The 72,089-nt window shown below is 35.0% G+C and overlaps 2 protein-coding genes across 4 annotated transcripts in view; both read left to right on the plus strand.

Annotated features, from left to right (window-relative positions):
* Positions 1-1,897, plus strand: part of LOC131046100 (uncharacterized) — a 7,339-nt gene extending 5,442 nt beyond the window's left edge. For both annotated transcript variants that reach the window (XM_059211223.1, XM_059211224.1), the window contains exon 4: positions 1-1,897. This exon is cut by the window's left edge and continues 2,202 nt beyond it. In XM_059211223.1, coding sequence (XP_059067206.1) covers positions 1-1,760 — 1,760 coding nt within the window. In that variant the 3' untranslated portion in view covers positions 1,761-1,897.
* An 11,601-nt stretch (positions 1,898-13,498) lies between these two features.
* Positions 13,499-19,112, plus strand: LOC131046099 (protein NO VEIN). Of its 2 annotated transcripts, none has more exons than XM_057979767.2 (4): positions 13,499-13,943; positions 14,113-14,271; positions 14,372-14,582; positions 14,899-19,112. In XM_057979767.2, exons 2-4 carry the CDS (start codon positions 14,218-14,220, stop codon positions 15,702-15,704), a joined length of 1,071 nt encoding a protein of 356 aa, XP_057835750.2. In that variant the 5' UTR covers positions 13,499-13,943; positions 14,113-14,217; the 3' UTR covers positions 15,705-19,112. The 2 variants fall into 2 exon arrangements, with proteins under 2 accessions (XP_057835750.2, XP_059067209.1); XM_059211226.1 differs by having other exon boundaries at positions 13,507-13,943; positions 14,437-14,582.
* The last annotated feature ends 52,977 nt before the right edge of the window (positions 19,113-72,089 follow it).

Here is a 72,089-nt window from a genome sequence, read left to right on the forward strand (position 1 = left end):
TGGGATGTGAAGAGGTTGCCAGGATAGTCCAAACGCACACAGATTTCAGGGTCATAACAAGGCTTTACAAATATCTTCACCGTTCCCACTGGTGGCCTAGTTACTCAAACTGTCTCAAAATCTGGATTCCACACAGTGGGCTTGCGGGTGAGTGGAAGGATTCAAATATGTGTGTAGTCCATGATGACAATGGCCTCTTCTATGGCAGGCTACAAATCCTGGAAAGTTATTATGAAGACACACTACTTACCTTTTTTTCTAGCAATCTTAGTGTTTCTTTACATCCCAGGATTGATGACTATTGCAATTTGTGGTTGGACTGGATAAGGAGTAATCATGTAGTAACTGAGCCTGGATGCTGTTCAGTTTGGAGGAATATTTTAAAGCACTGGAGTCAATGCCCTTCAGTTATAAAAGGAAATTTAGGAAAGCAAGGTCTAAAGTTCCCAGCTCACGGAAGCGGTGGACATATCCAATTATGTTCGCCTAATGAAACCTTTATTCCTGACGACCTTTCATTGAAAGAGATATTCAGAAAAGCAACTACAAAGATCAAATTTGCATGGCATCCTAACCCTTCAGATCCCAAAATACCATTGGACTCATTGTTCTCAATTTACGAGTCCCTCGGAGCTCGAAAAATATCTCAAGCAGTAGAGAAAAAGGAGGTGTCCGTTTCAAGTGACATTGCTTTGCGCAGGCTTCAAGCGGGAGAGGGTTTGTTCAGAAAAGGTCTGTATATAATTATCCTTGGATATCTTGCATATCCATCCTTCAAATTGTCAGCAGATAAAAGGCATCGAATTGTGAGAGCTCTTTTGGAGTCTTCAGCTTATGAAGCCGCTCAACCCTTTGGAGTTATGTACACTTTGACAGTAACAACTGAAGATGATAAGACAGAGCAAATTAAAGTGGCTGCACACTCTCCTGTGCGTTGGGAAAAGGATAACAAGAGGATCTTGATACAGAAATCTGATTCACAAAACCAAAAGGCAAAGGTGTCCTTGGCAACTAAATTTTCTGAGGTAGTTTCAAATGGTCTATTATCAGAACATCCGCATCTTGTTGCAGGTTTGTGTGAGATGTTGAAGTTTGGGTGCGTCCTAGGATTTAATGCTGATATATGCAATGATATGCTCCAATATAAAAACTTCCAAATCTTTAAAGAAGATGAGAGTTTTCTTTCAGAGTTTTTTCCAATTGTAGACCCTCTTGGCCTATATCAAGTTCAACCAGGAAGACATCAGGGTTCTTCTAGCTGCGGTTTTTCTAGTTCTAGCAGGGGAAGCAGGAAGAGTTTTGGGACACTAGCTAGGCCAGCTAAGTCGCCATTGCAGTTTTCACCTGATTTTGTAGAAGGATGGGAGAGCAGATTTCAAATGTTCAAGCAAGGAATTGACAATATGAAAGATTGCACACCCATTCCTTTGAAGACTAAGCTGGTGAGAATGTTATTCCCTTCAGAATCATCAGATAAAGAGCAGCCAGAGAGCAGCTCAGGCCTTAATCTTATGAAGGTGGCAGGGGATGCCTGCCTTATAATGCTCATTGTTTCAGAAGTTTTGGGCGCCAATGAAAGCTGTCAAATGCTGCCATTTAAGCTGGAAAATTTACTGGGCGATGAAGTTTTAGAATTAGGGAAACGCTTTGGCAGTCAGAAACCTCTCTCTCCCTTTTCTTCTGCTGATGAATGTGATATCGAGGTGGTGAGGGCCATTGCAGGAGCAGCCACTTTGAAGTTCTTCACAGCCAAGGACTAAATTCACTGCCAATTTGTGTCCATATAAAACTTAACATTAAAGTTGTCTAGAGATTTTCAGAGTTAAAAAATATGTTGTACAGAGGCATATAAGCCTTCTCTTGATAAATTTACAAAGAAATATTGAAGATTCGAAAAGTGTGTTTGCTCATCATAATGTTTTAACGATTTGAATCACATCTCTTTTTTTTCTTCTTCTTAAATTGACACAATAAAATATTAATATTATAATAATAAATATAATATTTTTAATATAGACAATAAATAAAATTTATGTTAATGATGTTAAGCTTCCACAATCTATATCAAAATTAATGCAGCTATTTTTGGATTCGATTATGTAAACAATTTTTTGCATCAATGTTTTGGATCACACTCAGTGATCCATCCGTGAGATAAAAAAAGAGAGCTCAAGGATGTGAAAATGTAATATGCAAACCCAAGATTAGCCTAAATAAGAAAGTGGAGGAGAGAGAAAAAGGAGGGGAGAGGGGGGAGAGGCCACAAATTTATGTTTTCATGTATATATCTAAAGTAAAATAAAATAATTTTGAAATAGTTTGTAGAAAAATGATCAATCTATTTAAAATGCAACAACTTAAAAACCAACCATTTATTTGCCAAATATAAATATATAGAGTAGAAATTACTTCATAACTATTATTATTTTTTATATTAAAAATTCAAAAAAAAATTTAATATAAAAAATAATTAATATTAATTAAATTTTAGATTTTAGTTTTATATTTTAGTGAGATGAAAAGATGATGGTATTTCTTTATTGGTAAGCTAAGCGTGTCTCATGTCGCAACAAAATTGACTTGTCACAAACCATTAATTCTAACACAACTTGGACTAGGGTGGGTATGTGTGTAAATGATTAACGTGATGATTACTAATGAATTTGGTTTATATTACTTTACATGACTGGAATTATCATTCCAATTATTATTTCATTAGCATGTATGAATATATTTATGACTAATCTAAACTAAATTTTAGTTGGTAAAATTTGTGAGGTGCAAATATGCTAGATGACACAAATTATATAGTTTTATTTTTTAATTTATTTTAACACTAGTAGATTGATCTCCCATGCCTAATTAATGTGTGCCTAGTCCAAAGTTTGATGTTCAATCAAAGGGTAAGCATCATATATACAAATACAAAACTTAGCAATAGTTTTGTTGTTTAAATAGGCTGAATTAGCTAGTCTATACATCTAGGAACTAGATGATCATTTGAACATATTATCTCTAATGCATCATAGTTGGCAATCATGAATGTATGTCTATATTTGTTGCTATGAATAAGGTATTTTACATAATTGGTTCATTAGTGGATCCTATTCACATCATTAAGTTTATTTACGTCCTAGGGAGTCTTTCTAGAAGGTAGTTGTCATTAAATTTTATCTTATCTTTTGACATTTAATATTTGGAGTCCTAGGTTATTTAATAATTATCAATTTAGTTGTCTCGTAACATAGGATTAAGGCACATACCATAATATTGTCTAGTCCTAATCTCAAGCTTGTCTTTATAAGCAAGGCATCTCATGAACATTTTGTATTCAATCAATCATTCAAACATCCATAAGGGTAAAAGCACAAAACCTGTGTCACTTTTATAAAGTAACCAACCAACACAACTAAAACTGTTTAACTTCAATTGCATAAAAGTGACATATCTAAATTGAATTTTGAAATGATGTAAATTGATCAAATGTAGAAATATTAATGAAATTTAGGTCTGTTTTTTTTTAAAATATATTTTAAAAATTATATATTATTAATAAAATATATCAAGTGGCATTGCCACCTTGCCAAAAAAAAATTAAAAAACTAGGTCTGTTATTTTTTAATTTTTTTTGAAAAAAATTGATATTTTTTTTTATAAATTCAAAGACAGATTTTTCATTGCTGAAAAATACTGAAAATCAAGGGTTCTAGTCGGCGTCACCAAAAAAAATGAAAACGAACTTTATTTTTCTGATTTTTTTATCCCAAATAGAGAACATATAAATGCAGTGTTTAAAATAAATAAATTTAATTTTGATGTATATTTTTCTCGTTATAATATTTTGAAGTCCAACATAACTAAATTTGACGATTTTCATTCGGCGTCACCTTTTGACTACTAAATTTATCATTAACCAAAAAAAAAAAAAAAATTGAGAAAATTCTCTCATCTAGTGAAAAATATATTTTTTAATTTTTTCTAATATCATTTAATATTTTTTTAAATTTCTAATTAGCATATTTTTTAACTTTAAAAGCTACTCGCAATGTTTAATTAATAAAAAATATTAAAATTAATCAAAATACTAAAAAAAATTATGTCTAGATTTGTGACTTCAAGCTCTATAAAGGGTATTTTTCGATTTTTGTAAAAAAATATTTTGCTTGAAGAAAAATTGAGCAGAAGTGAAAAGTTTCAGATTTACAAAGTTTTTCACCTTTTTTGTGCCACATCATATGATACATAGGCTAGTTCGGTTGGACTAACCTTAGTTTTAACAGTAAAAAGAAATTCATTTTTTTTAAATGGAAGCATTTGAACTAAGGGAGTCCGACCAAACTGAGTCCAGTTGAACTCAATCTGACCAGACATCCAACGCTATTTCAGCGCCACGTGGTGCCTCGCGGCTTGACTGAGTCCGGCCGGACAACCCTTAGTTGGCCCAAAGTGTGACACAACTCCATGCTTTTGCCCATAATCAAGCAAGATATTATTGCCATTTTTTTCTCTTATGGGAGGTTTTTTTGTCTTTTAGGTGATCCTAGGGTGTGGAGAGTTCACAATCCAACTCCTACGTGGTATCAGAGCTCCATTGTTGCAGACTCCTTTTGGAATCTAAGAGACGTCATTAGGATTGAATAGATTATTGGGTGCAATTTGGAGTATCAAAGACCTCACAATTCAATCTAGGGAATTAGAGAAAGTTAGCATTGTCATTTGTTTCATCAAAATTTGACATATTGGGCTAAATCTACAAGGGTTTGAAGTATAGTGAAGGTTGTCTGATCTAGGAGGTAGCTGAATTTTTGGAGCACTTTGAATCAAAACTGATCATGCCATGACATTTAGAAGGCTCAAAAACTTAAATTTCACCTATCAAATAATCAAAATAGGCCATTATTGTCTTAGGGTAGTAGATTTTTTTACCCTATTTAGTATTTTTTGTACAACCATACCATATAGACATGCATCAACATATTCTTGATTTATTGTGCCATGCATCATCCATTTTTGTCATCATACTATTTGTATGCATACATGGTAGTTGGTCATCGACTCACGTCACTTTAGATGGTATGAACAACATTTTTTTAATTAAATTTTTTGAGTTATTTTTCATTTGGTCATGCTTGAGGACATAACCTTATCGTCCATGGTCACATCATGGGACAAGTGTTATATGCTAGCCGGTGGTGTGGGTATACCATTGCTTGATTGCAACTTATCTCCTACCAACCAACCACCTATCATAATGGTGACCATTTAAAACCCAATATGTAAAAGATTGTTATATGGGTGATTGAAAACAAGCTCCCTTGAGGTGTCATTTTTGCCCCCATAGGCCCTAAAGTAGGTCTTATTTAATTTTGCAATAACTTAGCTAATAGAGGTCATTTATTGAAAATAAATATTGCCAAAACACCATACAATTCTAGTGGTTCAAGTTATTTATTTGAATTTTGCTATTTGAGGTCATAATTATTGTTTGAATTCAGATCTTTGTTTTTGGTTCTTGAGCTTGTAACTTTCACAATTTTTAATTTTAGTGATTCTTGTCCCATTGGAAAGGTATTTTGGAGGATACTTGGACATTTTGGTATTTGGGAAGGTGTTCTTTTTATCATATTACTTTATTTTCAACATACAACATATTTGGGATTTTCTTTTTGTGTTGAGGCTTTCTATCTTTGTAAATGTTTGGAGATCTTGAGGAGTGAATCATGTATAAAGGTTGTCAATGCAAATGTCATGGGAGCAATCAATATGGGCATGAATTGTGTCCTCATGTCTCACATTATGCAATCCAAATCTTGCTTGAAAGTGCATTTGGTCCATCATGTGATGCTTCATCAAAATATCAAGTTGCTTCTTCTTCATCTACAAAGATAATTGTTGACACCTTTATTTATTGAGACTCTCACCATTATTTTTAACTAAGGCAATTCATCTAATGTTGTTGATTCATTGAGAACTTCTGGTGAATCATTGTACCAAGAATCTCATTGTCTTCTTGATTGGGATTCCTATTTATCAAATATCGTATATTTGTTTGTGGATTCTCACCTTTCAAATTTGGAGGACTAATTTGAGGGTTTATCTCTTTTAGTTGATGATATTCATGGCATAACTATTATCACATCATACTTTTCTTTGAAATTATTTCAACATCCTTATTCATTTATTCTTGGTTTTTCACGATGTACTTGATTAGATTGTGGCATCATCATCTACTAGGGACTTGACAACGTATGACTAGATTTTGGAGATACCATCATTCATTTTGATTCTTCTTCCTACCAATTCCTATCTAGAATGGGAAGCATCCTTGCATTTTTACTTGTTCTATCTTCTTCCTAAGGGGATAAATGTTGTTTGTGGGCATTGTTAGATATCTTCTTCCCAAGGGGAGTTTTTTTTTTATAGCATTAGATTATGTTTTGTCTTCAGGAACTCACAATTTCTATAGGATATTACACATTGTGGTGGGATATATAGTCTCTCTTTTTTACCTCTTATGGAGGGATCATTGATTTTAATTTTTTGATGGATTCAATCAATGAGGGGCATCATTAAGTTCTCCATCTTTTATCACTTTATTGTATCCTTTTCTCTTTTTTGAGAGGAGTTTTGTCTCAATGGGTTTTCTCATTTTCTCTATTTATGAGAGATTGTATTTTAAATAGGTACCTAACATGGCCTATTAGTCGGGACCCATTATGATCTTCATCTTTACATCATTTTCATAATAATCTACTACTCCTTAAGTTGCACTTAAGGGGGGTTTTGGTATGAATAAGGTATTTTAACTAATTAGTTCATTTGTGGGTCCTATTCACATACTTAAGTTTACTAAGATCCTAGGGATTCTTTTTAGAAGGTATTCGTCGTCATTAAATCTTATCATTTGACATAATTGAATATTGGGAGTCCCAGGTCATTTAATAATTGTCAAGTTAGTTGTCTAATAACATGAGATTAAGACACATGTCATAATCTTGTATAATCCTCTTTCTCAATCTTGTCTTTATAAGCAAGACATCTCATGTACATTTTATATTCAATCAATCATTCAAGCATCCATAATCAAGCCAACTATTCTTGCCATTTTCTCTCTTTTCAAAGGTTATTTTGTCTTGCAAGTAATCTTGGGGTGTGGGGAGTTCACAATCCAACTCCTACAATATTACCATTTTAAAGGAATAATTTGAAATTTAAACATTCTTTATAACATATAATATTTAATAAATAGCTACATAGTTAATAAATGTGTAAACATATATTAAATATTACTATCAACTAGTTTATATATTTATTTTACCATTAACAGGCAAGCTCTTGGTAGAATATAACTACACATCAAACTTGTGAAAGGGGTAAGGAAAATGTTGAAGGAAACAAATGTGAGCAATATATGTGATCCATAGTTTAAATAGTGTGTCTAAGAATAAATAAATTAAATCTATAAAATTTGAATTTGCATTCTATATGTTCGGAAATTGATGCGATTAAGGAATATAATCTATTTATTATTAATACAAACAATAGCATGGAAGGGTGAAATAGGAAGACCAATGCAAAATGGAAAAGTTTTTGTGTTTTTTAAGCTTGGAAAAGGGATAAAGATAAATATTGTGTAGGGAGGAAGTCAATAAAAGGGTGTAAGGTGAAATGAAGATGACATGGAGAGCATCAAAAATAAAAAAATAAAAAAAAACATAAGAAGGATTGAAAGGGGAATTAGGATTGCATTACTCTAGGTGTGACTTGAGAGTGTGATAAGCTTTCTATTTACTACTTGTATATTCTAAATCACTTTCAATTTGGACGAGTCTTAAACTAATATTACAAACACAAACTAATATGTGTAAATATTAACATAGGATGTTTTAGTTTGCATGAGCTTTAAGCTACTATTAAAGATACAAATTGATAAGTCTAAATAATTTATCTATGTTCTCCTACAACTCTATGCCATTTTCCCTAATATTAAGAATTTGTATGAAGGATATCTATATTTACTTTGAAGGAAAACCTCCCTAAATATAATCAAATCTTTTCCTAGATACCCTAAAAGTGATTTGAATCTCTGGATAGATAAACATCCTATTTGTTATATACTAGCTTTATAGGGTAAGTAGGATCCCTATAACTTTTGGACTTACAAAAAAAATGTTTTGTCACAAATTATTTAGCTATTTGTAAGCATACAATATTTTAAATAAGACTTGATAAACTAGAATAGCTAAAGGGAAGCATATTAGAAAGATAGGTCTCAGAGGTAAATATTGAAAAACCATTATTGATATTGCTTATAATAAGATTTTGAATATAATTATTGTTAACCAAAGAGACCATAATAGAATTTTTTTTGATCTTGCCAAATAAATTTATAAAATTAAATTGGAAAAGGTCTTGATTGAGTAAAAATTATTCATTTAAGACAAAATTTTCTTTCTGTGATGCAATAGTTCTTTCCTTTAAAATACATAAATCAAGAGAATGTGATGCAATAGTTCTTTCCTTTAAAATACATAAATCAAGAGAATGGATAAATTGGACTATGATTTCTAGCATGATTTCCAAGTAGGGAATATATAGAACTCTCATAGAAGTAGTCCCTCCCCTTTTTTATTTGTATTATTGTTGCAATGATATTTTATTAATTTTCATAATATGTATGTGTAGCATAGTAAATTGTATCCCTTTACAATTTCAGACTTAGTTTGGACCCACTTTGGTGCTTGTGCCTAATGTGTACCTATTTTATATTTAGTTGTGCTCAATTTTAGAACTGTTTCCATTAACTTGGTACATTCCCCTATTCATGACCTTTTTCTCAACCCCAAATGCTAGGACTAGGGTGCCCAATGCCCCTATCTAGATAGTTTGGCCCCAAAATTTGGATTATGAATGCCAGTTTTGCAAGTAGCAAGAAACTACCCTATAATGTCGACCTTCCCCAAAAATTAAATTTCAAAACTTGTAAGTTGCATATGAATTCACTTCCCTCTCTCAATCAAACTTTGAGTCTTCTTGAGATCATATTATGAGGATTCAATCAAGTACTCAAGGCGTTTGAGCACAAATATGCAATTAAGGAGTTGAACATTGAAGCACACATCTTTGTTTCAACAATCATGATTAGTCATAATATTTTCCTCCATGATGAAGGTATGTATTAATATCTTTTAAGAAACATCAAGCCTTTTGTGAAACTTCAAGCCAAGGGTTTTATATCTAGGGTAATATTTTTTAATTCAAGCATTTTCATTGTTGTTTTAGCCTTTGTCCTTTTGAGGAAAAACTCTCTTTTTCATTAATTATTGTTGTGGACATGGGAGCACCAAACAAAATTTGACTTAGGCGAGCCCCTATATACCACAACCATTCTTTCCTGATTTTCGTGTGCGCAAGTTTAGATTTGACAAAGAGAGTGTTATAGGTCTTAGATTTTTAACACATAAAAACATTTGGACTGGGACACCCAACACACATGTCAAACATTTTTTGGTTGGATTTTTTAAATAATGTTCTATAGGACCTCTTGAGTGTGAATCTGCATCTTTTAGTTTGCAAAGAAACCCTCAAATTGGGGCACCTAGCACACCAGTTTGTTATTTTCAGACTCTACTTGTGCAGTTATAGGTTCCTTTATGTGCTCTCTTTCTAGACACAGTCTACTTTGTTAGTTTTTTGTTCTATATTTTGTTGTTATTAATGTAAGTTATCATTTTGTCCATCATTAAACCTAGGGGTGTGTGCAAAAAGTTGAGTCCATTTTTTGGCCAACAAGTGGAAGTGTTTTTCCTTATTTCTAGATATTGTCACAATTGATTTAAATATTTGAAGCACTTAAAGATTGAACCTTAAAAACTTTCAGTGTTATGAAATGTAGTACTTGGAGTCTAGTTTCCAAAACTTTCAAAATATTTTAATAAACAGATGATATAAATTGGTTTTGAATAGGTATGTCTAAAAAATATGGTTTAAAAGTCACATTTTCAAGACCATACCATGCACATGTACGACCACTATATTTTGACCTAAATAAAAGTATTTTTTGAATCCCCCTGGGAAAAGATATGTATGACACTGAGGATTGGTGAGAATATTTCTTGGTAATTTTTTTTGAATACATTTAAAAAAAAATTATTAGTCCTAATTGTTGCTTTGAAGCCTCTTGTGTATGACCATCATAAATAGACCTAAACTTATCATTTTTTAATCATTTTGAAAAAAATTGTCTGTAGGTTGATGCCATATATTTTTTTTCAAAAATGTAAAAAATAAAAAAATATTTAAAATAAAAAAATTATTGTTTCAAATTTATGAACTAGTTTAATAAAAAAAAATTTGAAAAACAAATTAAAAAATCCAATTGTAAAAAAAAATTACATATTTGAAATCGTATTTTTGTGATGGGATTAAACAAATGTGAAATTCCTTAATGGTTCATAGAGCGTGGTTTAATCATGAGATCAACTTCACTAGAATAGTCACTTGCATAAATAATGAAACCACAGTACTAAAAGTTGACATCATTTACCTACGATACAACCCTATGAAGAGACTTTTGAATTTTGTTACATGTCATGTAGGCTCCTCCTTACTCAAGTCTCCTCCAATAGAAAGTACTCTTAATGATATATTCTCATTTAGAAATCTTCATTGACCTTAGAAACTGGTTAGTATAGCTTCTTATTGTGTTGTAGTTGTTAAAAAAGATAACCTAAAGGTAGTTTTTAGGTCTCGACCAAGTGAGATACTAATTTGGTATATGCTCATTTTGGTGTGGAATTTGAAGACTTTCTTAACCCACTTGAATTTTCATTCACAATTTTAACAATATTTTGAACTATAAGGTCTCAAGGAAATATATGAATGTTCGGAACATATCCCTTTTATTACTCAGTATTTCTTTTCTGCAAGATTTATTTCTTTTGTGGCTAGAATTCTCAAAGGAAGATGGTTCAAGTCTGTTTGTGTGTAATTCAAATATGTTTTGTGTAGTTTTGGTTGAGATTATGTTAATTCTTTTTTCCTTATAAGAAGTAATGATATCAGTTGTAAATTCAAACTCTTAGAATTGAATGTATGGTAAGATCTTACTCGTATAAACTACAGAGTCAATTTGACAGATGGAGTCATCCAAAGATACCTTGGGAAATAAAATTTGTAGAACTAAGTATATATTAAGATCCAACTCACATGAACTACATGGTGAATTTGGTAGATGGAGTCATCCAAAGATGCCTTGGGAAAATAGAATTTGAAGGGTATCTAATTTAAATGGAGGGGAATAAACATGCTTTGTATTAAATTGCATGTATTGGGATCAATTAGACAAGCATTAGAAAGAATAAATTAGTACATGTTAAACTTTAGTTCAAGACAATCAAACAAAGCCTAGAGAATTTATCATAAAGCTTATCTATAAAAAAAATAGTTAAATTTGAGGGATAATACTAACAAAATTGACCTAAAGGACATAAGAAACTTAAAATTCATCATCACATTCATATGGCATTATGATCTCAACATATATGTAAATAAATCATTCCTTGGATATTGAAGTTTTGTGTACATGTGTTTATGCTCTTACATACAACAAGTTGTCTAACTCCTTGTTGTAAAGCTTGATAACATGTTTGTGTTCTTGTTTGGTAATGATAAAAATTAGGAAAATCTTGTCAAGGAAAGAATGCAATATCTCCTACTAAAGGCACAAATAACAGACACAAAATACTTTGCAAGAATTGTACTTTTTTATTATTTTTTGCTAATGACATACATTCAAAGAGAATTCTACGAATCCAATACAACTTATTGGGCACTTCCAACTTACAGACTCTATATTAATTGAAATGTACTACTCTTGAGGAAAAAAATTCAAAGAGAATTCTACGAATCCAATACAACTTATTGGGCACTTCCAACTTACAGACTCTATATTAATTGAAATGTACTACTCTTGAGGAAAAAATTAGGGAAAGATTGTCAAGGAAAGAATGCAGTATCCCCTACTAAAGGCACAAATAATGTACACAAAATACTTAAGCAACAATTCTACCTTTTTATAGTTTTTCGCTAATGACATACTTGGGGTGAGCCCTCTAAACTCTCTCACTTAGCATAAATATGGAAATCGTTGCATACATATGCTTGAACTGCCAAATATACAAAGTCCCAAAAGAAAAACTCGTCAAAACCATGACAAGCGACTCAATTCGAGGTTTTGCAAAAAATAACAAGGGTTTCCATGGGGCAAGAAACCATTCTTTTTTATCCACGACTTCACCTACTACAACCATTTGGCTTTCCAATTTGTAGATATGATACTAAAGCAATATAATTGATGTAGTAGTTGTAAAGGATATAAAGATGAGTAATACTTAAAAGTTGAAAAATGTTTCAAAACTTGAACTTGCTGCATCATGATTCATTGAGGGACTGAAATTTTTGAGATGTTTCAAAAAGTGTCATTGCTTTTTCAAATTTGTGTGTAGTCGAATTGGATGCTAAATTGTATGATGTGAGAAGATGTAATGATTCAAGTAGGTAGTCAACAACTTTTTGTAGTGGTTCATGCTGGACTTTTTGTGAAGTTTCAAAAAGTGCCATTTCTTTTTGAAATTTGTGTCTAGACAAACTGGACTCTAAATTGTATGTTGTGAGAAGACACTATGATTCAAGGAGAAGGTGGACTATTTTTTGCAGTACTTCATTGATACACCTCAACATGATTAAGTCTACATATTGTTGAGGTCAATAATACAAAATTTTGTATAGTTTTTTAGTTGTGATAGTTGTCAAGAAGATATCTCAGCTTTCCACAACAAATGTATTCAATTTCTAAAATTAATTGTTTTCATAAATTGTAACAAAAATTCTATATATAAATATTTTGTGCAACTTAAGGTTTTAAATTTATTTGCACACCATCATGTTTAGTTAATCACATTTTAAAATCAGTTCATTTTATATTATAAGTATTTATTATTAATAAAGACAATTTTTATTTTTGCGAGTATATTTTCTATGGATGTAACCATTGCACCTCTTTTTGATACAAGTGCTAGTATTAACACAATTGATGTACCTCAAGTATGTTTAATGTGAATTTATGTCATATTATGTTGAAAATAGGTAAATACTACAGCCAATAAGACTAAGACTCAGACTCAATGAAGCATGTCCTATGTCACCAAGTGTGCCACATATCACTGATAAATTTTCATGCCTACAAGGCGAATTTATATGAATGAATGAATGAATGATTTTGCTGACACTGAACAGCCTATGGGACCAAGAAAAAAAACATTTCTTAAATTCACTTTTTATTTACTTTGAATTATTAATCTAATTCTGATTAAAATTCCTTCTATTCCTCTATTTTGAAGTCGCTAGAAGGAGGGCTTGAACCTCCGACCTTGTGGTGAACAGCCATACGCTTTTAATATGATATTGAAATTACATTAAAAAAATTGAAAGTATTGGGAGAAGTCTGGGGGCTTCTGAGAGAAATTAACAGAGAATAACAAAAGTTCACAAAACAATCTCAATTAATCTTGATTTTCTGCTTCAATGGTTGAAACAGATGCAGCAGGTTCGCAGAGTTGCATAAAAAATGATTGCAATGGAGCAAGAAAAATAAAAATTAGTTCAATCCAAAAATCTCTTCTTTCTGATTTTTCCTCGTTGAACTGCTGATTTTTCCTCCTTGAACGGCTGTTGGATGTTTGATCAGCGATGGTGAAAAACTTTCCAATTAAACTGCTGTTTACTGAGTTAAACTGGAGTTGCTACAGAGCCGCGGCCAACTGGAGCTAAACTGCAGTTTGAAGAGTCGCGCAGTAAACGGACAGTTCAATTGTTATTTATCTTTGATAACTGCATCTATGATTTTAAGAGCCATGATGGTGCATCCTGAAACAAGATAAAAGGTATTATGTGTTATCTTTTCTTTACTCTCCCTGGATATGTGCGTGCAGACCTAATTTGTAGGGTTTAATAGGATTTTGAATTCTTAAATGATATATTGGGGTTTAATAGAACTTTGAATTCTTTAATAATATATTCGTCCAATTTGTTGGGTTTAATGGGACTTTTCAGTTCTGCACTTAGCAATGGCGACTCCCCGTGAGCATATTGAAGAGATAAGAAGAAATAAGTTTTCCATAGGCGGAGAAGAAAATCCAATTACAGAAGCTCTTCATCATGCTGTTAGAAATCTCTCAGCAGAACTCTACACCAAAGATGGAACTCATACAGGTAGCTTTCTGGGTGATATAATTCAAGTTGTTTCTGTTTTTAATTGACATTGCTTTTTTTTTTCTGCAAAATTGGAGTTTGGGTGTTTCTGGTTTGGCAGAATGCAGAAGACAATGAGTATGCAGCTGATGTTGAACCATCATTGGAATTTGTGGTAACGAGCAGAGATGTGACTGGTGCGGGTGCCCCTGCTACTCTGTTGGTGTTTAACAATGAGAAGGGCTTCACTCCCCGAAACATCGAATCCCTCTGCAGTGTCGGACGATCGACCAAGAAGGGTAAAAGACAGGGAGGCTACATTGGAGAGAAAGGTATCTGTTCTTGCCTTTACAATCCATTGTTTAGTGTATATAAATTTTGTCTTCCTGCAATTATAGGAAGGTCTGCCTTTAAAATCCTTTGTATAGTGTTTATAAAATTTGTGTAGCTGCAATTATAGGAACTGTCTAATTTTAGTTGTGGATGATGGAGATCCTTCAAATGACTAATTGAGAATAGATGTTCAAGTACTACGAAATGTTTCCATTAGATAATTTTAAATAGAGGTTGCATCTTGGTTTGCTTGAATGAATGGTGATGTTTTATATTTCCTTTTGAATTTCTCTGAAAGGATATATCATATTTCAGGAATTGGGTTCAAGAGTGTTTTCTTGGTCACGAACCAGCCGTATATTTTCAGCATCGGGTATAAAATTCGATTCAATGAAATCCCTTCATCTGGGGTCAAAATTGGGTATATAGTTCCAGAGTGGATCGACAAGCCAAATATTCAAGATCTCGAAATGGTATATGGTAGCCAATGTCAAGGTGAGATTCCCAATAGTGTTAAAGTTCTCCCTTTACGCCCGGAGAAGGTGAAGGGGGTGAAGAACCAGCTTGCTAACATTCATCCAGAAGTCATTTTGTTTATGTCCAAAATTAAAAGACTCTCTGTCCGTGAAGATGGCCAAAATCAAAATCCCCGGGTGAATGCAGTCTCTGTTTCTCAGGAAATAGCATTTCAGAATGTGAAGAGTGAGAGAAGTGAATCATTTATTCTCCATATATCGGCAGAGGAAAATGGAAAACCGAATGGAGAATGCAGTTATTACATGTGGAGGCAAAGATTTCCTGTGAAATCGAACAGCCGGGTGAAGGGGAGAAGAGATATTGACAATTGGGTGATAACACTTGCTTTTCCCCGCGAACATCGAGTTACCAGAGGCAACAAGGTAGGTGCTGGTATTTATGCATTTCTTCCCACAGAAATAGTCACAGGATTGCCCTTCATAATTCAAGCAGATTTTTTGTTGGCGTCCTCGAGGGAAAGAATTCTTTGGGACAACAAGTGGAATCAAGGGATTCTTGACTGCATTCCCTCAATATTTTGTGAAGCTTTTTTTATCTCTTTTGAAGAGTGTGACAGGGGCTCATCCCTCTGCGAGATCATATAGCTTCAGGGACCTCCCTTCTAATATTCCCTCTTATCTGCAACTAAGACGAATTTGGAGAGAAATCCAAGCCAAGCTCAAGACAGAAGAAGTTATCTTATGTGAACCTGGAAATGTTTATTGCACACCCATTCGAGCTTGCAAAATACTTGCAGGCTTTAGAAAAATACTAGACGCAGCAACCGAAAAAGGCTTGGAAAAGCCAAACGCACTGTGGTCTACTGAAGTATTCATAATACACTCATGCCTTGACAACCCGTCAAGTTCTCTGGATTTCTTGGGAGTGGGCAATGTGCATGAGGACTGGTACTCCACATGCATTCGAAGTACCCCTAGTTGGCTAGCAGATCTCTCTGAAGATTTATATGTACAACTCCTTTGCTTTATTGCTGAACATTGGAATGGAGGAATTCGAAGCTCTTTCCAGCAATTGCTTCTTTTTAAGTTTGACAATGACTCCAATGGTGTGGGGTGGGCAAGTTTGTTAGATATATCTTCTAAGGGAAGCAAAATATACATTTCCTCGGAAGAAAGAGATATTGCATGGTTGACGAGGTGTAATAAAGAGCTGCGAAATGCTGCACATTACAAATTCGAGCAAAATGAAACACAGATGGCCATGACGAGTTTGAGCTTTTATAAACAATCAATGTTGCAACTTGCGGGAATGGCTAGAATCGCTAGATAGATATGCTAAGATCTCTGAACTTTCTGTTTCAAGTTTTAGTAAGCAGCTTTTGGAAGAAGCTAAGGCATCTAGAAGTAAGGACTTCATAATCTGTGTGGCTCAGTTTTTTCATTTTTCGTCTGTCAATGGTTATATAGATTCAATACAAATGCTCACTTTGTGCAAAGAATTGCCTGTAGTCAGTGATTCAGGATCCATAGTAAGTAGTTGCAAAGCCAGACTTGTGTCTGCATTTATTGGCAAATGGCACAAGCTGATAGGAGACAATCCATGGGCTGCAGAAGGGATTGTTGCACTGTAACCTGCTTACATGAAAGCCAATGCAAGTGGACTAAAAGGGGAAACGGGGGATGAACTTGAGTTGTTTATGAGAAACGGTCTTGGTGCAATGGACATTTTCAACCTAAAACCCCCCGATGCTCCATTGCCTGCAGTTAATTCCCCCATCGGTGAAGATCAAGCTGTTCTGCTTTTAGAGTGGATTCAATATTTGACTGAGGTCTGCAGTGAGTCCATGCCCAACAGATTCCAACGTAGCATCATGGAAGGAAAATGGCTAAAAACCCACCGAGGTTATGAGTCTCCAAATAAATCTTTTTTGTACAATATTGAATGGTCATCGGCTGGTGTAAAGTTAAATGACCTATCCTTTTTAGATTGTTGTTTCTGCAGCAGGAACATGAATGAATTCAAGGGTGTCCTCCAACGGATTGGGGTGTTTGTTGAGTTTGGAATGGGATGTGAAGAAGTTGCCAAGATAGTCCAAACACACAGAGATACTCAAGTCATAACAAGGCTTTACAAATATCTTCACCTTTTCCATTGGCGGCCTAGTAACGTCAGCTCTCTCAAAATTTGGATTCCAATTCCATACAGTGGTGGGCTTGCAGGTGTGTGGAAGGATTCAGAAATGTGTGTAGTCCATGATGACGATGGCCTCTTCGATGGCAGGCTACAAATCCTAGATAGGTTTTATGAACACACTCTACTTCCCTTTTTCTCTAGCCACCTTGGTGTGTCTCTACGTCCCAGGATTGAGGACTACTGCAATTTGTGGCTGGACTGGATAAGGAGTAATCATGTAGTAACTGAGCCCGAATGCTGTTCAGTTTGGAGGAATATTCTAAAGCACTGGAGGGAATCCCCTTCAGCTATAAAAAGACTGTTACCAAAGCAAGGTTCAAAGTTTCCAGCTCACACAAGCAGTGGACATATCCAAATATGTGTGCCTCATGAAACCTTCATTCCCGACGACCTAAGATTGAAAGAGTTATTCAGAAAAGCGTCTACAAAGGTCAAATTTGCTTGGCATCCTAACCATCCAGATCCCAAAATACCATTGGACTAACTGTTCTCAATGTATGAGTTCTCTTGGAGCTCGGAAACTATCGAAAGCAGTAGAGGAAAAGGAGGTGTCTGTTTCAACTGACATCCATTTGCGCAGGGTTCAAACAGGAGAGGGTTTGTTCAGAAAAGGTCTGTATATGATTATCCTTGGATATCTTGCACATCCGTCCCTCAAATTGTCGAGATATAGAAGGCATCAAATAGTAAGAGCTCTTTTGGAGTCTTCAGCTTATGAAGCCGCTAAACCCTTTGCAGTCATGTACACTTAACAATAATAACTGAAGATGATCAGACACAGCACATTAAAATTGCTGCACACTCTCCTGTGCGTTGGGAAAAAGATATCAGAAGGATCTTGATACAGAAATGTGATCCAGACAACCAAAAGGAAAAAATGTCTTTGGCAACTGAATTTGCTGAGGTAGTTTCAAAAGGTCTATTATCAGAACATCCAGATCCTATTGCAGGTTTATGTGAGACGTTGAAGCTTGGGTGCATTGTAGGATTTGATACTGATGCAATCAATGATATGCTCCAGCGTAAAAACCTCCTAATTTTTAAAGAAGATGAGAGTTTCCTTTCAGAATTTTTTCCAATTGAAGACTCTCTTGGGCAACATCAACCAAGAAGACATCAGGGATCAGGGAGGAAAAGGTCTATAACATCAGTTGAGCCAGCTAAGTCACCACAGAGTTTTGGGATATCAGCTAGGCCAGCCAAGTCACCGCACAATTTTGGGACATCAGCTGGGCCATCTAAGTCAGCATGGTAGTTTTCACCTGATTTTGTAGAAGGATGGGAGAATAGATTGCAAATTTTTAGGCAAGCAATTGACAATATGAAAGACTGCACACCCAGTTCTTTGAAGATTAAGCTAGTGAGAAAGTTATTCCCTTCAGAATCATCAGATAAAGAGCAGCCAGAAAGCAGTTCAGACCTTAATCTCATGAAGGTGACAGGGGATGCATGCCTTAAAATGCTCACAGTTTCAGAAGTTGTGGGCGCCAATGAAAGCTGCCAAATGATGCCATTTAAGTTGGAAAATTTACTTGGTGATGAAGTTTTGGAATTAGGAAAATGCAGAGGTTTAACAAGTGAGAAACCTCCCTCTTCTTCTGCTGATGAATGTGATTTTGAGATGGTCAGGGCCATTGCAGGAGCAGCTACCTTGAAATTCTTCAGAGGCAAAGACTAAATTCACTGGCAATGTCTCTCCATAGAAAACATAAGCCTTCTCTATCTATTTTAGTTTTAAAAAATATGTCGTGCAGAGGCATATAAGCCTTCTCTTCATAATTTTCAAAGGAATTTTTAGGATTTGAAAAGTGTATTTGATTCAGGTTGATTATTCAATAATAATTGATGAATTGAAAACACAGCATAAAATGAATCATAGCATGCAATGGCTTTAAGTTAATAAATTTGAAATAGGTTTTTAAAATAGTTTCACATTGTTTTTTTTTCCCCAAAAATATTAGAAGGGCTGGACTGTAATAATAAGAATGTGTTAATAATTTTATGTTATTTTTTATCTTAAATATTTGAAATATTAATATTAGATAATAAAAATAATATATTTTTATATAAACAGCATATAAAATTTATATTTTCAAATATGTAGTAAATAATATGTTTCAAAGTATAATAAAATATTTTTTAGTAAATAAATTAGTTTCTAAAATAAATAGTACATTAAAATAAATTTAAGCAAATAAAATAGTTTCAAATAGATATTTTTTTCACATTTTTAGACACATATATTTAACATATTTATACTCATTAAAATAACTAATTTGCATAATTAATTAAAATTAATTAACTCTTTAAATCTAATACTACATCTTAATCTAAATATAAAGTTTGTAGAAAATTGACCAATCTAATCTATTTAAAACACCCCAACAACTTTAAAAATAAGTACGTAGAAAGTACATTTCATAACTATTTGTATTGAATAGAGTATAGATTGTAGTTTTATATTTTAATCAAATTAAAATTGATTCTAACTTTTCTAATTAAATTGTACATCTTAGACTTGCACGTGTATTTTGTGTCATATCACAAAAATACTAAGATGCATGTTGTATTTTGGTCATATGTGTGTGTAAATGATAATGTGATGATTATTAATTATTTTAATTTATTTTACTTTACACGATTATGTAATTATCATGTCAATTATTATTTCATTAACTTACATGAATATATTAATTCATTAATGTGCATGAATATATTTATGACTAATCTAGACTAAATTTATTTGGTGAAATTTGTGTCATCAATGTTTGTTAATTTTGTAGGTGTAAGATAGTGGATGGCACAAACTCTATGGTTTTGCTTTTTAGAAAGATTACACTAATAGGTTGAGCACCCACACCTACTTAATGAATGCCTAGCCCAAGTTTGGGGTTCGACCAATTGTAAGTACCCTATATATATATATATATATATATATATATATATATATATATATATATATATCCAAATATAACACTTAAAAATGGCTTTTTTGGTCCAAATAGATTGAGTCTAGAGGTCTAGCTAGTTTATACATCTAGCAACTAGATGATCATTTTAACATATTATCATTAAATAAATAATTTCAAATTTAAACAATAGTCTTTACTAATGTAATGTATTTAAGAAATAGATATATATTTATATATGCATATATAATTTACATAAATGTTCAATATTATTAATTATTTTATATATATTTATTGTATCACTAACACACATGCTCTTGGTATGATAAATACTACTCATCAAACTATGTGCATTTAATCATTGGACTACTATGTGCGACTCAATAGTGTGATAATCTTTCTTTCTCTTTGCTACTTGCATCTTCGTTTTTTGGGTATTGACATAAGGTGTTTTAGTTTTCATGAGCCTTAAACTACTATTAAAGGCACAAATTGATATGTGTAAATATAGCATAAGATGTTTTAGTGTGCATGATCCTTAAGTTACTATTAAAGACAAAAATTGATATCCGAAAATAATTTAGCTATTTTCTCCTACAACTCTAGCCCATTTTTCCTAATATTAAGAATATATATGAAGGATATCCATGTTTACTTCCAAGTCAAACCTTCCCAAAGAGAAAATATAATCAAATATTTTCTTAGATACCTTAAAAATGATTTGAATTTCTCTTCAAAATCTCTGCACCCTTGACCAATACTGATGATATATTGCAATAGATAAAGACCCTATTTATAAAGAGAAATAAACATATAGATATTTTATAAACTAGGTTTATAGGGTAAGTAGGTTCCCTATAAGTTTTGGATTTATAAACAATTGATTTGTCACAATTTTTTTAGCTATTTGTAAGAAGATATCATTTCAAATAAGGCACGAGAAACTAAAATAACTAAAGGAAGGCATCTTAGAAAGATAAATCTCAGAGGAAAATATTGAAAAACCATTGTTGATCTTGCTAATAATAAGTTTTTAAATACAAATATTGTTAACAAAAGAGACCATTGTACGAATATTTTTAGATCTTTCCAATAAAATTTATTAATCAAATTGGAAAAGGTCTTGATTGAGTAAAAATTATTCCTTTAACACAATTTTTTCTTTTTATGATGTAATAGTTATTTCCTTAAAAATACATAAATCAAAAGAAGGGATAAAATGGACAATGATCTAACACAGTTTTCTAAGTATTAGATATATAGGAATTACTTATAGAAGTAATCCCTCCCCTTTTTAAATTTGTATTATGGTTATGGTGATGTTTTATTAGCTTTCCTAAGATAAATGTATATGGCAAGGCTATGGTAAGATTATGTGATGAATACATGCTCTACAATAATTATGCATAAGTATATATTGCCAAATTCAATCTTAACTACTAAACCCGATTCTTACAACTTAAAGGATTGGGGGTAGGAAGAGAACCATATAGGTAATTTTATCCTCTCACTAACTAGCGTAGGTTGTGAAAATTAAGAAATAACTTGGCCATGTTCAATTTCTTAGACCTATTTAAGGAGTTCAAATGAAAGTCAAGAAAATGGGTAATTTAAAAAACTATAAGACTTCCTAATTTTATGTATTTGAATAGAAGATGGTTCCCACAAGATGTGGACAAAAAGATAGGGAACCACTTGTTGGTCCATAAAAGGAAAAGCATAAGTCCATTATAACATGCTCACATTATAACTCACTCATGTTGTTTCTCTATTATGAAAAAAAATAAAGATCGACTCCATTTCTACCAAACCCTAACGCAAGTGAGGAAATGTGTGAGCATGTTTGTGACATCTTTTAGTGGACACAAGCTAGCACAATGTTACCACAATGTGCACAAGGTCAAGGAGGGAATGTTCTTAGTAGTTTAAATGAGAACAAAAAAACAAAAAAACTTTATTTATTTATTTCAAGAATTGCAAATCCCTCAACATCCCCAAACACTTGTTGCAGATTTGGTATAGTCATTGATGTCAACCTAAGATATGATTGTTGATATAATACAATGTGTTGTTATTGATGATATGAGTGTTGCAAATATGGACTAGTATGTTGTGTTGCAGATATGTAGCATTGTGTTATTGAATGTTCTTGCTTGGATGTCCAAAGAGGGAGATTGTTGTAGTTGTGATGACAATGTGTTGAGATTGTAAGTTCATGGTTCGATGTCAAAATGTGATGCTTGTGATGTTCATAGTTGTATGTCAAAATGTTCCTCATTAATATATTGTTGTAATGAAATAGTTTAAGTTTGTTGTCCTAGTTTTAATGTCTTTGGCTTAGGAGATTATATTGCATTTTTCTATAGTTCAAGATATGGTTCAAAGGTTTGGAAGTAAGTTAAAGGAGGACATGGAGTCTGTAAGTCTCTCATTTTAGCTCACAATTGTAAACACAATTATTTCTAGGCATACAAAGTTAAGATAATTCTACTACTTATTAGCATGATCAGAGGAATGCTCTACACTTCTCTGCATCTCAAAAGTGGCTCTTGTGGTTTGGAGAACTTTCTTATATTGTTTTTATATGTCTTCTCCTCAAGTTTAAGGTGTTTCAGTGTAGTGCAAGTATGAACCTAACTGTTATATTTGTTTGTGCTACTATATTCAGTTTCGATTTGCTTGTGCCAGATTAGTTGAATATGATAGTGCAAAAGAAGTGTATAGAAATGATGTTTACTATCATATGGTACTCTCTTGTGCTTCACCTTGTGGTTCCTGATCTCTCTAGTACTATTTGTTGATTGAAGTGGATGAATGGAAGGTTAAGTGGTTTTCTGGCCAACTTGGAGTATTTGCATCTATGCCTTGTGGTTTTCACCAGCCTACTGATGTGTGTCATGATATTTTAGGTCCTTTAAATTATCTTTTGGTTTGTGCCGCAATTACTTCCCCTCCACTGTAGAATTTTTCAAGCTAACCTTTGGCTATTGTGCGTTTTATCTTAGCTAAGTGGGAGAAGGTTTTTTGAGTTTGTATCATGGTTCTATGTGCTTGTTCTACTTTGGAAGATGTATTGTAATATATTTTAGGCCCAATTGAATTTTTCTTTGATCCACAACATGTTATCTGGCTGACTAGTATGATGTTATACATTCAATTTGTATGCTATTTTGAGGTTGAACTAATCTATGTTTTGAAGGCTTGTGGAGGATATAAATGAAAGATAAAATTGTGGTAAAGAGTGTGGGTGTTGTGTGGAAGAGTGATGTGGTCAAATTGAGTTCTTGCGGTGGAAGTCAATAAATTATTCATGCTAATAAGAGGTTGAACCCTCCCTCTGTAAGTGTTGTAACAATCAGGGAATAGTTAACTTCCTTTGTTTGAAGCCATAAAATTGTTATTTGGGGAGTAGTTGCTTTCTTGGGTTGTAGCCCTAAAACAAAGTTGTAATAATATTCATATTATTGTGAGGCTGGATTTGGAAAGTAGCTCTAAGCAAATTTCTCACCATGGTTTTTCTCTTGTTGTATTTTTTACGTAAATTTTGTGTCTTCATGCGCAATGGTGTTAAATGTTTTGTTCTTTCTATTTTTCATTGTTGTTGATATACTTTAAGAAACATTTAATTTTTAACAATGTTGAAGGGTTTGAGATTTGATTGAATATTGATTCACCCCACTCTTAGTATTCTATGTATATAACAATTGGTACTAGATCCAGGTTCCTTGTGAGAATCTTAATAGCTTGAGAAAGATCTAGGATGACAAAAGAAGGATCTCACAAGGCATCACAATTTGATCGAACAAACTACACTTTTTGGCAAGTAAAAATAGAATCCTATTTGATCTCATCAGGTTTTGGTGTTTGAGAATTTGTTGAGAATGGTTATACCCCTCCTCCTGATCCTCCAACTGATCTAGATGAGATTAGGGCATATGAAAATAATGCTAAAGCAAAAAAAACTATTTTGAGTTGACTAGTTGATGCTAAGCTTATCAAGATGATGCATTGTTGTACTGCTAGGGATGTCTAGGAGAAGCTTAGTGGTATTTATGAAGGGGATACTTAAGTCAAGCAAGTCAAGCTGGAGATCAATGAAATGATATGAGTGAAGGATGCCAGACCTTGGGATGCATCAAAACATTAATAAACTACGAACCAACCATGCATAAGAAACAAAGCAACCAATATCGATCAAGGATAGCTCCTAGAGTAAGGCCCAATGAGCCCACAATGTAGTCTACTACGAGATTCAAGACACAAAATCTCAATATTCTCTCCTAGTTATCTAGTTACTAAATAGCAGGCCCAAGAATAACATTGCTTTGATACCGTATCAGAGTTTGCAAATACTCCAACCCAATTCATTAGATTGGAAATAAATATTTATATAGTAGAATAAGAGAAAACTCGTGGAAATTATAGTATGACAAGTTCAATAATATGATAACAAATTCCTAAAATAGATCACATGGGTAATGATGGAATACCCAACAGAGATCTGCAGAGGTAAATTTGAAAATCTAAGAATGTCAAAAGATGAGGATATTGCTAGTTATTTTCACTAGGTAGATGAAGTTGTCAATACAATCAAAGGCCTGAGAGAGGAATTGAAAGAAATAGCTATGGTATAAAAGGTACTTAGGTCTCTTCCCAAAGTTTATAGTCCTAAAGTGTCTTCTATTGAGGAAGCTAGAGATTTGAGTAACTTTTCAATAGATCAACTATTTGGTGCTCCCACTGCATTTGAAATGAGAGATTCTGACAAGGAAGCTCCTAAAAGAGAAGCAACTTTTAAGGTTAGTGAGAAGGAGAAGATTGAAGCATCTAATCAAAGCAATGGATTTGATGAAGAAGAAGAAAACTTTGTTAGAAAGTTAAAGAAGTGTTCTAGAAAATACATAGGTAAGTTACATTTCAAATGCTTTAATTGTTACTAAGGTGGCTAGTATGCTTCTAAATGTCCTTATAAATAATCAAAGAGTAGCATCAAGAATTCTAAAAGAAATAACTTTAAAAAGAGCCTATATTCTTGTAAAGTAGAAAATTGGACCCTAGTGACTCCCTGCCTAGGAGAAAGAAAGGAAGCCACTAGGATGATTTTCACTTGGAGGAACTTTACATTCAAAAGAGGGGCTTGAATCCACTAGATCCAAATCCAAGGGAAACAAGGATGTGAATTCCAAGTGGATTGCAAGGGTTGAAGTATGATTTACCCTCTTTTGTAAATGAGAAGGTTGACTTGCTGAATATGCGGAAAAGAGAGAGAAAATGAGTGAAATAGGGTAAGTGCACCAAGATGGTGAACAAAAAAGTGGCCACATGCAAAAAAAAAATAAAAAATTTCATAACCCGTGTGGGTTTTGAAAATTCAAAAACGTGTTAGGCTTGGTAACACCAAGCCTAGCCAAAAAACAATTTAAAAAACTAAAAGTTCCTCAACATTTTGTTTTTTAATAAAAAAAATTAAAATTTTCTCAAAACCCATACAGATTTTGAGAAACATAATTTTTTTGAGTAGGCCACAGGTTTTGGCCATTAACACCAAAACCCATGGAACAACAACAAGAGAAAGCCAAAAATCCAAAGAACTCGCACAGGTTTGTAATTATTTTGGATTTTCCCAGCATTGAGAGCAATTTTCAACAATGGCACCCCGTCGAACAGGTAAGATTTGATTGGTTTGACTATTTTTGTTTGTATTTTAATTGAAGTAGGATTTTTTAATTGATTTAAGTTTTGTTTTTATTAATTTGATGTCAGATTCTTCAAGCGATCCCCAAAAATGAAATAGACAACAAAGACCTCCTCCTGCACAAGCAACACAATCAAACCATGTAAACATTGCACATGAGCAACAAGAAAACCCTCAAGACGTTGCTCCACAACCACAAAATCCTCAAAATGCTGCTCCTCAATAACCACCGCCACCCCAAAACCCTCCACGTCCTCCATTAGATCATGTAGATGCCACACAAGAGGATCTCATCAATCGCCTTACACAAAATAGTGTCCAAATTTCTATATTGGTGAATAGGTTGAGGTCCTCTAGGCTTGAGCACCACTCAACCCTCGTCAGAACACTAGAAACAATGACCGATAGTAGAAATGAGGTATCTAGGGAGGTTACGAAATGGGGTTCATGGAGGGATGGATGCCGAAAATTTTATGTGGATGGGTTGTCATATGATCAAGTGAAAAAAAAGGGCATAGTTAAAGCTGACATATGTGCTCTTTTCACCGATCCTATTACCAATAACAACCTAGAACTAAATATGACTCAATTTCCTATACATTGGTTTGTTCATGCTAGGCTGAAAGAATATTTTTAGGATAGGTGGTATATGGTCTTTGAACAACTACCTTGTAATAATTGGGAGGTGCCTCTATATTTTTTGAGAAAGTTGTATTGTGAGTTTATCCTCTGCAAGAAGCCAAATTACTTTGACATCCGACAATTTCATGGTAGAGGGAGAGACTCTGCACACAATAGACCTGGGGCCCATAGGGTGGTAGAGCCACAACATAGGAGGCGTACAACTCCTAAACCCACGGTTCATGTTACTGTCCCTATATCCTTGAAGGAGTCTATGGAATTACAGACTCTTCAGGTAGTTGCATCATTGGCTGATGTCATTGTTTAGCATGGCACACAGTAGGTCGGAGCAGAGGATGTACCGACACTTGTGACACCTCCTTTAACAATGACACCTCCTTCATCATCAACACCTCCTTCATCAGTGGTACCTCCTTCATCAATGTCACCTCATGCATCATTTGTCATGAGCCAACCCATTCAACATATGTGCCCCACCTGCCAGGGTGTATGTTCTGGTGTAGACATTGACACAGACGAGGATGGTTTGACATATCATTTGTGTGCATGTTACAGGAGTAGATTCTATGCTTCCACTGCAGAGGATGTGGCCCTTGTCTTGCTCCCCAAGACGTTCGATCATTCCGAGCCACCTCGTAGCAACGTTTTTCCCTGAGCGCTCAAAGTGGAAAAAATGGTCAAACTTTGACATCATGTAACTTAGAGACTGTGGCACTTATGTATGATCTGTGTGAACCTATGGGGTCGTGTTGTCGCTTCCTTAAAAATCCTCTCTCAGTTTTGGACAACTTGATTATGTTTTCTTGTGGTGAGATTTTTTCTATCGCATCAAAAACCGTTAGTGAGAGGTGGAAAAATAATGCATCTTTTGTTCTGCTTGTCTTGGGAACAAATCGTCAGTGTGAGCACGTATCGGTGGTTGGGTTTATGCTAGGTGTGCCCTTGTGTTTCTCCCCAAGACGTCCGATTGTTCTGAACCACCTCATAGCGACGTTTTCCCTTGAGCGCTCAAAGTGGAAAAAATGGTCAAAATTTGACGTTGCATAACTTGGAGACCATGTTACTTATGGACGATCCGTGTGAACCTATGGGGTCATGTTGTCTCTTCCTAAAAATGCCTCTCTCATTTTTGGACAACCCGATTCCATTTTCTTGTGGTGAAATTTTTTCTGTCGCATCAAAAACCGTTAATGAGAGGTGGCAAAATAGTGCATCTTTCATTCTGCTCAACGTGGGAATGAACCATCAATGCGAGCGCATCTGGGTGGTCAAGTTTACACTAGGTGTACCCTTTTCTTGCTCCCCAAGATGCTTGATCATTCTGAGCCACCTCGTAGAGACGTTTTCCCTTGAGCACTCAAAGTGGAAAAAATGGTCAAACTTTGACGTCGCATAACGCGGAGCCCGTGGCACTTACAGACAATCTGTGTGAACCTATGAGGTCATGTTGTCTCTGCCTAAAAAAATCTCTCTTGGTTTTGGATAACTCGTTTCCGTTTTCTTGTGGTGAGATTTTTTTTGTCGCATCAAAAACCGTCAATGAGAGGTGGCAAAATAGTGCATCTCTCGTTATGCTCGTCATGGGAACGAGCCGTCAATGTGAGAGTATCCGGGTGGCTGGGTTTACACTAGGTGTGCCCTGTTGGCATTTTGATGATGTTTAGTTGTGATTGCCATTGATGGACACACACTTATTTTATGTATGAGTTATTCTCCACTGGTAATATGTGTTGTATTGACCACACTGGTATTATATGCCATTGAATGTATAGTCTTTATTTATAGAAGACTATCGATATTTTGTAGAAGAGGCTTACCGATCAAAACATGACCGAAGACCTCAAGTGGTATGAAGACCTCAAGCAGAATGAGGACCCCTAGTAGCAATTAATCTTTTTGATCGAATACTATGTTCCAGTTTACCAGTCTTTGTTTGTTAATCAGTAATCAGTATACTATGTTAAATTGGTAAAATTCTAAAGTGTGATGAGTTATCATCCATCAACACCGATGCGGTGATTCAACTAGTAAAACTGTATAGTGTGATGAGTTATCATCCACCGACACTTTGGCGATGTTTTTGTTTCGTGTTACCAAATGTGTCTAGATGCTTTGAACCTAGGAAATTGTAATCCCATCTCATTGGACCGACATGAAATCAATTTCCTATTTAAGGACATCATGTCTAGGGTTTTAATGTGTGTGTATGTGTGTTGAAAAGTGAAGTTATTATAGAAACATCGTGCGATAGAGATTGAGCATGCAAAGGATAGAAGATTGAAGTAATGTTGCAATGCATTAACAAAGCAGTGAAGGATCTAATCAAGCATTTTGTGCTACTTTCTAGATCATTTAGTTATTGATTACTAATCTCTTCGACAAGTCTGAAACCCTTAACCAGGTAGGCCCAGTCAAGCCTATTGTAAATCCTCTAACAAGGTGGTTCATAGTTGTGGATTTGAAATCCTTTAACAGGGCAGTCTTTAACACAACTTATCTCCTAACCGAGATCTGGATTCCTAACAAGATCTGTTCTAGTGAAGAACATTGTAAGGCCTTAACCAGTCTGGCCTTAATCGGTCTGGTTACTATTCTGCAGATAGTTGACTTGTGAGTTTTACTGACCATGGTTTTTCCCATTTGGATTTCAACGTCAAAATATCTTGTGTTATGGTGATTGTGCTTCTGTGGGTGAATTCTTTATTTTCTATTTGGATTATCTGTGTTTTAACCGGTTTGTTGTTTAAACTATTATATTGGTCTGCAGTAAAATTGCATAAGAGTTTGGTTAAGTTTTTGGGCATACTAATTCACCCCCCCTCTTAGTATTTCATTTGGGTGGTTGGGCTTACACTAGGCGTGCCCTTGTCTCACTCCCCAAGATGTCTGATTGTTCTGAGCCACCTCGTAGCGACGTTTTCCCTTGAGCACTCAAAGTGGAAAAAAATGGTCAAACTTTGATGTCATGTAACCGAAGACCATGGCACTCATGGACAATCCATGTGAACCTATGGGGTCATGTTGTCTCCACCTAAAAAAACCTCTCATTTTTGGACAACTCGATTCCATTTTCTTGTGGTGAGATTATTTCTGTCGCATCAAAAACTGTCAAAAACTGTCAAAAACTGACAGTGAGAGGTGGAAAAATAGTGCATCGTTCGTTCTGCTCGTCGTGGGAATGAACTGTCAATGTGAGCGCATCCGGGTGGCCAGTTTTACACTAGGTGTGCCCTTGTATCGCTCCCTGAGACGTCCGATCATTTCGAGCCACCTCGTAGCGACGTTTTCCCTTGAGCGCTAAAAGTGGAAAAAATGGTCAAAATTTGACGTCATGTAACTCGGAGATTGTGGCACTTATAGATTATCTACTTGAGCCTATGTGGTCATGTTGTCACTACCTAAAAGGGCCTCTCTCTGTTTTGGACAACTCGATTCCATTTTCTTGTGGTGAGATTTTTTTTGTCGCATAAAAAACTGTCAGTGAGAGGTGGCAAAATAGTTCATCTTCCATTCTTCTCATTGTGGGAATGAACCATCAATGCAAGCATGTCTGGGTGGCCGGGTTTACGCTAGGTGTTCCCTTTTCTCACTCCCCAAGACGTCCAATCATTGCAAGCCACCTCGTAGCAACGTTTTCCCTTGAGCGCTCAAATTGGAAAAAATGGTCAAACTTTGACGTCGTGTAACTTGGAGACCGTGGCACTTATGGATGATTTGTTTCAACCTAAGGGGTTGTGTTGTCTCTACCTCAAAAATACTCTCTCATTTTTGGACAACTCGATTTCGTTTTCCTATGGTGAGATTTTTTCTTTCACATAAAAAACCTTTAGTGAGAGCTGGCAAAATAGTGCATCTTTTGTTTTGCTCGTCGTGGGAACGAACCATCAGTGCGAGTGTGTCTAGGTGGTTGGGTTTACACTAGGTGTGTCCTTGTCTCACTCTCTAAGACGTCCGATTGTTCCAAGCCACCTCGTAGCGATGTTTTCCCTTGAGTGCTTAAAGTGGAAAAAATGATCAAACTTTGACGTCGCATAACTCGGAGACCGTGGCACTTATGGATGATCCATTTGAACCTATGGGTTCACTTTGTTTCTGCCTAAAAAATCCTCTCTCGGTTTTGGACAACTCAATTCCATTTTCTTGTGGTGAGATTTTTTCTATCGCATCAAAAACCGTTAGTGAGAGGTGGCAAAATAGTGCATCTTTCGTTCTTCTCATCGTGGGAATGAATCGTCAATGCGAGCACATTTGGGTAGCTGGGTTTATGTTAGGTGTTCCCTTGTCTCACTCCCCAAGACGTCTGATCATTCTGAGCCACCTCGTAGCGACGTTTTCCCTTGAGCACTCAAAGTGGAAAAAATGGTCAAACTTTGACGTCGCGTAACTCAGAGACTGTGGCACTTATGGATGATCTGTTTGAACCTATGGGTCCATGTTGTTGCTTCTTAAAAGGGCCTCTCTTGGTTTTGGACAACTCGATTCCGTTTTCTTGTGGTGAGATTTTTCCCGTCGCATAAAAAACCGTCAAAAACTGTTAGTGAAAGGTGGCAAAATAGTGCATCTTTTGTTCTTCTTGTCGTGGAAACAAACCGTCTATGTGAGCGAGTCCGGATGGATGGGTTTATCACCAATCAAACTCCAATCATCCAATACTAGGTTTCTCACCCTTTGACACCTTGTCTCAATGCACTCTCAAGGCATCACCCAACCACTCAAATGGAGTTTTCAACTTCAACGACTTAACCAAAGATAAATCAGGGGTTTAACACACCTATGACACCTTGACACAAGGTTTCACATGTCCAAGTTGTCTAGTTCAATTCCCAACACACAAAACTGCACTTAGGAGGCTTATTCCTACTAGCCCTTCAAATCGGGTAATTCAATAATAACTCAAACTTTACCAAAACACTTGAATTTTTTTTGCATATTCAGATACCCATTTGCAAGTTATTTAACATATTTTAGAATCAGACACAGTAATTTATAATCAAATAGTACAAATTTATAATCAAATGGTACAAGTTTATTACAAATGTATTTATAATCAAATGATACAAATTTGGGCTTTCAAAATTTGCAAATCAGCCCCATGGGCAGTTTTATATATAAAATTTGGCATCTAATATAAACGATCAAGCTTATTACTGTTTATATTTACAAAATTTTGCATTTAATATGCAAATTATAACTCATTGCTTTTTTATACAAAATTAGCATCTAGATATGCACATTACAACTCATTGTTGTTTTTTTATACAAAATTTAGCATCTACATATGCACATTACAACTCATTGATGTTTTTATATACAAAATTTGGCATCTACATATGCACATTACAACTTATATGCATATTACAGCTCATATGCATATTACAACTCATATGCATGTAGAGCACATCCAAAAAAGTGAAGTTACAACGTTTCGCAAAAGATATATACAAAATTGTCAAAATTATTCTACCATATTGTAGAATTATTCTTCTAGATGGCCCAAAATCAATCAAGTGAACCTTTTGGATTAGCTCTAATCCTTAGTGTCTCAAGTATTGCCTCGTGGTCAGATTCAATAACTTTCCACAAATCCTTGTTAAGAGGTCTACCACGATATTTAATCAAATGAATATTTGTTGCAACAAGAAGGTTTGAGTAATGAAGAATATGTCTATGTGTCTCAAAGTTCTCAAACAACTAGGCATTAGAATTTTTGATAGGTTACCTACATTTTATAGAAGGATAAGTTAATGCCAAAATCAATACAACGACTGCTAAATAAATGAGTTTAAGAGGTCTCAATACAACTCGACACAACAATGGTACCTTCTAAGCCATGTCCCTGTCACAACAACAGATCTTATTGGGTACTCAATACCCTCTCCATCAACCACTGTAGAAGTCAATTTCTTGTTGGCCTCAATACAATGACACAAAAAGTAATCTCTTCCTTGTTCGTTGTTCTCATCCACAATAACTGCATATACATGACCTGCATTTAATAGAAGGATGTAAGTTAATACCAAAATCAACATAAGTTAATACTATTAAATTGAGCTTAAAATTGTAGCAAATTGCAACCCTTTACCTGGTTCAACTATGTTTGATACATGGTCAAAATCCATTTATGCTTCAATTTGGTTCATTTGTAGTGCTCTAGGAAGTTGATATGTATCTAGGGTTTGCAAAGGTCTACAAGACCATTGGTCAACCCACTCTTTTGATTCACATTCATCCCACACAAAATGCATACACGAAGAGAAAAAGCATGCAATCTGTCTAGTATAAATAACTAGCAATGTTGCATTTGAACTTCTAAATGAATGCATGTCACTTGATCCGGTAAGTGAACAACAATCTAGATAGTTTTCAATGTTAGATTCACGTATTAACCAAAAATATCTAGAAACCATAGACTTACCTGCATTACCTTATCCCATCGTAGAGTTACACCATTGCACAATTGTTTCTACATCTATTAACATTGCATCACCTTTGTACTTCAATTACTCTCTGGTAAGAGCTCTTTTCACACATGCTCCCGCGCCATCATGCTCTCCCTTTCCATGCCATGCCTCAATGAAATTCCAAAAATGTTGCACACCACTTGTCACGTGCATTCTAGTCAATTAGTAGAACATTCTTGCATTCTTGGATTGTGCGGTATAATTGTTCGACTATATTAAGTGTTGGTTGTATCTTATATCTCTTTCGCTTAAACTATCATAGAAGACTGTAAATCATCCTTGCACAAACTCTGAGGAATGAGTACGATCATCGCTGATATAGAAGTGATATTCTCTTATAAACTTTCTATCGTCCTCGGTGCTATCATGTGCACGCATGAATGCTATGTGTACAAAAATTGTAACTTGTGTAGAGTGGTAATACATAGATTGTACTTCATTTTGTGGCTTTAGTGTACAATTCTTAGCAAAATCAACGACAAAGTCAATAGTGCAGAGGGGGAAAGTGACCTTACACAACTTGAATCGCTCATCTAACCACCTAGCTCTATGTGTGTGACCTATGTACTCATACACTAGTTTCTCTTGAAACACCTTCATAAAATCAGCTACGCATATATCCCTTTTCACTAACTCACACCTCTTTAATTCTTTTCCATCTTTAACACCATATGTGATTGACTTGTATTTTCCAATAGAAGCTAGTTCCTTACCAATTTCATTTGTGCTATCTAGATGTAGGCATATATACAACTGTTGCAAACCACCACATGTAGGACAAAAACCTCTCAAACACATCATCTTATAGTAAATGCACCCGTCATCTCGTCTACATAGTACACTTGAAATAAATTCTCTTGGTGATTTAGGAGGTGCTTGTAGACCACATCGTTAGTGTGCAACGTACAACATATATAGTGATAAATATCATAATACATAGGGAATTCAACATGGACCCTACAACAACATGTAGTACGTGCATGATTAATCTTAACATAAAATGGTTTTGTCATCTTAAAAAATCTTTGACTAACTTTAATCCGAGGAAATATTTGAAGAAATCTTTCATAAAATTGTGTTTGAGTTGTATCTAAATAGTGTTTTGGATGTGGCTCACGATTACTAATTCCAATTCACCTTCTAACAACATCTCCTTGGTTGGGTGAAACCCTTGTGTTGTCATGCCAATATTTCTCAATTAACATTCTTAGTGCATCAACGACAACCTTGTCCTTGCGTGGGAGTCTACCTAAGAATGCCCAAAGAGAATTATTGTTAGGATCCTCGATTTTTCTCTCGCCTCTCTAAGGCATAGTGTAATGTGGTTCTACTTATCCTTAATGACTTTCTTGTTTTGCTTATTAAACAAGAATTTTTCATTTCCTTTCCCATTATGGTTGATGTGAGGGCATGACGAGTAACATTAGCATCTTTAGTGCATGTTTTAGAACCAATGGCTTGGTATGCATCAAAAAGATTTCTCACAATGGTTCTTTCACTATTATTTTTGGATGTTCTTAACCCCAAAATTTTTATTGTCTCTCTAAGTTTCAAATTTTTAATCATTTCAACAACTAATTGGCATCTTCCACTTTGATTTAAGTTTTCAAAATATTTATTCCAAATTCTTCTAACCATTCTACAAGTTCTTTCAGAAATTTTATCATGCATTGGCTTCACAATATTTTCAACAATATCTATTAGGAACTTTGGTTTTCTACGAATTATTCTAAGAGGTGTTAAGATTGGTGCACTCTCTTCGTTTTCATTAGGTGCATTATGTGCATTGATCACATCAAATTCAAATGGTATATCTTCTTCAATTTCATTAACATGTGCAATCACTGAATCATTTTCAAATGGTGTATGTTAATTGCATTCATTAGGTGCATTCATCATATGCATTTGAATTGGTGTATGTTGATCATTTTGATTTGGTGAATTCATCATATCAATTTCAATTGTTGAATGTTGATCACTTTCATTAGGTGCATTAGATGACGTACCTTCACGTAATCTCCTCATATGCTCCCTTTGTCTTTCTGTTACTGCCTCTCTTTGTTCCTCTCTTGTTCTTTTCCATTGTCCTACACATAACATCATGATGACAATCCACAATCAACTAGCAAAAAACAAACAAATGATCATAATTTTGGTATAATCTAAAGTAACAATAATAATAACTTTAAAAAAAACCAAAATACAAGACAAATCAATCATGATCAAAGAAAAAAACAACAAATGATCATCATTTTGTTATAATCTAAAGTAACAATGATAAAATAACTTCAAAAACAATCCAATATATGAGATAGATCAATCATTTCAAAGCAAAAGTGAAAAAAATATATTAAAACCTGACTATTACTATGCCAGAAAATCATGTGCAAAAGCAGTGGTGCCTTCAAAGAACTTGCAATGTTGGTTTTTTGGCCGTTGGGACTAAAATATATTAAGATTCCTATAACCCGTACAGGTTATGGAAACCTTTAATGTGAACAGTCACAATTTCTCATAACCCGTATGGGTTATGTAGAACTAGAAGTTTTGGCCTTAGTTCTACATAATCCGTAAGGGTTATGTAGAACTAGAAACCAAATAGGAAGTGGGGAGAGAGAGAGAGAGAGAGAGAGAGAGAGAGAGAGAGAGAGTAGGAGATATGAATAGAGGAATATAATATGATAAGGAGAGGGGGATGGAGGGAGAGTTAGAGAGAAGAGAGAAGGGGTTAAGGAGAGGGGGAGGAAGGGAGAGGGGAGAGGGAGATTGGAAAAAGGAGAGGGAGAGAGAGGGAGATTAGAAAAATGAGAGAGAGAGAGAGAGAGAGAGAGAGAGAGAGAGAGAGAGAGAGAGAGAGAGAGAGAGAGAGAGAGAGAGAATAGGATAAGGAGAGGGGGAGGGAGAGAGAGAGGGGGAGGGATAGAGGAGAAATTGGGAGAGAGGGAGGGTGGAGATGGGGAGAATAGGATAAAGAGAGGGAGAGGGAGAGAGAGAGTATAGGAGAGAGAGAGGGAGAGAGAGAGATAAGATAACGAGAGGGGGAGGGAGAGGGGGGAGAGGGTGAGAATAGGATAGTATAATGTGTGTGTGTGTGTGTGTGTGTGTGAGAGAGAGAGAGAGAGAGAGAGAGAGAGAGAGAGAGAGATGAGGTAGAGCGAGAATGAGAAGGAGAAAAGGGTGAGAGAATTGGCAAAGAGAGAAGTGTGAAGGGAGAGAGATGAGATATAACTCAAGGAGGATAATTAGGGCTCAGAATAGATAGAGACAATTATGGGGGAAGGTAGATGAGAGAGAGGAAAAGAAGAGATACATGCATGTATACAAACATATATACATATATCTATATAAATGTATGTATATATAACTATAGACATGCATATATACATACATAAACACATATTGTATATGTATGTCTATACATATGTCTAGTAAATGCTAAGTTTACAAGCATACATTATTACGTCTTCATAACCCGTATGGGTTTTGTGAAACACAAAATAATGGTTTTAGATCTACATAACTCGTATGGGTTATTTACATTTGCGAATAGTACTTTTTTATTTTTTAAAACCTGTGCGGGTTTTGGCTTGGTAAGAGGGTTGGAAAATGATCCTAAGGCTTGCAAGCCCATTTTCCCCCCATTTTTGTCCCTTTACATGTTTTTTCATCGTCCAACATGATTTCTCGACTTCATCGTTATCAAGTTTACAAATGATCAAGTGGGTATCTCTAAAATTATCACCATAATCTCACACATCTTCTCAGTTTTCTGACCATATAATTTTTTCTATTTTTGGACAACATTAGCATAGTAAACTTTAATTTTCTTTATCAGTGCCTTGAAAGTCCTCACAGACATATGTCTACCATTTTTTAATAAATTTTGATATACTCGACCAAATTCAAAATAAATTACATATTATTGTTCCACACTAGATTCTATATACTTTAAAAAAAAAGTTTTCATTTTAAATTATTTTGATGCAAGTTATGCCCAACGCACGAACAAGTACCAAATTTTCAAGATGCAATCACTTTAAAAAATTATAAAAAGTAAAATACTCAACGAAAAATTACAAAAAAGTACACAACTTATAGATCTCACTCTTACCTATCATCCTACCAAATGGTTTTGCAAAATACTAAATTTAACTATATATTTTGTGCAGCGCACAAAAACAACTATGTTATGCTTTTCTGAAAAAATCAGGAACAATTTTTCGTGCGTGAAAGGTTTGATCCTCTTAATCTTATCCAATTTTTTTAAAAATTAGTAGTTTAGAAACTAGATTCAAAGTAATACAATTCTTATTTTTTTCTCAACTCCTAGTTTTGAGTGCATGACCTTCAAATATCTCTTTGAAGTTCAGATTTACTTGTTTTCAGAAGAAAAAAAGTGGCCACTTATACCCCCCTTTTTGTTCACCATCTTGGTGCACTTACCCAATGAAGAGCTACTAGTTCGGGATCACGCTATAACTTCGGATCTGAGCTAATTAGACTGATACAGATCTACCCTGAAAATTTGGAGAAAAGTTGTCGGTACCGTGGCAGGAATGTACATGGTCCTCCACAAAATCTGCAAAATGAAAAGGGTTCTTCCATCTCTGTAAATGAAGCCCAAACCTGCAATTATAGCTGCGAACCTGCAACCTACACACAAAAAAGAGAGGAAAAGGGGTTTGCCTCAATCAAACCCCGATTGAGGAATCAACCTTGAAAGAAAGTAATTGCAAATGCTTGAATGTAAACAATAGAAATGTATACCTTGTAGATTTGCAACTTGTTGATGATGATTTCTTTACTTCTTAAATGTAATCACAAGTATTGCATGGAATGGTATGTAACATGACAAAACCCTAATACACACACATGCTTGCAAATGAATGTTGAAATATTGCTCCAATGGATGAATGAAGAAGACTTGAATGCTTGAATACTTGATGATGTATATCTTCGCCTATGCTTTCTTATCATCCCTTAGCTTGAATTTTGCCTCCCATTCCTCCTTATGCAAATGAGAAAACCAATTCCCTTTTATACATGGCTCTTGAAGATTAATTCATCTCATAAAAGGTCGACATCGGAGAGATTTAGGATCCCGAAGTGCAGATGGGGCCGGGGGGACCTATCTTGGGGCCACCCTAAGAGGGTGGGATAGGGGCACCACACCCCTATCCTGCCCTATATTGGGGCCTGGATAGGGTCCTAAGGCTATCTCAGGGCTCAAACATGAAGGGGTCAAGGGGTGAGAATGCATAAATAGGTCTCGGCTAGGAAGGAAAATGTTGTTGGCAAGGTGAGGACCTCAAATGTGGTTAAAATTGCAGGAGGCACAATTTTATGACACTACATTTAGACCCCACTTTATCAGGAGTATGTCTTACGCCACTACTGCCAGTAAAGTAGAAGAAAAGAGAGAGATGAAGATGAGAGATGCAGAGCAATACCACAAGGAGTATAAGATGTCACTAATCTCGAGGAACCAAGTCCCCAATCTTAGGATCTTAACTCACTCAAACATATGCAAGAGCACACACAAAAAAAAGGAGCAAGACGCACAAAACAAAAAAAAAGTGCAAAAGACACATGGCAAAAACAAGACACAAGATGACAAACCAACTAGCCGAAGAGACCTCGATACTCAGATGTCTCAACAACTAATTAGGACAAAAAGACCAATGCCATCACATAAACAGAAGCATTCACATAAAAGAGCAAACCTGACATCATCCATGAACCATCAATAGAAAAACTATGGGTTCATGAGGGGAAGAAGAGAGAGGAAATGAATACACACTTTGGTGATCCATGAGAAGAAAGGCGAACAAGAGAGAAACCATGGACATCTCACCCCTAAAACTAGGCGATCCATGAGAAGAAAGGCGAACAAGAGAGAAACCATGGACATCTCACCCCTATAACTAGGTGATCCATAGAGAGAAGGACACAAAAATCTATCCCCCAGAGCTTTTTTGGGTGATCCATGTAAGGGAGGAGAGTGGGAACACTGCTAGTTCCACCCAACCTCAAGCACGTGTGTGTGCAAGTGAGGTTCTAAGTGTCTCATATGAGTCTATCCTCGAGTACGTTACAATATGTATAAAACTTATAGTACATGTGCCAAGAAAGGCGTGATATCTCGCTCTAAGAGTCTGTGCTTTGGTTTTGAGAATAATCACCCAGCAAAAAGTGGTGTCATCTCGCTCTAAGAGTCTCTGCTCTCATTCCGAGAATGACCTGCTGTACAAGATAAAAGTGATGACATCTTTCTCTAAGAGGCTTCCCTCTAGTTCCACGAATGTCCCATTGTACAAGAAAAGTGATGACATCTTGCTCTAAGAGGCTTCCCTCTAGTTCCAAGAATGTGCCACTGTACAATGCATGAGAGAATTATAGTAGAAAGGAGCAGTGTGGGTGCTCTGCCCTTAAGATGTCAACATAGGTTGATGTTGATATATTAAGTAAAGTAGAACAAGGATACCTACCTTCATCACAAAGAAGATATACGTTATGCAACAATGTCATAAATCCAAGCAAGAGAGGGAATACTCTTCAAACAAGGATAAGATAGTTGAAAAGAGATATCTTGCTATAAGTGTAAAGGTGATCCTTGGAGGAGAAGAGATCTTTGTTCAAAAGACATATACCTCCAAGAGGAGTTGTCTTAGACAAATATAACATCTTCTAGAATGAAGCACATAAGAGAACAAGAATGTAATCCTTCCTCCTATTGCTAGGTGAAAGGGATTCTTCATGAAGGATGACTCACGTTTAGCTCCAAGAGGGATGGGTGAATTTATCATAGATGTACATTAACAAGTGGAAAAGAGGTTGTAATCAAGGACTTACACCTCTTGTATAAGAGAGAATCCTTGAGCAAACAACCAACAATTTCGCACAAGGAATGCCATCAAGCAATAAATCTCACACCATCCACACAGAAGGGAAAAGTGGATCCTTAGAGAAAGAGAGAGAGAGAGATCATTTCCCTCCAAGTGTAGGACAATGAGAATAACCACCCAACTTCTAGAGAGATATTTATCATAAAAGACGCACCGTTTCAAGCAAGGAATACATCCTAACCAAGGAACAAACATGCACTCGCATGAAGGATAACTGCATTCAAGAAAGGACATCAAGTTATGAATAGCATGATAGAAGAGGTAATTTTCAAAGAGAGAGAAAGAAGAAGAAGAAGGTTCACAAAGGTTCTCTAAATAGAGATTATTCATAATAGATGTACCATTTCAAGCAAGGAGAAGATCCCACTCATGGAACAGACATTCGCTCGCATGAAGGAATGCTCCATGCTAGAAAGGACATCAAGTTTATACATAATGTACTCCATAAAGAAAATAGTAAAACCTGAGAAAGAGGAAAAGGAATAGTATTTCCCCCCAAGCATAGAGGCAAAAAAAAATAGACTATTACGTTGCTCACTAAGTATGATTGCACCTGAAATCGTACCACCACAAATGACAAGGAGCCCCTAATAGGTAGGCTAACTATGTCACATAGTGAGGAGCAACATAATAGGAACTTGAATGTTATTTTAAATGATCATGATGAATATGTCATTCATTATGAGATGTTATTTTTAACATGCCTAAAAAAATGAAATGTTGTATTTGTGTTTTCAAAGCTTGACACTCATTAGTAGAATGGGCATGGGTTTGATGATATTTACAAAAATAAGAAATTTGAAAATGTTTTTTATGTTTTCTTCTTCGTTTAGAATGAAGAGGAGATATGAATTTGGAATTTAGAAGATTGTTCAACACGCGTTCTTGTTGTAACTCAAAATTAGAATGAGAAGGTGTGGGTTTACAAGACAATGGAGAAGAAGATGTTGACCAAGGAAAGTGTAATTTCTCATGACTTGATCGCTCACATTCAAACATTTGGCCATTGCATCTATGTGTATGTTCAAAAGAAGGTTCAATCTTAGGAGTAATTGGATTGAATTTTAAAGAGGCCCAATCAATTTCAATATTTCTGTTAGGAGAAAATTTGGAATATGAAATTCAGGCATCTTAGACTTTCTAGAAAAGGTAGGAGTGAAATCTAAGGACCCCCAATCATCCTCTAAGAGTTCTTCTTTAGGAACTTCTTTGGTAGGAAATGGGGTATTTGAGTGAGTTGAAGAGAGGATTGTAGGAACTGAGAAATCATATGATGCTTCACTTATCTTCTCATCAACTACCTCATTAGTATATGTGTAAGGCACAACATGATAATCAGGTAGAATTTTTGGTTTCCTAGGAACATGAATGGCATTGATTTGATTTTTGTCAGGCCCTTTATTTTTGGGAGAGAGAGCATTATGATGAGAAATAATATCATTCTCTTGTTTGAAAGTATCTTTATGTTCAAGACACTCATTAGAAAGAGGACTATCATATGTAATTAATGCTTCATCTTTAGAGGCAAGATCATGAAAAGAAGGTATGGTATCACTAGGATAAGTAGCCATAATATCATCCTCTTGAACCAAATAGTCCTTATGAGGGAGATACTTTTTAGAAGGAACACAAATCTCCAAAGATTCATCTTTAGGAGGGAGATCTTTGAAAGAAGTGTCCATATTCCCTTTTTATACCAATGTGCCCTCATTAATGAGATCAATTTTGGGAGAAGGTAAATCATAACTATGAATGAAAGGGAGAACTAAATTATCATCATATGCATGAAAGGGAACATCATGAATATATTTAATGTAACTCAAAATTGAATTAGAAAAATAAGATAAGAACTCCATATTCATTGATGGTCAAACAAGAATAATGTTCACCCCATACATGCATAGAAAATTTAATAAAGGAGGGAAGATGGAATTTCAACTGCAAATTTGAAATTTGAATTTGAATTTGTCTTCAACCTTAGAGGGTATTAAAATTGATAAAGTACACCAATTTTCTAGATTTAAGCAGAAAACATAGTCAATTCCGTCTCCTAAAATTTTGGGAAAAAAACCAAGGACCGTGGCAAAAGTGCACACGGTCCAACCAAATTTTTTTGAAATTTTTTAGGGATGATAGGTTTTATGATATTATTGCAGAATCCACAAAAAACAGGCAATTTGGAGATGTCTAGATCAGTCAAACTTGTAGTCAAAGGTCGAAAATAGAAAGATCTTAAAAATTAGGGTTTTATGATTTAACCTCTTAATTTGCAAAATAAAGAGATAGATTTGAATTTTAAATTTGAAATAAAAATTAGATCTGAAACAAGCAATTAAAATGTTGCACTTCACAAGCTTAATTTCCTCAAAATGCAAAATTAGGGTTTTTATGCAATTCACCTCTAAAATTTGTAGAAAGATCAAACTTGGAAATAAAAATTTGAAATTCAAATTGCCATTATTTAGATCTAATAATGAGAAATTAGAATTAATGTGTAGGACGTCGGTTTCGCCAAAATGTAAAGTGGAAAATTGGACCCTAGTCACTCCCCACCTAGGAGAGAGAAAGGAAGCCACTAGGATGATTTTCACTTGGAGGAACTTTACAATCAAAAGAGGGGCTTGAATCCACTAGATTCAAATCCAAGGGAAACAAGGATGTGAATTCCAAGTGGATTGCAAGGGTTGAAGTGTGATTTACCCTATTTTTTAAATGAGAAAGTTGACTTGTTGACTGTGGAAAAGAGAGAGAAAATGAGTGAAATGAAGAGCTACTAGTTCGGGATCGCATTGTAACTTCGGATATGAGCTAATTACACTGATATGGATCTATCCTGAAAATTTGGAGAAAAGTCATCGGGACCGTGGCGAGAATGTACATGGTCCTCCACAAAATCCGTGAAACAAAAAAGGTTCTTTCGTCTTTGTGAATGAAGCCCAAACCTGCAATTACAGTTGTGCACCTGCAACCTGCACACATAAAAGAGAGGAAAAAGAGTTGTGGATAGGGTTTTGCCTCAGTCAAACCCCGTTTGACAAATCAACCTTGAAAGAAAGTATTTGCAAATTCTTGAATGTAAACAATAGAAATGTATAACTTGTAGATTTGCAACTTATTGATGATGATTTATTTGATTCTTGAATGTAATAAAAAGTGTTCCACGGAATGACATGCAACATGACAAAACCCTAACACACACATTCTTCCAAATGAATGTTGAAGTATTGCTCCAATGGATGAATGAAGAAGACTTGAATGCTTGAATGCTTGATGATGTATATCTTCACCTATGCTTGCTTATCATCCCTTTGCTTGAATTTCGCCTCCCATTCCTCCTTATGCAAATGAGAAAACCAACTCCCTTTTATACATGGCTCTTGAAGATTAATTCATCTCATAAAAGGCCGACAACAAGGAGGTTTTGTTAGGAATCCCACAGATATTGAGAGGGGGGGGGGTGAATTAGTATCTAACCGGTAAAAAGTATTTCTTAATTTAAAACATGCAGAACATATTATAACAGTGTACCGGTATGCAAGAAATAATGTAATAAATAGAATTAAGAACATCCACATGAAAAGCACACCATAACACAAGGATTTAACAAGGAAAATCGGTGTGGAAAAAACCTCGGTGGGATTTGTGACCCACAATAGTCACTTACTGGCCAATAAGAGAATATTACTTACAATAGGGGCCTGCACATGCAAGAAGGCCAACTGCCTAGAGCTCACTGCTCAATGGGAAGTCTCATTGACTTACAATGTGGATTATACAAATCCAATATCTTGTACTGCTTTACAATAGCATCTATAATGCCTGATCCAGTACCGGTTGCTACTTTGCTTCTTACATAAACCCTTCAACCTATATTTCACATAATAGGTCTGCCTTAATATTTCGCATAAATCACCTTTTTTTCTTACTATCTTTTCTTACTATCTTCCCTACAAAATGTCTACAATGATCTCTTTTATATATAAGAGTCATTTTACAACATGCCAAGTCGGCTTACAAAGTTTTTACAATAATAAACAAAATATAATATAACAAAATCCTGTCGGCCTCTGTGTCGGTATACTTCCTTTCTTTGTGTTGGTGCCGGTGTCCTGAGTGCCGGTGTAGAGTGTGATCTGCTGATGCCGGTGCACTAACTTGCTAGTGTAATGCCTTATCGGTATAATGCCTTGCCAGTGCCATAGGATGGCAAGGTTGCCATCAATGACAAAACCTTCAATCACCTACAATGTCTCATTGGAGTGTGCATATGCGAACAATCTCCCCCTTTGGCATTGATGGCAACACTCATGAGAAATTTCAAAAGTGTATCAAAAATGTGAAGTCCAAAAATGTTACCAAAAATGTGTGTGCTCCCCCTAAGCATATGATTCCGTGATGTTGAATTTTCTCATCCCACTACTCCCCCTTTGGCATCAATGACAAAGGTTGTCGAGATGTCAGTAGAGTTTGTAGTTTCAACCTTGTAACTGGGTAGTTACAATCTGAAATAGATCCACCAAAATCAAGTTTATACTCTCCATAAACTTTTTACTATCTCTTATTGTTGTCTCTGTTCTTTTAACTATACCGGTGAGATGCCTTATCGATATAATGCCTTGCTGGTGTCATAGGATTGCAAGGTTGCCATCAATGACAAAACCTTCAATCACCTACAATGTCTCATTGGAGTGTGCATATGCCAACAGATTTAGGATCCCAAAGTGCAGATGGGGTTAGGGGGACCTATATTGGGGCCACCCTAAGAGGGTGGGACAGGGGTGCCATGCCCCTGTCTTTCCCTATCTTGGGGCCCGGACAAGGTCCTGAGACTATCTCAAGGCTCAAACATGAAGGGGTGAGAATGTAGAAATAGGTCTTGACTAGGAAGGAGCATGTCGTCGCCAAGGTGAGGACCTCAAATGTGGTTAAAATTGTAGGAGGCACAATTTTATGACACTACAATTCCAAAGAAAATTATTACTCCTTAGATGATGAAGAACTCAATGCTCCTAATTATGATAGAGAAGAAACTTTATTCATGGCCCTAAATGTTGGAAATAATGTTGTTGACTCTAAAAAATGTGTGATGAAGACTGTTCTCAAATATTCCAATCCTAATAAGATGTCTTACACTCTGGAAGCTAATAACAAAATTGAAAAATCTATGATTGTGTGGACTGCCTTCCATGCAAAAGAAGAAACAAACTCTTGGGCGATTGGTAGTGGTTGTTCTAACCATATGATAGGTGACATAAGTAAGTTCATGAATCTTGAGAAATGGAATGGAGGTGTACTTATATTTGGGGATGACTCCACAATTATTTGTGGAAAGGGCATAATAACTATTGATAGAAAGAACAAGACGAAAGATGTTCTCTATTTTTTAAGGGTCTCAAGCACAATCTACTCAGTGTAAGTCAAATGCGCAAAAAAGGTTACAATCTCACTTTTAATGATAAGGGATGTGAAATTAGGAAGAAAAAATCTAGACGATTGGTGGAAAAAGGAACTAAGACTAAAGGCAATGTATATAACCTAAGGGAAGCTCATGGAAGAAATTGTTTTCTATGAAAATCTAGTGAATGTTGGCTATGGCACAAAAGAATGGGTCACATCAGCTTTGAGAATATTATGATGATCATCTCTACACATGCAGTTAGAGACATGCCAAAGATTGTCAATCTTGAAACACCTTATATGAATAATATCAGATTAAGAAGTAGACAAGGACAAGGTTCAATACCAAGGAGTTCTCTTCTACAAGACTATTAGATCTGATTCATATTGACCTTTGCAGACCAACCAGAACAAAGAGTATTTAAAGTGAAATGCATTGTTTAAGGTGAGAAATAGATATTTCACAAGGTAGGCTATGAATCCACTTATTTCCACCAAAATATTAAAAAGGGAGAGGTAACTCAAGAGATCCAACCTCAATTCTAATAGGAAAGGGGCTAAATGCAAATTGGATTCTACTCTCCTTTTTTATGAGTTGAGAATGCAATTGAAATGATGTAATTTGAAAGCTATATCTAGGGTAAATACTGGGAATTTGATATAAAATAACATAAACAACAAGCTATAGGCATAATTTGCAAACACAAAGCTATATCTAGGCAGAAGGTACATGGAGGAACCTATACCTCAAAATTCAAATTGAAAGTGTAGGATTGGGATGCAAACATCGACTTGGTCCCCAACTATCAAACACGAACAAACATGAAACTTTTAAAATTAGAATTTCACTCAGAATCTATTCCCTAAATCTCATAAAAAATTCGCACAACCAAGATGCAAAAATTGATCTAGTCATCCAATATTTGCTCCTATAGAAGTTAAATTTGATCGTCGTCAAATTCTATACCAGAAGCTCCATATGTAGCTCTTCAATCTATCACTTGCACACAAAAAGATGGAAAATGGTGTTGTTGATAAGGTTTTGTCTAGGCCAATTCCTGATTTTGGAATTAACCCTTGAATTGAATTCAAATTAAACTTGAAATAGTGAAGTAAATGCTAAATTACATACCTCAAATCTACTGCAATTAATAATGGATGATGATGCAATTCTCTTTTAATGTAATCACAAGTGTTGATGAAATAACATGACTTGGCATTATATGAACATGAATGACCTAATAAAAAAAACTTGTTGCATGAATATTGATGTATATTTTCTATTCCATGATGCTTGTAGGATATGGTGGGATGAAATGTTTCCTTAAATTCTTGATGATGCTTGATGTTGATGCATGAATGATGGGTCAATGTGATGATAAATTATGTTAGATGAAAATGAATAAGAAGAATGCTCTTACATAGGGCTACCAAGGTAATTTACCGATTAGGCTAACCTCCAATGATGGTGTGGAAATAAGTGAATTCATACCTTAATTTGTGGATTATTCTTTCCACCACCTTCAGAGGATGGGCTCATCATATGTTATCTTGATGTCCTTGAAGGTCTAGTTCATCCACAACACTTGGGTGCAACAAGATGCTACTGCAATTATATACTTTGCTTTTGCTATTGATAGGGACACAAATTCCTACTTCTTATTGAACCATGAGACTAATCTGTTTCCCATGAAAAAGGATCCACCACTTGCACTTCTTCTATCATCAATACTACCAGGCCTAATCAACATCAGTATAAGAACTCAAATCAAATTCATTACCCTTTGGGTACCATAATTCATAGTCCAAAGTATTATTCAAATATCTAAAGATTCTTTTGACCTTAGACACTTGATTTTATTATTCATTTCAATTTCCACCATTGACATGAGAATTTTAAACATACCAAGGGCCTCTAATTTTTATTTTAAGAAAGTAACCCAGGTCATCTTATAAAAATCATCAATAAGTAACATAAAGTACCTTTCACCTTGAAGACTCTTTGTCCTATTTGGTTCCCACAAGTCAACATGAATCAACTCCAAAGGTTTTATGGAAGATAAATCCTTGGTATTGAATCTTGTAGGTTGTCTACTTCCAAATCTGGCATTCTTTGCATAATGTGTTTACAATATTAACAATATTTTGCATGTCTCTAACTATATGTGTAGAGTTTAGGTTCACATATTCTCAAAAGTGATGTGTCTAATTCTTTTGTGTCATAGGAAATATTGACTATTTTCCCCTAGAAGACATTCATTAGCTTCCTTTAGGTTTTATACATTTTCCTTAGTCTTAGTTCCTTCTGCCACCAACCTTCTGAACCTTGCCTACCTGATTACACATCTTTTATCACCATAAGTAAGATTGTAGCCTTTGCTGGACATTTAACTTACACTGAGAAGATTATTCTTGAGACCCTTGACACAAATAACATCTCATGTCGTGTTCTTTCCATCAATAGTTATTATGCTTTTTCCACAAATCTATGCAGAAGAATCATCCCCAAACTTAATTGATCCTCCATTCCACTTCTTAAGATTGATGAATTTTCTTCTGTCACCTGTCATCTATTTAGAGAAAACACTATGAATCACCCAAGGATTTTTCTCTTCTTTTGCATGAAATGTAGTCCACATAATCATAGACCTTTCAATGTTATTATCATCTTTCAGAGTACAAGACATCTTGATAGAATTAGGATCTTTAAGAACATTATTTTTTACACATTTCTCAGGGTTAGCGACATTGTTTCCAATATTCAAGACCATGAAAAGAGTTTCTTCTATATCATCATTAGGAACACTAGAGTCCTCATCATCAAAAGAGTAGTAGATCTCTTTGGAATAGATACTTCTTTCAAAATTGTTTCTCTTGAATTTATTGTTACTATTCTTTGATTCTTTACAAGATATTTAGAAGCATAATGACAATTTTTTCCACATCTAAAACATTTGAAAGGTAACTTACCCTTCTATTTTCTAGTTCCCTTCAACTTTCTAACAAATTTTGCTTCTTCTTCATCAAAACTATTTTGTTGATCAAATGCTTCATTCTTTTCCCTTCTATTGGTTTTGTTGGTTGCTTCCTTATTAGGGGATTCCTTATCAAAGTCTCTAATTTCAAAAAAATGTAAGTGTACCAAACAGTTGATCCATTGAAAAGCTATTTAATACTCTAACTTCCTCAATTGATGGAATTTTATGACTATATACTTTGGGAAGATACTTAAGTATATTTTTCATCGTAACTAGTTCTTTTAATTCTTATCCAAGACCTTTGATTGCATTGACAACTTCATTTACCCAGAGCAAATAGCTAGCAATATGCTTATCTTCTAACATTCTTCTAAATGTTTTTAAATTTAACTCTGTATATTTGTAGCATGGCTTTCTTGACTTTAGTGTTCCCTTCATAAATACCACTAAGCTTCTCCTAGACATCTCTAGTAGTGCATCACCTTTATAAGCTCAACATTAGCTAGTCCACTCAAAATAGCATTTTCCACTATAACATTGTTTTCATATGCATTGATCTTAGTCAGATTAGTTAGAGGAGAAGGAGGAGAACAACCATTATTGATAGATTTCCAAACACCAATCCCTAATTAGGTCAGATAGTATTCCATCCTTACTGTTGAAATGTGGCGACTGATCAACAAAGTACTGTACACTTAGCATGTATCCTTGCCGGGGTCCAGGGTCAGGCCGGGCCCCAAGCAAGGGTTCGGGGGCGGCAGCCCTCAAGAAATTTTTTTTTTGGGTGTTTTTTTTGATGAAAACTGACATTGTAATAAAACCCTAAAAAGGCCGACTTTGTTTTTGCCCTAAAAATGCATGTTATAAGTGGCTGGGATGCTTAAGGCATTGTAAGGTTGATGTTTTGCTGGATAATAAGAAAGATTGGACGACTGTGTATGGTGGACGTAACCCATTCTGGGTGAACCACGTTAAATCTCTGTGTTATCTGTGTCCTGTTTTATTTCTTTATCTTTTGTATTTAAATCTGCATATAATTGTTAGTTCATATTTGCTTCGGATCTACTTGAAACCCTAACACTTACCCACCAGAAAGTGTAGTTTGTTCCATCAAATTGAGGTGCCTTGTGAAATCCTTCTTGTGCCATCCTAGATATTCCTTAAGCTATTAGGCTCTTCAAGGAACTTGGCTTTGATACTAATTGTTAATTACACCAAAATATTGAGAGGGAGGTGAAATAGTGTTTAGTTGAATCTCAAACCCTTTAGCACCACTAAAAAACAAATACTTCTTACAACATACCAATAGAAATTAAAAATAGAAAGAACAAAGCATTCAACACCATTGCACATGAGAATACTAGATTTATGTGGAAAAAACAATACGGAAAAAAATACAGTGAGAAATCTACTTGAATCTATTGTCCAAATCCAACCTCACAATAATATAGATAGATTTACAATCTTATTTTAGGGTTACAACCCAAGGAAGCCACAATTCCCTGAATAATAGTTATGACTTCAACAAAAGGAAGTTCACTACTTCCTCATGATTACAACATTTATATAAGAGGTTACAACCTCAAAGTATCATGAATAATTGATGAATTCCCATTGCAACACTTCTGCACCATCAACTACCTTTGACTCACTACCTCTAGCAAAATTCTAGTCTTATCCGAATGTAGATACCTTTAGCTCACTACTTCCAGTATGCATTAAGCATTTTTGCATACACCTCACAACTTCCCCACTACAATCACATATTTTGCAATAATTTTATCTTCAATTTATATCACCTGCAAGCATCATTAAGCTCTCCAATTCCACTAAGATGAAGCATATGAACATGAAACATGCATAATCTAAAGAGGTTAGCCTCAAGAACATCTGCAAAGACAAGTGAACAAGTCTGGTTCAATTCCAAGGATAAACGTGACCTAATTCAAATTAGAACACATCTCCATGCTTGCAAGATCATCAAAATGGTGGTGCACATGTATACTCCAAGTTACTCAGGATGAAGAGTGTAGGCATGAAACATGCTTCCTCCAAGAAAGTCACTCCCAAACAATTCCATAGTGGAAAGGAAGTAAATGCAAACCAAGGGAAGAGATAAAATGGACCCAAATCACCTTATTGCACTTCTCCATGCTAGCACAAACCATAAGAAATTGGTATAAATATCCTATGTCAGCTAGAAAACTACTTATCCTTTCAAACATTCACTCTAGTTAACTAACAATTTTGAAAACCTCAGGAACCATTGTGTGGAGCACATAAACACATCGTATGACAATCAACATAATTTTTGTACCATTATTTCACATTGTCACGTTCAATTTAGCTAGCACAAACCAACAAATACTAAAACCAATCAACACATGCACACTAAGTAAGATATTCTTGAGATATAGAAATTAGGTTCATACTTGTGGTAAACCTAAATACATTAAAATTGATGAGAAGTAATATACAGAAAATGTAATGGTGATAAATTAGGGTTTTGACCATTAGAGGGATGAAAACCACTAACTTGCCATTACATTCAAAAGAGGGGTAATCCAATAGATTCAATCACAAATTAGTTTTGATAAGGACTGAATACTGATTGGATTTAAGGTGTGGTGTGATTTTGTTTTGCCCTCTTTTGTGAGTTGAAATGCTGAAATTAGGAAAAGTGTTAAAAAATTAAGGTAAGAATGTGGAAACAGTGAGCTATAGTTGTCAAATATTTGCATGCACTTGGATCTAAGAAGTGTGTGTAGATTCGGATCTGACCCTCGAAAAGCTCCAAAAATTTTGGGACCGAAGCGCTTGTCACTCTGGTCCTCCTAACCTTTTGTACGCCAAAGAGGGCTTATTCATCTCTACAAATAATGCCTATTATGAAGATCGTAGCTTTGTACCTGTTTCCTGCACACAGAAAGAAAGGGATATGGGTTGGTAATAGGTACTTGCCTTGGGTCAAACCCCTATTTTAGAATTAACCATTAAATTGAGATAAAGATAATTGAAATTGTTGTAATGGAAGATTCTCCTTTTGAGGGAGATGCTGAATAATGACTGAAGTGATGTACCTCCTTGTGAAGTTTTTCTCACACAAAATTAAGGCTTAATGAAATCTTCAACAAAATAGAATGAAAGATGTCTACTTCAATGCTTGAATCTTGACTTTATTGCTGGTCCAAATCTTGAAGGAAGACTGATCAATGCTCAATTTCTCTTGAATGCTTGATTTCATGTGTATGTAATGATTGCCGGATTGATGTGTTGATCAAATGAGATGGGGAAATCCACCTTTTATACTTGCACATTGGATAAATTACTAATTTACTGACATGAGCCAACATGAAGCAAGAAATTTTGCTCAAATTTGGATTAGGGCAAAGGGTTTAAAGGGGGGACAAGTTAATGGGGACTAGAGCGTGGCACCTTGGTCCTAATTAGGACCAGAGCATGGCTCCCTAGTCCCACCCCTATTTAGGGCTAGGATAAGATGTCAAATGCATGGAAAAATAAAAAATGAAGCAATACTTGAGGGGCATGAGTATAATCAGGTACCAGCTAGGCCTAGGGGTGCAAACTCTGAGGTAGGGAGCCGATGCGGTCAAAATTGTATAAAAGTACAAATTTAGCACACTACATTTAGTACCCACTTTAGCAGGAGTATGAAGTCAATCATACTCTCAGTAAAATACAAAGGGTTCATATTGAAAAATTTCACCAAGTCACCAAGAAGGCAAGATACACCAAGCCCCCAATGGACTTTAGGATCTTACAACTTTGATGACAAGATAAAAGGGACATCATGAGAGAAAGAGAAAGAGAGAACCATGACTACAAACTAGTAAGGTTCTCTTACTATGAGTCATGAAAAAGAAAAATACCAAAATTACAAAGCAAAAGACAAGGTTTGCTAAGTAACTTAAGTATCAAGATATGCAAGAGAGAGAATCATTGAGTAGAGTGTATGCCCCCACATTAAAGTGATTGTGTACGCCTCATCGGGATCAATTTATTTAAGGTAGGATACACCCAAAAAAGACAAGCATGTTATCACAATAAGTTTCCCCCAAGAGAGGACAAACCAAAGGATAATGTTCACAAAACACAAAACACGAGGTGATTTTGCTTAACTCTAGGGTCAATATGTTTTTTTATGATAAATAATATATATCATGTATATATATGCATAGAATTGTCCTCATCCCCCAAAGAAATCAAAACCACCATGGAAGAAGGGCACATGTGTCTTTTGAGTCAACGTGGGAGAGACCAATAACTATCTCAAAACTTTGCATTATCCTCAAGTAGACAACACTAGGGATAAAAAATAGAAGAATTGAGAGACAAATAGAATAAGGTCACAAGTGAGAGAGAGAGAGAGAGAGAGAGAGAGAGAGAGAGAGAGAGAGAGAGAGAGAGAGAGAGAGAGAGAGAGAGAGAGAGAGAGAGAGAGAGAGAGAATCTACAATGCAGATGAAGCTAATCGAGAAAGTCATTCGCCTCCTGATCTTTCTCATCATTGTTTCGAGAAGGTGGAAGAAATGTAAGAGGAGAAACTCCGAGCATAGTAGATGGAGATATCACAAGTTCCAAACAAGGACCATGCTCTAATGATGAATCACTTTTCCTGTCACTTGGAGCTAGTATTAATGATTTTGAAAATTGTTTAGATAAATCATTTTCAATATCAACATAATCATTTTTGTCATATGAAATATTAGGATCAACATTTTCACCGTGAACAACATTCTCACGTATTTCTTCACCAAGATTAATAAAAATAGGAATTGTAATAGGAATAGAACTTGAACCATCATTTGTCTTAATCATTTTATGCCTTGGAGATTTAGGTTGATCCTCCTAGTTAGGAGAAGGTTGAGCAAATGGTATTATATCAAAATTTGGTGTCTTCTAAGAATAAGTATTTTGAGAAGCAAGTTTGCGAGCCCTATCACAGTTTCTCCATCGATGTTCCCTCACACAATGGTTTCATTTAGTTTTAGCTGAAGGTTGTGAAGGTTTAGGTTCATCAGGTATATGATTCTTTTCTTCTTTTAAGAAAGGATACATAGGAGAAGGTCTTTTAGGTTGAACAATAGGATATCTTGGGCGCTTCCCTTTGTAAGATGTAGGAGGTAGAACCACACCATATAAAGGAGGAATAGAAGGTGTAGGAAGGAGACCAGGTCCATCATGAGGAGGAGGAATAAGTCTACCCTTAGGAGGAATAATATGTTTATCCTTAGGAGGAAGAATAGGTTCATGCTTAAGAGAAGGAATATATTATTTCTTAGGAGAAATAATATCTCTATCCTTAGGAGGGAGAATATAATTATCCATAAGAAGAGGCATATGATCATTAGAAGGAAGACAAGGTGTTGGATTTCTAGGTTTACTCAAGGATAAAATCATGTCATTTTTCCATTTTTGATATGATTTAAAGAGAATCACTTCTAGGTTCAAGAGGTTGGAATTGTTTGGACCACAAATAATCAAGACAAACATCTCTATGCCTCACCGTAGGTTGATACATGCTATGATTAATAGTTATAATTTTATCATCATGAGGAAATTCAAACTCTTATGAATAGTAGAAGAAATCACTTTCGTGGAAGAGAGACAAGGATGTCCCAACTTCACACATAATTGATCGAATGTAGGAATGATAACAAAGGCAACATCTAAGCATTTAGTGCCAATATCAATAGGAAGTGTGATAGAACCAATAGTAGTACACGAGAAGCCATAAAAAATTCTAACTATCACATCAGTTTCATCATATGTCACTTAATGCAATTTCAAACTATAAATAAATTCTTCAGTTATCACATTAACCATACAAGCCGGATCAATAAGCACCCCTTGAGAAGGTATGCCTTTGATTTTTGTAGTGATACATAATGAGCCATAATGTGCTTTAATAGTCTCACTAGGATCAAATGTGATGCATAAGTCCTTAGGAGGTTCATTGTTATCAATAAGATTCACAACATTATTAGACTCAGGGCCAATATCATCAGGAGAGAAGGCAAGACGATCAGTCTCAATCACATTAGTGGAATGGGAAGGTAAAGGATCAATGAAAATTAGAAGGTTTTGATTAGGAGGAGCTATTGATTTGTTTCCTTTATCATTCACACTAGCCACATAGATGGTATTGTTATTAATCAAGTCTTGAATCTTAATCCTTAAGGAATAACACTTTTTAGTGTCATGACCAGGTTGATGATGATATTGGAAAAAAGCTTTGGAATTAAAGGAAGGTGACAAAGGCTTAGTTGTATCAATTGGTTAAATATGAAGAAGTTTCAACACATTCTTTTGTAACAATTGTGCCATAATACTATGCAAAGATTTATTAAGAGGAGTGAAGTCTTTTCTAATGTATTTGGACAAAGGAGGCACACTGGTTGTGGCTACTACTTGAGTGTTGTTGTTGTTGTCATTGAATTTGATAAATCTCTTATTCAATTTTAACTTCACAAAAGGTTGTTGGGCACTTTCACTTTTATCATTTAGAGCCATTGAAGAGGATTGTTCCAATTGACTCCAGGTAAGATGATAATTGTGAAGTACTACAAAAAACTGCATAACGGAAGTAAACTCAAAAAAGAGAAGTTTAACCCTAATATATTTTTGCAAATTAGCAATTAAAATTCTTTGAATATCTTGATCAGACACAACAAAAGTTCTTACAATGCATTGAATTAGTCAAAGTAATTTTAGGACCAATATTATTGTGAAATTGTTGAATGAAAGCATTAACTAATTATTGAAAATAAGTAATAGAATAAGGAGGGAAAGAACAATACCATTGCAAAGCTTTATCCCTTTGTTTTGTAGTAAACAATTTAGCCAACAATCTTTGATTATGAGCAAAGTCACTACACAAAGTTTGAAATGTTTTAACATGTGTCAAGGGATCACCTTTTCCATTATAAAGCTCTAATTTAGGGGCTTCCACATGTTTAGGAGGGACAACACAAACAATGTAATTGGATGATGGGTTCACTACATCAAATGTGGGCACATTATACTTAGATTGATTCATGGAAGCTATCTGTTGTTGTAAAGAAGACACTATTTTGGCTAGACTATTGATGGTAGCTTCAGTAGAAGGATTTAAATTGGACATGTTGAATTGAGAAGGAGGGGTAACATTGTTGAATGAAGGAAGGGGTTGAGAATAAGGAGGGATGTTATTATATGATGATGGGGGTTGAGAATAAGGAGGTAGGACACTATGATAGGTAGGTATTGGAGATTACAAATGGAAGACTAATAGGAGGAGGGATGAAGGAATTATGATTAGAGGAGTTGCACCCTTGACTAATATTTGTAGGTATGACATTTTGTGTAGAGGTAGCCATGATGTTGGATGTAAAAGTGGGAAAACTAGCCATAGGGGTAGTCATAGGAATGGATTGGTTGTCTTGGCTAGGAGGTTGTGTATATCTAAGGACTTCAACACAACTCTTCATAGACATAATATTAGTGTCAACAATATGAGAAATACCACACAAGATATCAACACCAAGTTTATCACCTTGAAGCATTCTTTTTAAACCACCAGTCAATGGTAGAGGCCCACTTTCTGGGTATTGTTGACTCGTCCATCATTGAAGATTTTCAAATTGATTGTCAATCTTCACAATTGGTCAATAGAAACCCTAGTTAGTGATTCATCCACATCATGAGAATTATGTAAACAATGAGGATAAATGGAGTCATTTGTAGAATTGGAAGAACCACCGACATCCTCATGAAATAAGTTATCCAAATTAGGTTCCATTTCCTAGGTAATTAAACCTTGGGAAGCCTTTATTCTAGAACTTCTTCTCACGAGGATATTATAGGTAGGACTAATATTAGTAAAACTCATGCACTAAGGGAGGGAAATTGGAAATTTGAAATTTGAATCTAAGTTTAAAATTTGAAACTTGCAAAAAAATTGAATAACGCAAAATTTTAGAAAAAAATGATTACTCAATTAAACAAGCAAATTTATTGAAAATATAACAACATTGTGAAAAATCATGCAAGCCACTAATAAATTTAAATTTAAAAATTAGGGCCTTGTGAAAATAACCTCTTAATTATAAAATTTAAATTTGGATGTAATGTTGAAATTTGGGAATTGAAATAATCAATTTAAATTTAAAAATTAGGGCTCTTTTAATTAACCACTTAATTTTAAAATATAAATTTGAAATTGTCCACAAGAATTTAAAATTTAATATTAGGGCCTTGTAAAAAGAACCTCTTAACCTCTAAATTTTAAATTTTCTCATTGTATAAATTGCTAATTTCCTTACATGTGCCAACATGGAGCAAGAAATCTTGGTCAAATTTGAAATAGGGAAAAGGGTTTAAAGGGGGTCCAAATTAGGAGGGACTAGAGCATGGGACTTTGGTCCTAATTAGGACCAACTTGGTCCCACCCCTATTTAGGGATAGGATAAGATGCCAAATTCATGGAAAAAGAAATAAATGAAGCAATACTTGAGGGGCATGAGAATAGTCAGGTCCTAGTTAGGCCTACGGGCACAGACACTAAGGCAGGGACCCAATGCAGTCAAAATTGTACAAGGCTGTAATTTTAGGACGCTAAAGACAATATGAGAATGTTCTCCAAATTGCAATATAGCCAAATTGGAAATGCACAGAAGTGCAAAGTATTCCCTTGACCCATCCTAATAAACAATAACAGTGTCTCAACTTAGAAAGCCCTCGAAATAGCTATATTGACTTTTGTGACTTGAAATGAGAGGTATGCAAACTAAACATCCTCCTTTGTCTTACTTGCTAACCATAGAGTGATATCTTCAATGGTAGAGAAATTTGGTACAATCTTTTGAGCTAGAGACACCAAAACTGGAACATTATGCTTGTCCAATTTCATTGCAACAATCTATCAATCAAACCATTCTCATCTAGGATATCAATGTGTTGGGCAGTTTTTCATGAGATCAATTTATTTCCTTGACCCATAATGGAGATTATTATCTTCAAGGAGATAAAAAGATTTGTTGGTAAACATATTTGTTCCTTTTCTGAAATCTTAATAATTATCTTCCTTAAGAAAAAATATAACTCTGGTTCTTCCTTTATGAAAGGAAACAAACTACCAACAGTTGGATGAATAGATTAAAATTCAACCTCTGCATTAGAGGGAAACTCCTCATATGATTTGCAATGAATTTATTATATAAATGAAATGCTAACACTTTTTACCAGAAAGCATTAAAAGGCTTCAGCATTCATCCATCAACACAAATGAATGCCTCCAAACTAAAAGCAAAGAAAATATTCTAAAAAGAATTTAATGAGAGTTCATAGAATCTGATTCACAAACATGCTCACTATATAAATTCAAAGCATAGCAGAAGCTCAGCAACACTGAAGGCTGATCGATACTCTCTCGTGCCTCACAAGGCAAGGGGGATCAACGCAAATCAATACGTAACGAGTCTACTAACAACTAATGGTAACCATGAATTGAAGAAAACATAGAAATGACTGAGCATAAAACGATATCATGTTTATAGAAAACTTCTTAGGAAATATTGCTATTCCTTAAACACCTAGGTTTAAAGATAACACCATAACATATTGATTGATCAATCATTCCAGTTTCCAACAATTCTTTTAAAGAAAAACACAAATATTATCTATTGTAAAAAAAAACAATAGTTTTTCGGACCTTTCTAGAGTCTCAAAAACATAAATATATAGCCACAACCTAGCCAATGGTTAAAATGGGAAACACCAAAAGCCAACAACTTCCGCCCCACAAAGTCAGTGAAACCAACATCAAAATAAAATTATTTTTGCAACCAACAAGTAAAAGGATCTATCAATATTACTATGCAGTTCTGGTAACTGCCTCTTTCTTCCAATCCTCATGTGCTGTAACAAAGTGCTGAATGATTTTGTCATGAGGTAATCCCACGTGTGCCATTCGTTGCTTCCAGACTTCTTTTTCCTTCTAAACCTACACAACTTTGTCGGAGTGACCATCTAGATGTCTGATGCATAAAAACAAGAGTGATTCAATTTTAGCAATCACACTCAAGTCATCTGAAACTAAACCCTTAGCTTCTTTCACATAATTGATTTTCCCTTAAATGATTCGGTTATAACCTCAACTATCTCAAGGGTTCTTCCATCATCTTTTAGGCATTTTATCCTAATGCACACGAGTTCATTTCTCGTGGAGGTGACTAACTCTACGAGTTGATTTATCAGTTTCATGAAGTCCCCATAAGCCTATTTTATCAGTGAATTTATCCATTCAATATTCTTTTGGCACACATACAAAATGCTATCATCCAAACCTGCCACAGGTTTTTCTGCAAGAAACTTCATTACCCCATAACTTTGCACTCTCGCATCTGCGCTGCTTTTGGCACTTATTTTGCATCTTCATTTTTCCAATTGATGATCTCGACTTCTAGTTCCTTCATGACTTGTATCGCACCATTATATACTCTGCTTAAATTAACAAAGTATTCTGCACTAGACTTCTGAATTCTTTCTAGCCACTCCATCACAATTTCTGTGATCAACTTACATTACTGTATTTGTTCCAGAGTCTTCTGATTTGTGGGGGTTTTAGGATTGAAAGACATTGGAAGTTGTGATAGAGGTTGAGGATTTGGTTCATTGATTGCCTCAATATACTCTTCAATCCTTCGTAACACATCTTCCATATGATGTTTATCCTTCTCATCTTTCCAAGTCTTGGTTATGATTTTCTTTGTTGAAGCTTCAAAATGAAGCACATTTGTAGCTCGAGATGCAGTTCCAATTGTAATCCTTTCAATAGCAAAGTCCTGAGCTGTAGGGCTCTCTATTTTCTCCTTTGTTAATGGACGCGCTATCTCTACAATCCAGTTTCCACTATCTGCATCAAAATCAATCTTTGACATGGTTTTTGACTTCTTTGCCTTAGGAGTTTTTCCCAGGCACTTACTCACCATATCTTCAACTGGAATCAAGGTTGGAACAATATTTCTCTTTTTGCTGCTTAACATGTTTTCTAACCATACTGGTCCTAAAAGAACTTGATACCTATTTGGATCAGTTCCAGTCTCTTTTCCATCTGTGACTACCATAGTAGTAACTTCATTTAGGGCTTCCTGTTCCTACTGATTATTACCCTCATCTGCTAAACCTTGTCGCTCTTTGATTGGATCAATTGAAGTAGTATCCATCTCAAGATCAACAACTACAGTATCAACAGGCAAGGAATGTCTTTTGCCTCTTGTTCTTGAGTGGGTGACTCTAACAGAAGTTGTCTCCTCTTTGGTTTGCATTGTCTTTGCTCTCTGTCCTCCTTTTCCCAATTTTTGTAAACCTGCAGCACAAGATGGGACAAGAGAATTAGATACCAAGACCTCGGTGGGTGAGGTTGACTCTTTCCTTGAGCTTCTACTTGGTCTTCACTTTGTAAGCCACTTCTTTGTTCTTCGAATGAACAAGATTGTCCTTGTTGAAATATGTTCTTCTTAATCCTTTCTCAAGTCAATCTCTAGTATTACCCCTGGCTGCCTATCATCAACAAATTTGGAATCAAGCAAATCATTTCCATCATCCATAATATTTGCAGTGTTTATCTTCAGACCATAATCCTGAATTTGCTTCATTGTGAGTCTTAGGTGAGCTCTTTTCCGGACTTCATACTCATCCACGCAATCCACCCAAAAGTTTTCTAAATCAGGTACATGCCAAAAATTCTCCCTGAATGTAAAGTGTGTCATTGCAAATCCTTTAGTATCAAATTCAGCGCGGGGGAAATACAACTGCAAATTGAACCTTTTGAACTCTAATTCCGAATTCAAAGCATCTAAAACACTACTAGAGTGTAGTATGTGAGCTCAATGGGAAAGGAAACACCTGTTTGGTGTTCTTCCCCATATTTCTTATCTATATGAGCCAATTGCCTACAAACTTCAATTAATACTTGTCTATCAAAGGCATACCTCGGCAATTTGTAGGGTTCTCCTTCAAAGCCAGCAACCCTCAAATAAGTGAACCTGGAGAGCTGAATATGGAAGCTGCCATATATATTTATAAACTGCATAGCTTCCTCAGTCAATCTATTATGAACATCTCCTTTCAATTCAAATACTAACCTTCCCAAGAAAATATTGTGAACCTTATAATAATTTTCAGTAACCCTATGTTGTTGCAAATGCGGGTGATATTCATATATCTTCATATCATTCTGCCAAGTTTCATGATAGAGACCTACTCATTGATGAGTACAAGCTAAATAGTATATGAGGTAGGATGACATATAGAAGTTTTTGTTCCCAAAACAAATTAAACCCTCATGCATTCTTTCTGCAATTAACTCTGCCCAATCTATGTATCTCTTGTCACCAAAAATGACCTGAATAAAGAAATACATCCAATCCTCCCAATAAAAGGCTATTTGATTTCCCCACATTCTATGCAATAAATTTACTATGTCCCTTACTTCCTGAATCAGATGCTCTCGAGTTAATGGGCTTGGCAGTCTTGAACCCCCCTTTTGAAATTTTAATAACCAATTTCTTGCAATGACACTCGTATAACATGACTTCTTCTCAGAGAAAAGCCCTTGTGACTTGCATACTGTTCAATCCTCATATTGCTCTTTCTCTGGTATTTTCATTATAGCGGAAACAACCTCCCGATTAATTGCAAGCAAAACCTTACCCTCTGCATCTCTTACACACCTCTCTATAGGATCACATCTGCTCATACATTCCAAAAATACTTTTGGACATGACACATCGAGAGGCAATGTAGCATCTTCTATCAACCCACTATCTGAATTTTTCTGCATCAAAGGGGAGCTAGTAGAATTTCACACTCTTTCATGGAATTCATTTAAATCTATTGATGACAAAAAAGTATCTCATATGTCAGGTAGGGAACTAACTAGCCAAGACTTTTGGTCTACTTGAAGTACTTTCGGTCTAATTTTAGTTTTACAATTAGAAAATGCACAGCAGGAAGAATTGACTGAACCGACTGAAGTATCAAATAACACTTTCAATTCATGAAAACCAACAAGAAAAGAGGAAGAACTTGCGCTCACCTTTCATGTAGAACTAAGAATTCACAGAGTCGGGAGCAAGAAATGTCGCTTGCATTAACCTTCTACTTACCAAATTGGGTAAATGATAAAGGGAAGTAACTTGTTTTAAATAAATAAAAACCTTAGGGACTGGCCTAAAATACCGGCCATGCGATCTGTCATGATTTGAAAACTACATAATCATTCATGCCAAATTGTGCTGAAAAGATCAAGTTCTGACAATTCATTAATAGCAAGTCTTTTCTCCTCCGCATCCTTTACTTGAAATGGTTATTTGGAATGATCAATCCCAAGTACGGATTCACATCATAATTCATTTTCTCGAGGTTCATCTTTTAAATCCAGAATATTCCTTGTATGCCAACACTTGTCCACTTTATCTCCAAAGTCATCAATCCTCAAAGTTTGAACCTTGAACCTTGAATCCTTCGAAAAGAAGTTAAAAGGTTCAAGTTCAAAATAGTATTAGTGCAAAACACACGAACATGAAGCTTACCCATTATAAAACACAACTTACGCGAGACTTGCTTTAACATGTTGAACCTTGAACCTTGAACCACTCTAAAGGTTCATGGTTTAAGTTCAATGAACGACGACCACCAAGACCTTTAACACCTTTTTTAAACAAAGCTGCTATGTCACATACCGCACTTGAACTTGAACTTTGAACCTTAAAATGGTTCAAGTGAGAGGTTTAGTTCAAGAAAACAAATTGCAAGGGGAAAAATATTTAAAGAACGCAAAAAGACAGAAAAACAAGAGCGGACTAACAGGATTGTAATTAATTTGAATTAAATCACGTTGGATTATTTATGTTTCATATGCATTCGTTGCACACTTCAAACCACATGAATATCTAATAGCATCACATAGAAATAATAATTATGAAATCTATATATAATATAACTGTTACCAAATTTCACTACATCTAAATTTGGTGGCCCATTATAGGCCTTACACATTGCATTTGAAGAAAGGTACACAATTTTTTTCAAAAAAATTCTTCTTTGTGCACACCATGTTTTAAAAGTTGAAGTTCATTTCACATATGCAAGTATTTCAAGCAAATAACACCAAAAGATTCCATAGAAATAACTTTTTCATTACAAGAAATGAGTAAGGTGTCCCACACAAGCCGTGGGAATAGCTAACTGAACTGTAAACATATATTTTCATACCGTTATGAAAACAAACAATACAATAGAAGAAGAAAAGAGTATGAGCATAGGGTATATCGTAATTGCCTAGAATGACAAGTCTAAACTTGAGAGAGTTGTCGAGTCACAACTGCTAATCCACTCCATCTTCTTCCACTCACATTCCAAGAGTACTTGCAAGAGAGTTGATATTTATGTTAGAGCAATGAGGATTATCATACTTTCATACCCAAAATCAATGGAAATATAGTTCATCTACATAAGGATATCAAAAAACATATGCCTACAACTATCAGTAGGCCAGATTCAAAAAAATAGATATCAGAGGAATTAGCAGAAGTCATGAGATAACAACAAATATCATGTTTTATTTAACATGTTTGTTTCATGTGTAGATACAGGTACATATATATTGCATTATTGATTCGTCATAAAGCATGTGGGGTTAAATGAGGCTCTCACAAGGGTTGAGCCCAACATGGTAACATGTGAATATCACTCCATTGAGCAAGGACCCATCATTCACAGTAGTGAAACTTTTAGAATCATGGTTATGGATGATGTGCCTATGACCAATGTAGCCATATCGACATATCAACACCCAAGCAACCCTGATGGGGTCTCACGGTATTATTACAATCATGAGGAATATGTTAACTCAAGAGAAGAATTCATTAGCATAACCAAGATAGTTTCACTGTCACAAAAACAAAGCTATTCAATCCAAGGAAGAACAACAAAAGTATTTGAACAATCCATGAAAATGATCAAGTGAGGAACTATTGAGAAGATAGTAATTTGTAGCTAAAACTACAAGTATAATAGTAGTATTCACTTTCAAAACAAGATGAGCATGAGCTTAGAGGTATTTATCTTCAATCACTTGATTAGATAGACAAGGAACAACAATCAAGGCATAGCCCATATAGAGAAGTTCATGATACAATGGGAGTATGCTACAAATTTGAGATAAGGGAAGATAAAAAACATTTGATAGTCTTCCTAAACTGACAAGACAATGAGTATGTAAGGATAGTGATCAGCCCATCAAGATAGAGTTTCAATACACAATAGCAACCATTTATGAAATCCAAGTGTGTATACATTGTCATTATGAGAAGCAATTAAGTTCTTTTCAAGATTCAACAACATTATGTGTAATGGTCAAAGAAAATACTTGGAATAATCATTTAAGAACCTTAGAAGCCTAGGAATCTTGAAGAAAGCAGTGAATGGAAGACAAGTAGTATGGTATTGCATTATAATCTTAGTTTTGTATAGAGGTCATTGTACTAAATATTTGAGCATAAAAATATACTCACTGTTATAGTCTGATTACTCACTACCACAGTGAGCCAACAACATGGCTTGGATAGTAAATTTTTTAGTGAGGAGAGAATGTCATTGCTAAGATACCAATGAAAGAGGTATTGAGCATCATATTAATAAAGAGATAGCCAATCCACAGTCAGGATAGTCATGAAAAGACAAAAAAGTTGCAGTCCATAGAAGCCACCAAAGTTCATCATAAATCCGTCACAGTCACCCAAAGGAGCTTAGATTGTGTATAAAAAGATTGCATCAATATTTAGAAAAGATCATTAGTTCGTGAGCAAATGCATTCGTAAAATCATCATCAAAACATGAACAATGACTTACAGTCACAGAGCAATCATTTAATGACAATTTTCAGCTAAAGACAATAAGCAACCTCATAATCATTTGTCATCAAAGAGGAAATAATCTTTAATAGAGAAATTGCAGTCATTCAAAATACCGAGAATTGATCATCAAGACAGTGATAGAACCTTAATGCCATGGTACAAATCAAAGTTAATGACAAGGCAGTAACTGCTATCATACACAAAGCAACATTAAACATAGTGATCAAAGTTAAAAGAGAATATTTTGCAGTCATTACAATGAGGGATGCACATTCACAAGATTAGAGCACTAACTACCTTCAAAACAATATGTTTTCAATCATTGTGTGAGCACAGAGTACTTAGTACATAGTCAACAGGTGATCACTGACACATAGGGTAGTCACAGATAAGAATCATTTGATGGCTAATTATAGAGCAATCAAGAGAGAATGGTCATCCTAGAGAATAAATCTCTAGTATAAGTTTCCAAACATCAAACACAGTCCAAGGTCTCAAAAGGTAGTCCATACTATAATAAACAAATGATTGTTCATTGTCATAATAGAGTTCAAAACATAACAAAAAGATAATGATACAACACACAAAAGATAATTTCAAACCCCATAAAGATAGTCAAGGGTTGCATTAAGAGCTAAAAGATAGACACAGGAGTACAAAAGACTATGTTATAGATCATATTACACAGAAGATAACACAATGATAGGTTCTAAAAGACCATGAATGGACAATCATATAGTCAAGATAAACCCTTTGGCAGTGAGTAAATCTTTCATAGTCAAAAGTGTAGTTCCCTTAAGCCTAAATATACATATCAAGGAGCTATTAGATAGTCCAACAATGAAAGTTGTCATTACGTATTGTACAGTATCAAAGGCATTAGTAGTATTAAGAGTATGCTATTTCAAATAGTGCCATAACTATATAAACCTCAAATATAGTCAATGCATATTCAACACCACAGGTTGCAGTCCAAGATTGCAATAAACTCAAGAACCAAAGGCAGAAATAAGATAGCCTTAAATCATGTTCAAAGGAAAGTTGATTGCAACATTGTTAAAGTTGTTTGTAGGCCTTGTAATATCATAATAAAACGGTTAAGACAGAGCAGTAATATGATATCGAAGATCAAATAAGGCATGAGATTATAGTCTACATGAAGAATGGAAACACTATTCCAAGTTTCCCAAATAAAACCTGAAGAGAACATCTTAGTGTGCATGACAAGGCACATGCTAGGTCATGTTTAGAACAAAGATGTACTACCATTATCATAGCACAGTCAAGGATCTATACATGATAAGTAACAGAATATTGTGACATGACCTGGGAACAAATTTTTAAGTGCAAATTCATCATATGGACAATCATGACTTCAAGTATGCATAGATAAGAGCAAGTCACAAGAAAATACACAAGGCTGTGACTGTCATATGTCAATACAAAAGGACAGTGTAGTTATGACAGTCACAATGAAGATGTAGACCAGGCTAATAATAGTGAGGAATAGTAAAAAGAGGCTTAATAGCACCCCAACATAGTGAATACTCAATGAACTCAAGTAATGAAGCTATGCGAAAGTAGCTATTAGTTTTCAAATATTGTAAAAAGGGCATAATTAGTCAACACTATCAAAAGTGTTGCAATATGAGCAATTCTTGTAGGTCGTGGTAGTAAAAGAGAGGTAGAATCTACACATTACAGCCTACAAGAAGGAGCTCAGAAACCATTTCAAAATACTCATGCAGTAATGTTTCAAAGTATAGCACTCATACAAACTTGACACAGTCACTATCAAAAGCTCAGAGATTAAATGGTAAGGTAGTAGTAATGGTTTGTGATAGTCAAATAGCAGAGGGACAATCATAATAAAGAATAGTCCAAAATTTAATGATTATAGAATAAGGACAATATTGTTTGGCCAAAGCAGCAAACAATGAGCTTCAGGGTAGAAATCAATCATGATAGGGTATTCAAATGCAAAGATAAGCTCAAAGAGAATCAACACACGATACAAGGTAATCACTAAGCACAGTGTCTAATGGATAGTCATTTCATGAAAGTTTGTAGTCTCAGAGAAGTTTAGGGTGTGATGATTAAGGAAAATCATCTATGCATATAACAGTGCTCAAACTCAATAGAGAAACCATTAGAATAAAGATAGTGAAAGCAATGAGTAAAGTTTATCAATACAATCACAAAGAAAAGTTGCAATCCTTAAAATGTTGCAGGGATACCCTTCTTTCATTTAATAGATACATATTATATTGAATTCATGAGGGATTCATTGATATCCATGTAATAAAGGGATCAACCCCATCAAAAAATGACAACCAACAGGGATTGTAAATACCAAAGCACATTCATTGGATAAAGGATAGAAAGAGCAACCACTGTTCTAAGAAAATGTATGATAGTTGAACCACAATGATCATATTTTGTAGCCATGAAAGCATTTTTAGTAACAAAGCTATCAAAGTATAAGTACACTGCCCAGAACAGTCAAAACCCTGCAAACACTAAGACACGGTCATTCTGATAGTCTTCCAAAAGACATTAAAAAACAATAGGAGTAGCTATATTGGTAGTGAATATCCCTTATTTGTAGTCACCTAATAGTCCATTAAAAAATTCAACAAAACTCTTCCTCAAGGACAGTCTATAAGAGAAGTTAATAGCCAAAATATTGTTTTTATAAATACAAAAAGAATATTCAAGATTGAAGCTACAACACAGAGAAGAATGTGGGAACCTTGAAAGTCACAAGCATCATAAAATAGTCAAGGGGCATATTTGATAGGAGTTTTTGAGCAAACAATATACAATATGCAGATCATAACAACCACAATAAAAGAGACACAATAAAGTCTAGTAGTAATATAGCCAATGCACAGGATTTTTGCACCATAGAGAATATAGTAAATAGTCCTCTAGATAGAAATACAAGGTAAAGAGCAGCCATTCATTACTAATGTCTAAAATGGTTTGGAGTGTTGATAAAGTAAGAACAATAATCAGATGATGTCATGCAAATTGTAAACCTTATTAGGATCAAAAGAAGCCCTAATCTGGATACATGTATTCGCATGAAAAGGACACCATATGAAGGTAAATGTGCAGTCATGGTAGTTTAAGGAAAGGCACATAGTTTATACAACATACCTTCAAAGACATCAATATGTATGAAAGCTACAAGAAATAATATAACAATAGTGCATCAAAAGCAATCATGGGTGCAATTAAAGGCACTGTCATAAGCACAACCCAAAGAAAAACGCATATCACGGTGAAGAAATGACTAAGGTATCGCAGAGATCTTAAATTAGAGATATAAGAATCTATTATAGCCATGAAGAACATGGTAACAATCATAGATAAAAGCTTTGTTTACCTTGTTCATTAGATCAAACCCTAGCAATGGCTATCAAAGGGCAGAGATATACATAGAGCACATTAAGGAATTACAAACACAGTGATAGCAACCCTATCAAAATTAGTATAGCTTCACATAAAATACATTAGAATAATCTATGGAAAGGATATCACAATGAACGACAATCAAACAAAGTAGTGAAGGTAAAGTTTCAGTCAAAGCACCAAATCATATGCAGACAATGCTTAATGAAAGATACAATCACAACCCTAGAAAGCCATCAAAACTATCAAAGAACTCATAAATAACAAAAGGACGGTCATAGAACTATTATTAACAGTGTATAGTGATAGCACGATTGTCATAATAAGTACTAAAGAACATAAAGGAGCAACCACGTGATTTTGAATAAGTTCTTGTCAAAACCTTACAGAACAATGTAGTTTCAGATCTTCCATGCAGAATAAAGGAGCCCTTGCCATCACAGACCTCTATGTAGGGTTTCATGGCATGATGATACTAAAATGCTATATCATTCAATAGAAATGTGCAGTCCTAGAATTGCCAATATTCAAAGGGAATATAGTAAGCTACACAAAGAGTACAAGTAGAATAAGGGTTTCATGTCAAAACCCTACATTCATGCAAGATTCCACGCTTATTTATTTCCAAATAAATAACAGAGGAATGATAAAGAATAAAGCCATGCATACCATGTGAAATCCAAGTGCAAAGACCAGTTCAAGCCTCCAAAGTCCGGTTTGAATACACAAATCATGCATGTGGCAGCCACATGAGACTTCCTCAAGAAGAAAAAATAAAGAGTAAAATGTTTTTAGGATTTCCTCTCATATTTTCCATGCCCTAACTCAAAAAATGGCTCATTCTTTCTTTTTATTTGTTTTTCATTACAACAAATCATTGCATATTATCAACCATGCGGGGTCAAGACTTTCAAAGTCTTTGTAAACTCCATGTTATGTAATCACTCATGCAAAAGGGTATGAGAAAAACAAGATGTAAATGCTTTTATTTCATATTCAAAATAGCTTTATTAAGACAAATAATATAAATGTCTTATTAAAGTTATTTTAAACTATTTTTATTAATAAATTAATATAGTTTTATTATAAACAATTATATTAATTGTTTTAACAAAATTATATTAAATTATTAAAAAAGCATCATGCAGAAATCAGAAGAAAGAAGGACACTTTTACAACTATTTTTAGCAGCTTTAGTGCTTCATGCAACTTTTACAGAGAGAGAGGTGTTTTTTTCTTTTTTCAAAGGCTATATTGGGCAGTGTGCAGCCATGCAGATTTTCAAAGATGGAGATGCTTTTTAGGGGCTGTTTTTGATGACTCATGCATCAAAGGGTTCTTCATGCATATAGTTTCAGTTGAGAGAGCTATTTTTAGCACCAGGAGCTATTTTTGATAGAGTTTCACATGTGTTTTGCACGCTATGTTAGGCAAATTTTCCTTGGGTTTCTTCATGCAGACTTTCAGTTCAGAGTTCAGTTATCTTCTATATATTCTTGTCTCTTCTTCATTATTAGGGAGTTTTTTTCTTTCCTTAGCATGATTGTGGACTATTTTCAGACCCTTTCATGCTCAAGGACATGATTATAGCTCACTTTTCTGAGATTGTAACAACGAGTTCATATATTTTTAATAAAATAGCAGTGTTTTCTTTCTCAATACTTCTTGTGTTGTGTTATGAATGAGTGATTTGATGATTTATTGTGATTTATCTTTTGATCCTTTAATTGGTCTCATTCAATCAAAATTTAATGTGAGTAGTTGCATGATAGGTGCAAGTTGTAGATTGTACAAGCTGATTTTCAATGATTTGTAGTTGTGAGAACAATCTGATCTCCTTCAACCAGATTCTGAATTCAATCCTTTCTGTGAAATATTGATGCATTTACATGTTTAGTTGAGTTGTGAGTAATTGAAGTTATTTGTTGAAGGTTTTTGTAAGTTAAAGTTGAAAGGTCTTAGAAGCAACATTTGGTTCATCACCTCATAGGATAGGTTTAACTTTAGCGTTCCTTCTATCCATTTTCTTGGAAGTTAATTGCAGGAGATTCATTAGACATGAAGCCGAGCCGATCTCCGGAGGTCTACTTTCAATATAGGCAACCCACAGGCTTGAAAGTATTCCCATGTTTCACAGGATTGCTGGGTTTTATACATTGATAAAGAAAACAAGTACATACAACAAATCCATATAAAAATACAATGTTAAATGTTGGTAAAACAAAAATTTACATAGAACAAATAATATAGGCATACAAAAAAATATAATAACATGTCAATACCATGGAATGGAATAACTACCGAATCTTTATCTATAGCTTTCAAACCCACTAATTGAACCTCCTATCTATTTTTGGTGGCCACTTATTAATAAAATGAAACAATGTGTAGATTTATATATTTAAACATGAAAATATACAATGACATAAGTGAATAGTCACTTAACACAAGCTAATAATCAACCTCAACTATTCTTTGCTTGTCTTGATTTATCTGAGGGATAGGTGTACTAATTTGAATTGTGACCATGAATGACAAGAATGGAGAAATAAATTAGAATAAACAAGAATATTATTTAAATTTACACTAAATTACGTAGTATAAAATAAAATTTACATATCGACTCCTACCTCTATCAAAGGCATTGTAGGTTTTTTTTTTTTGTAATAATGCCCACCTCCATTGTGCCATGAATTCTAGGAGAGCTATAAACTAATGTTATCAAATAAAAATAGAACAACATATTTTACAAAAGACTACCTAACATTATTTACAAACGTAATTATTAAAAATAGTAAAATTTACTTGAATAAAAGTTGACATACAATGATTAGCACCAATGGGTGTGGATGTTGGAGGTCAAACATCTACCTATTCTTTATCAAATTTTAATTTTAAGAGTACCATTGATATATGATAAAATAATTTTCATGTAGTATATTTACTATTTTGTTCCAAATGACATACTTGGTGACTCAACATGGCTACATAATTAGGTGTTAAAGGGGTGACAAATGTAGGTTGAATACTGTAACTCTATAATTTTATCATATGCAATTTTGTACATCACTATAGAACCTTGTTAGAAATTACCTATTGATTAATGTGATATTATCTAATACAAATGTATCCTCCTCTTGGAAATATCTACCATTCTTCTCAAACTCTATAGTATTTTTTGTAGTGTTTGTCCTCAACATCTTTTGATTGATAGTCATAAGAAAATCCATAATTGTAGCAAAGGAGAGGAGAGTGTCAAAAACTATAAGACTCGCCATTAAAATGCGATATCCTCGATGTAATTAAATAATAAATCTAATTACTTTGTTGTAAGGCCCAAATTTAATAACAAATATTTCGGGCTCTTTTATTTAATTAGATTAGGCAAGTTTTGGTTGGTCATGTCGGCCCATTTGTAACCCTTCGGGAAGTTTCCCGGAGCCCATATATTTGGCCGTGTTAGTCATTGTTGGGGATAGGCAAATTTTTGGTATCTTTTCTCTATTGTGCGAATTCCTGTTGGAGTTCTGTTTCCGCCATTTCGGAGGTGAAAGATCCTCCCTATTTGGTATTTGCAGTTTCGGTGAGGATCACCGCTCACCCTATTCTGTCATTGTAATCATTCCGGATCTGGCAAATCTAGAATTTTATCATTGTTTACTTCTACCGCTGCATCTCAGTTGATCTAGTTCTCTGAGAAGTCACCACACAAGATCACCATACCTCTGCACCACTGAAAGACCTTCTTGTCACCTCCGTACAACATCCTTTTGGCCACACCGCACACCTTCCCCACCACTGTACGACCCTATTGTGTTCCACCGTACGGTCTGTTTGGCATCACCATACGCCCTTACACCGTACGACCCCTCCCTCACTTCCCTGTACAAAACTCACACCATACACTCCCTTCCTCTCCACCGTACGCCCTCCACCCCACACCATCGTACGACCTCTTCACCGTACGGCCTCTCCACCATACAACATCCCCCCTCCACTCCACTTCGTGTTGCCTTGCTGATGCACCACCATACGGCTTGTGTTGAATAGTTTGGGAACATTACAGTGGTATCAGAGCTTGTGATCTTGCTAACCTGTCGTGTAGCAGATGCAAGTGTACACCAGAAGGAGGTACTTTTCAGCCGATCAAATGGGCGAACCACAGGACCCTACAAGAGAAGTCATGGCACTATTAAGGGAGCTAACCAAAAGCCAAGCTCAACTCAACGACACCCTAACCAGAGGAGAGCAACGACAACAAATCATGGAGGAAACCTTATGAAAATTGGCCTTGGGAAAAACGAATGGAGAACAGAATGGACAGGGCGATGATTCGGTCACGGGAAGGTCAAACGTCCAACACTCACGTTCGTGGCCGCTGATACCGACTTTTCCTCAAAAACCCGAAGCACCACGGGGGGAGCCAGAACCCACCTTTCAGGAGATGCAAGCACAGTTGAGTCAAGATTGAAGGGGTGCAAATCTCGAAGGGGACATATCCTTCAAGGATTA

Source organism: Cryptomeria japonica, chromosome 9, assembly GCF_030272615.1.
Source record: "Cryptomeria japonica chromosome 9, Sugi_1.0, whole genome shotgun sequence".
Lineage (NCBI taxonomy): Eukaryota > Viridiplantae > Streptophyta > Pinopsida > Cupressales > Cupressaceae > Cryptomeria > Cryptomeria japonica.

What these genes read in the sequence shown, in the direction of transcription:
- LOC131046099 (XM_057979767.2), top strand. Translation starts at nt 14,218, where the DNA reads ATGCTGTTAGAAATCTCTCAGCAGAACTCTACACCAAAGATGGAACTC. An exon ending in CAAAGATGGAACTCATACAG is followed by an intron (nt 14,272 to 14,371) that starts GTAGCTTTCTGG and finishes CTGGTTTGGCAG; the next exon opens with AATGCAGAAGACAATGAGTA. An exon ending in AGGCTACATTGGAGAGAAAG is followed by an intron (nt 14,583 to 14,898) that starts GTATCTGTTCTT and finishes ATCATATTTCAG; the next exon opens with GAATTGGGTTCAAGAGTGTT.